General features: G+C 37.7%; 5 protein-coding genes across 6 annotated transcripts in view; all 5 read left to right on the forward strand.

Annotated features, from left to right (window-relative positions):
• Positions 1–21,943, forward strand: part of fgf11b (fibroblast growth factor 11b) — a 57,626-nt gene extending 35,683 nt beyond the window's left edge. For both annotated transcript variants that reach the window (XM_077242823.1, XM_077242824.1), the window contains exons 3-5: positions 1–68; positions 15,460–15,658; positions 17,152–21,943. The exon at positions 1–68 is cut by the window's left edge and continues 36 nt beyond it. In XM_077242823.1, coding sequence (XP_077098938.1) covers positions 1–68; positions 15,460–15,658; positions 17,152–17,285 — 401 coding nt within the window. In that variant the 3' untranslated portion in view covers positions 17,286–21,943. The remainder of the gene's footprint in view (positions 69–15,459; positions 15,659–17,151) is intronic.
• An 8,064-nt stretch (positions 21,944–30,007) lies between these two features.
• On the forward strand, positions 30,008–35,136 carry cldn7b (claudin 7b). Its single transcript, XM_077242825.1, has 4 exons — positions 30,008–30,597; positions 32,977–33,141; positions 33,519–33,603; positions 33,738–35,136. The coding sequence occupies exons 1-4, from the start codon at positions 30,375–30,377 to the stop codon at positions 33,892–33,894; spliced, it is 630 nt and encodes a 209-aa protein (XP_077098940.1). The 5' UTR covers positions 30,008–30,374; the 3' UTR covers positions 33,895–35,136.
• Positions 35,137–44,376: 9,240 nt separating this feature from the next.
• On the forward strand, positions 44,377–46,986 carry ponzr2 (plac8 onzin related protein 2). The gene is made up of 5 exons (XM_077242830.1): positions 44,377–44,483; positions 44,765–44,828; positions 45,406–45,519; positions 46,229–46,383; positions 46,805–46,986. The coding sequence occupies exons 3-5, from the start codon at positions 45,414–45,416 to the stop codon at positions 46,925–46,927; spliced, it is 384 nt and encodes a 127-aa protein (XP_077098945.1). The 5' UTR covers positions 44,377–44,483; positions 44,765–44,828; positions 45,406–45,413; the 3' UTR covers positions 46,928–46,986.
• A 5,828-nt stretch (positions 46,987–52,814) lies between these two features.
• Positions 52,815–54,036, forward strand: LOC143750036 (placenta-specific gene 8 protein-like). The gene is made up of 3 exons (XM_077242829.1): positions 52,815–52,963; positions 53,079–53,266; positions 53,343–54,036. The coding sequence occupies exons 1-3, from the start codon at positions 52,879–52,881 to the stop codon at positions 53,550–53,552; spliced, it is 483 nt and encodes a 160-aa protein (XP_077098944.1). The 5' UTR covers positions 52,815–52,878; the 3' UTR covers positions 53,553–54,036.
• Positions 54,037–54,765: 729 nt separating this feature from the next.
• Positions 54,766–60,620, forward strand: ugt5g2 (UDP glucuronosyltransferase 5 family, polypeptide G2). The gene is made up of 2 exons (XM_077242826.1): positions 54,766–54,896; positions 58,471–60,620. The coding sequence occupies exons 1-2, from the start codon at positions 54,774–54,776 to the stop codon at positions 60,043–60,045; spliced, it is 1,698 nt and encodes a 565-aa protein (XP_077098941.1). The 5' UTR covers positions 54,766–54,773; the 3' UTR covers positions 60,046–60,620.
• The last annotated feature ends 6,368 nt before the right edge of the window (positions 60,621–66,988 follow it).

The following is a 66,988-nucleotide window of genomic DNA, read 5'->3' on the forward strand; positions in this document are numbered from 1 at the left end:
TGGCGATTCAGGGAGCGAAGACTGGTTTCTACCTGGGCATGAACAGCGAGGGATATCTCTACACCTCTGTAAGTGACTGAATACTCTTTTAAGGATTGATGATTATCATAATTAGAATAATTATGCAGGTGCCCTCCATGTGTCTCCACAATAATGATTCACAGATAATTGACGACATGCAGCTTTTAGAGAGGTAAATAATTATGCAGACATTTTAATTACTCTCCTCATATTAAAGAGTTTGGCCAAATAAACTGATGTGAAAGAAGATGGTGTAATTAGGATGATGCAGACACTTTCCTTGATGCTGAAAAGGTCAGGCTTAGTTTATGGTGTGAAAGTACCAATTCTGGGCCTTGCGTTGAAGATTTTGGACTCTCTCCGTGGTGCTGAATTTCCAGTTTGCTCTCCATGGTGCTGAACCTTTCTGGTTATATCATTGGGGTCCAATCCTGTTCCTGCAGGACCACCATCCTACATCTAAGGAGTATACATCTAATACTAATGAAACACACCTAAACCAGGTATCCAAGGTCTTCAGGAAGACTAGAAAGGTCAGGTTGGTGTGTTGGATTAGGTTTGAGGCAGCCCTCCAGTGGCTGAACTGGGCACCAGAATCTTCTAAAATATTAATATTTTTATATTAAACATAATATAAAATTAATTTAAATGATATTAATATAACACAATATTTCAGGGTTCTTTGATAAATCTAACATTCATAAATTAGAAGGTAAATAAAAAAAAGAACAGCTTTTATTTATAATGGAAATCTTTTGTAACATTATAAATGTCTTTACTGTCACTTTTAAATGTTTATTAATGCATCTTTGCTGAATTAAATGGTTTATTTGCTTAAAAAAATTACTTAGCCCAGACATTTTTGAACAGTAATGCATTTAGCCAAAAAACATTTTAAAAAGATTAATCTCACTTCGAATCCTGTTTTAAATGTACTAGATACCCTATAGTCATTTTGGATATGCGCTGTCAATCCTCTCAAAGGTCAATCTTTCCCATAAAAACAATAACAAAGAATTATCCCATGCAGTGTGTCCAATTACCCAAATTGTGCTTGAGGTGGAGCAGATATTTAGACTGTGTCACGGCCAGAGCAGGATAAAGAGAACAGAGAGCGTGATGAGACGGCTCTCAGATATTGAGTGTGTGTTTGTTAAGCTGTGTATATGTGTGTGTGAGAGCTGTGTGCATCCCAGAGCTGCCGATTAGAATGCAGGGATGAGAGAGCTTTTGTCTCCTGACTCTCTCTGAACTGAGAAATGAGGGGATTTTCTTCTCAGAAGTGGATAGCAACATTTGGTTCAAAGGCAACTGACTCTAATTCAGAGCCTGTGTAGCTTACCGATGCGCTGCAAGCCTTGGGACATTCTGCCCTGCGTTGCTATCCTAAAACTGTCCCTCCTCCCCTCCCCTTTTTTAATGTCTTAGGTCTGGTCTGTCTATCCTGTCCCTGTCCTTTTCACCGATTCCCTTTCATTTGGACTCATCCTTAACAGACTTGTCCTTTCCGTGCTACTGTAACCATCCGAATTTGTCCTGTCATTACCCTATTCCAGTCTTTGGGACTCAAACAAACATTATTTTTGCTTGCAGTCGAATTAGAGATCATTAGATTGAATTCTGTGTATTTTAATCGATGTCAGAGGGATTACGTAAGCAGATTAATTTGGGAATGTTTACAATGCGTGCTGCTTAACTGGCATCTGGATGCAGGAAATCATACTGGGTTTTGTTGTATCACCATTGGATCTGTGTGTTCATAATATTTTTTTTAAGCATATGTGAGGGCTTAAATGCGAGTGCAAGTGTGTGTTTGATAACCATCGACTTAGAGAAAGCGTGTGTAACGGAACAGACAAATGTGTGAGAGGCTCAGAGGACACAGCCAATGGGGAAACACCTCAGTCCCCAGAGCATTTTTTTCTTCCGCATGCTCCCATTCCCCTCCCCTCCCCTCCTCACTGCAGCTAAAGAGAAGGTCATTCATAATATGCCACTATATTGTCAAGCTCTATAAGTATCTCATTGTAATAAGCCCACGTAAATTAGCCGAGCTGCCTCCGGGATTGTGCTCTTCTGCCACATAATGGATTTCATACATCCACTTGGGCAGACATTCTTCATGTACTCATGCAGCATTTGGTGCAAAGCCTGTAATGACCATTAAGGTTTAAAATGCACCGTCAAATCTGGAAGAGGCAATTCAGCTGCATGATTTAAAAGGTTAAAATCCACAAAATTTGCAATTATGACAACGTTCCATTGTGATTTACTTTTGAATATGGCACATCTAACAAAATAGCTGTGAGTTAGACTTCTCATGGCTATCTAAAAGTACTCCCCTTTTACAGTTTAGTCTTTTGACGGCATATGTAAGGAACAGATGTTTTATGGTAATGTAACCTTACTTTTTATAAATTAATAATACTCTTAACTGGCAAAATAACATTTTGGAAGACTGATGAAAATTGTCTATGATGGGTTTTTTTCATCCCCTAATGTAATTAGGATAAATTTAACTTTAATTTGTTCAATTTGTTCTGTTTAATGAAAAAGAAACATTCCGGCTTTGTGCTGAGCAAAAATTAAACGGTTCATAAAATAGTATTAATAATTAATTAGCCATAACAGTCTGAATAAAAATTATTTTTTAGAATCCCACACTCATAAAGTGAATAAAGGTTGCAAAAGTGGGTTTTGGCAAAGTTGCCATAGAATAACTATTTTGCATTCCCCAAAGAACCTTTTAAAAGTTCTTAAAGAATCATTTTTTCTTAGTGTGAGGAACATTTCAATTTCAAATTATTTAAACAGTTTTTTTTATATTTTAAAGAACTTGTGCAATGAAAAGTTTCCATGAATGATAAAGGTTTTTTATGGAACCATAGATCCCAATAAATAACCTTTATTTTTAAGAGTGGAAATTCATTGGTCAAGAACAGGGAACCCCACTATTCTGTCATCATCATTACACATATTATATTTTCTTTCTTCCACTGAACACAAAAGAGGATATTTCACAGAATGTGAGCTTCTCTTATAGACTAATGTGGATGGTAACTTTCAAGCTCCAAAAAGAAAAAGAAGCATAATCCAACCCATATGATGATGTATAAATCTATATATATTGGAATAACATGAGGATGAGTAAAATATGACTGAATTTGCATTTCTGGTTGAACTTTCATCAACTTCCAACCGTACAGAGATCAGCACTGAGCTGAAAGCTTTCCGGTAGCCTTCATTGTTATGCATCTTGAACTATCCAGGCAGCAGCTGTGTAGCCCTGGAGAGCGATGGGGAACGGACTACTGAGGGAACCTCCGCGCTATTGTTCTACGGTTATATGGGCATCAAGGTCTGTGAGATACCTGTTGTGGAGTTAAGAAAATGATTTTCTGATAAAAATAGAGCCTTGTCCCGTCCTGACCCATTTTATAGACAGTATGCTCTGGAAAAACCCTCCTGGGCTGAGCGAGAGAGGGTGAGAAAGAGAACACGAGAAAGATATGAGGAGTGGGAGGCGCTGACACAGTTGTAAGGTTCCTGACAGAAATAGTTATGGGCCTGTTGCCATGATCAGCCATTATTCAGACGACACAGGCTTCGATTTTAAACTACTCGCTTCAAACTAAGTTTCTACCAGATAACTTGCAATATAATGGCATTGTCTGAGCACAATAGGTGCATGTGTGTGTGGGTGTGTGATTTGTGTGACCTCAGACAAGATGTGTATAGTGTGTGTTGTGGTGCCTTCATCTCAGGTTTGATAAACGGTTTCTATAGACTCTCTCCTCTGCAGATGGTATTGAGATTCCGAATGCTTCCGCCACTGAGATGCAATCGCACCCATCACACCGCAGACTCGAAAGAGAGACATGTGGTTTGTAAAGGTAAATGAAAAGCCAGAGACGTACCGATGTGAATCCAAACTAGAACACATGCAATTTCTTTAAAACACACCTCATTCCCAGCATTCCCTCACAAGTCGACGAGGGACGGCGAAAGAGAGAGAGAGACAGAAGTGTAAGTGATTCAGTGATCTTCTCCTTCCCCCTTGCAGGTAATGAACTGCAGATTGTAGCTGTTCATCCCCATAAACCCTCTGCGGCATTTTAAGCTGCCTCCATTTCCCATAAGCCCCTAGCTTCAATTGAGTATCTTGTTACTCTGTGGCCATTCTGTCTTTGCACAATGTGATCTCATTAGTATTCGTAGTTGTTGCTAAACACTAATATATACCATTTCATGTATGTACATATTACAGACACACTAAGCTTTCCATGTCCTCTGACAACTGGATGGAGCTGAAATTTCTGAATCAATGTGGAATTAAAGCACACATTGACTACAATGTAATCACTTATTAATATTTTGTTGGTTCTCCCTTTTTTATTTTTTTGTTATAACAGAAATTCTTCTGGTTATTGACTGACTAAACATTGTGTATGCGCCATGTTAAACTTATTTAAAATCGTCCTTAAAAGTTGAGTTTCATTGGGACACCTGCTTGACTTATCACAAATCAGGTTTATAATTTCCCAAAGGCTTTCAATGGCTTCAAGGTCAGGGGACTGAGGAGGCCACTTAAAGGGGTGATGAACTGAGAAATCAAATTTTCCTTGAGCTTTTGACATACAGGAGGTCTTCATACTATAAGAATATCCTGTAAGTTTCAGAACTGAAAACTTCCTTGTTAGTCCAATAAAAGTTTTTATTGACACCAGGCTCAGCGAACGACAGGTTTTTCAAAGTGGGGATCTATGATGTCAAAGAGGATAAAACCCCTCCTCTGCAAAAGAAGATCAACGCCTACTTCAACACGGCCTGTTTAGCCCTGCCCACCGACTCGCGCATTACATGCTATAACATAGGCCTACGACGAGGTAATTTTGCTAAACTGGATCGAGCTACCAAGCAATAAACATTTACGTAATATTGTGCAGTACCTGGTTGTGGAAGAAGACAGTTGCTGCATAAGCTTCCTTCGGATTCCAATATTAGGAATGCGTGGTTAAGCTTTATTAAATCAACAGAAAATCAGTCACAATTTCCAACACAGGCTCTGCAAACAGACTTTTACGACACGGATCTGCCAGCAACGCCACAAACATTTAAGTAGCCATGTTTATTTTAATGCCTGATCTGTGAGCAGTGATTTCTGATGTGTAATTATTCTAGTTCAGTATTATCTTTCTCTTAAAATCATTCAATACTGTTTATGCATCAGTGACTAAAAGATCAACTTCACATCGTTTCTCTTAAGATGAAATAATATTAAAACTGTGATTAAGTTATAGAAAGAAAGCGACCAATGAACGCTCCCTTTCCAATCGCCCAAGCTGTCAGTCAATCATATCTCGTTATGAAATCAATGACGCTGTTACACTGCACAACGAAGCTCTACCTGTATTTACGTCGTGTTTGCATTGTTATTTGGTGAAAAAGCATTCGTGAGTGTGCAAAAACTGCGTTGCAATAATGAGATCTTTATTCATGCGATCACCAGACTGTATGTCATCTGCTCAGCTCATCACTGCAACCTTTCATGTGATGGAATAGATTTAAATATGCTTCAAACAATACATTTAAAGATTTGTTAATCTTCTCGATAACTGTAATAGTAAAAACATAGTAGTTTCTGAGAGTTTCACATGCAATACTAGCTATTTCACATGCAAACATGTCAGCCAATCACAGCAGTGGGCGTTAACACTGAAGTCTCACAGCAGACACGCCCCTTCAAACAGAGCATTCAAATCAGAGGCTAAAATCAGGCTAGGAAAAATGCCTTTTATTTCTTAATTATGACAATGTTCGATGTAAAAATCATACTAACATTATAAGGGCACCCCAGGCAACATTATAAAATAATAAAATAATCCAGTTCATGACCCCTTTAAAGACTTCAAAATGCTGAGCATGAACACTTTCATTCCATGGTAATCAACTGTATTCAAAACATGTCCTGTGTTAAAATGGATATTTTGCATTTTTACTCTAGCCTGTACTCAGTCGCAGTCAAATAATGAGTCACTAACAGCTGATTTGTCTAAAAGTTCATTCATTACACTGGACATGAAAGGGTCAAGTCTAGTGCACTGCAATATCATGCTGTGTTTTATACTGCACATTTTGGAAAATATAGTTCATCCTAGCAATCTGTGCATGCATACTATATACTGCATAAAATAGTATAGCATGTCTATTCTAAATATTCAGGAAAGCGAATGCGTTTCACTCATTATAGATTCACGTGTGTCACTGGTGTCACAACAGTTCCGATCAATCTTTCGACATCACACAACAAAATGAAAACATGAAGTCAAATTAGGCAAATGGGTTAACAAATCAATGTGGTGGTGTTAAACATATTTAATTAACCTAATTCGTTGAACCTTAATAGATTTGTAAACATTTGAAGTGTGTACATTTTAGATGCTGTCAGTACTTTGATATTGTAAACGTACGTGTGCTCCACACTTTGCATTTGAATAAAAAAAAGAGATCCATTTTCTTTGCCACATGCTCATTAGTAATACTTCCTTGTTGTCCCCCCAACGACAGCCCTGTTCCAGATCGTTCATTAAAACAGGAGATGCCATCTTACATTCCATAACATAATTCTTATTGACAGGGACCCTCAATTCATCACACAAAACAAAGATAAATGCTATCAGCGGGGGAATAGCCCCGCCCACCCTCGCCAGCTGCACAACCATCAGTAAACATCACCATAGGAAGAGCGTAAACTGATATGGCCTCGCCTGCATTCGTTTCATCCATTCATTGATATTTCCTAATGTAGCTCTGCATGCTTTATAGACTTATGTAATGTTGTATGTCACTGAACATCTGCCGAAAACACAAACTAACTACAGTGAATGTTGTGGGAAGACACATTACATATACTGTATGTACACGCATTCAAGCACAAGGATTAACTGGGGCATAAACATATTGGGTAGAAAAAAAACACACACACACACACACTCGCTCATGAAACGTAAGCCCCATTAAGAAGCTTTATGTTGAGATATGATCACGGACGAGATTGGCCCCAAATGACATACAGACAGAGATTACTGTACTGTAGGGGCCACTTTCGGTCACAAAGCATCATATCCGGTGTGGAAACTAAAGTGTGTGGGTTTAGCCTGGTTAGCATGATCCAGTTAGCCCCTGCTGGTGAATACTGTTACTACACCTATCTACAGGTGCATCTCAATCAACTCCCCCTGGCTCACCCTAACCTTAACCCACCCTAACCCAACATCACTATGGGTATTTAAGAATAACAACAGAACTGATATCTTTATTTCATTATTTGTTTTACATTATGATAAATACATTGCTTGTTACATATACTGTTATGTGCATATACGTACATTTCAACCGTAAATAAATTATAAATCCTAGCTAGATTATGTTCAATACCTGTTTAGCGATGTTTGTTTATGTTGAAATATGATTAAATAATGGTTTCTATTTTAAAGAATAACGTCCGTTAAGAGAACATAGTGCACATTGATGCTCCCAGGTTTCCATGGTGCATTGTGGGACTTTCAGGGAGCGAACGTTTCAGTGAACTGAAAGGACTTTGCGACAGCCCTTAAAATGGCCGACTCCCTGATCAGTGCGCTGACTACTGAACTAGGTGGCTGATTGAGACGCAGGCTTCATCTTTCTCTATAGAGTGCTGCAGGGATGGTGTAATTTTGTTAGCCAAAACCTGGAAATGGGTTTTCATTTTAGCACTTCCAGTTCCACAATCCTAGTCAATGGCTTTTTGGTTAAATGCTTGAAATAAGGTCCATTGTTAACACCAGCTCAAGATATTTTCGTGTTTTATTCTACAACATAATATACATAGTAATACCCCCCTTAGTTGTGATTTTTTTTTAAAGCGTTTACTCGTCTTGTAAAAGGCGGTTGGTAACACATGGCTAAATGGGACTACAGACCCATACAAAAATGTAATACAGGTGCTGCTCATATAATTAGAATATCATCAAAAAGTTGATTTATTTCAGTAATTCCATTCAAAAAGTGAAATTTGGATATTATATTCATTCATTACACACAGACTGATATATTTCAAATGTTTATGTCATTCAATTTTGATGATTAATACTGACAACTAATAAAAATCCCAAATTCAGTATCTCAGAAAATTAGAATATTACTTATAGAATAGACCAATACAAAAAAATGATTTTTAGAAATGTTAGCCAACTGAAAAGTATGAACATGTAAAGTATGAGCTTGTAAAGCACTCAATACTTAGTTGGGGCTCCTTTTGCCTGAATTACTGCAGCAATGCGACGTGGCATGGAGTCGATCAGTCTGTGCCACTGCTCAGGTGTTATGAGAGCCCCGGTTGCTCTGATAGTGGCCTTCAGCTCTTCTGCATTGTTGGGTCTGGCGTCTCGCATCTTCCTCTTCACAATACCCCATAGATTTTATATAGGGTTAAGGTCAGGTGAGTTTTCTGGCCAGTTAAGAACAGGGATACCATGGTCCTTAAACCAGATACTGGTAGCTTTGGCACTGTGTGCAGTTGCCAAGTCCTGTTGGAAAATTAAAACTGCATCTCCATAAAGTTGGTCAACAGCAGGAAGCATGAAGTGCTCTAAAACTTCCTGGTAGACGTCTGCGTTGACCTTGGACCTCAGAAAACACAGTGGACCAACACCAGCAGATGACATGGCACCCCAAACCATCACTGACTGTGGAAACTTTACACTGGACTTCAAGCAACGTGGATTCTGTGCCTCTCCTCTCTTCCTCCAGACTCTGGGACCTTGATTTCCAAAGGAAATGCAAAATTTACTTTCATCAGAGAACATAACTTTGGACCACTCAGCAGCAGTCCAGTCCTTTTTGTCTTTAGATGCTTCTGACGCTGTGTCTTGTTCGAGAGTGGCTTGACACAAGGAATGCGACAGATGAAACCCATGTCTTGCATACGTCTGTGCGTGGTGGCTCTTGAAGAACTAACTCCAGCTGCAGTCCACTCTTTGTGAATCTCCCCCACATTTTTGAATGGGTTTTGTTTCAAAATCCTCTCCAGGGTGTGGTTATCCCTATTGCTTGTAAACTTTCTTCTACCACATCGTTTCCTTTCCTTCGCCTCTCTATTAATGTGCTTGGACACAGAGCTCTGTGAACAGCCAGCCTCTTTAGCAATGACCTTTTGTCAGTTTTGTTTCTCGCATATATGGACAACATTAAGTATAAATATGTGACATATATATATATATATGGGAAAATATATGGCAATTACATGAAAATGGCCATTTTTGCTATATTTTGAAATATATGTTTCATTTATGTCTATGTGTTTTATATATATATATATATATATATATATATATATATATATATATATATATATATATATATGAATTTTGCATATATTCTCATATACGCAGGAGACATACATGGGCACTGACATTATATATGTTTTTTTACTGACATATATTACCTTTCTGTATGGGGAGGTTGTCCTGGGTATTAAACGTCATCAGCTGAACAGGTAAACTCGAGCTAGCTATCATTACTACAACTTTCAGGGAAATTTTTTTGAAATAAAAACTGAAATAGTTGCAATAGTTTGTTTATAGCCCACAATTAGCTTTTACTTTTGTTGATATTATTTAGGTGAACAAATTATGTGAACAAAATGTGTAAGGATCATAAACTTTTTGTTGGTCAGACAGCTTATTTTATGCAATATTCCAAAAGCCGATGGAAAAATCCTATTGGCTTTTTCTCAAGGGAACCGATGCTAACTGGCTTACAAAATTACATCATCACTGCAGCACTCTATTGAAGGCCATTTAAGAGTTCCTGTCTTTTCAGACTAAATAAGACACTAAAAGCAAATATTTTGCAATTACAACACTTTTTTTCACAGCGTGCATATAATTCACCCAGTTCCTCTTTCTTTTTCCGTTCTCTGCCAGTGCCATAGGCCTTCTCCACTCTCAGGAAGTATGGCACTCATTTATAGCTAGAGTTGTAACTTTGGTTTCCCAGTGTTCCTTTGTGGCCGAGACGCCTGTTTCGTGTGTTTCGCATGATCTTGAGATGAAGGGCATATTACTCTGTCTACTTCCTGTCTCAGTGTAACGCCTTTAGCTGTAGTCATGGATTTGGGACTAATACAAAGTTTCACTGAATAATGCATGTGTCTTTGAAATAGCATAATTGATATCAATTATTCAGCCGTGTCTCCAGCATTGTGTTACGTTTCCAGAACTTCCTGCTGAGAATCTAATGGACACAGAGGTCACGTTGGTCCCAAAAATCCAAGAAAATTTCAAGGCTGCTCTGTTGCAAAACTTTTAAAGCTTATAAGATTGGCATTAAAGTGATTTTAAAAAGTGCTGTAATGTATGCGTTTCTTGTCAGTGGCAGTTTTACGACACTGTTATATTTTACATCCTCTTTTAGTTATTGTTGTGTTTGGCGTTAAAGGTGCAACAGGTCTTGTGGAACATTGCAGATTGCTCTTTGTAGCACTTGAGCGGGCGCTGTAAACTGCCCTCGAGTAAAGTGTTTCTAAGTTTGCCATGTGGCAGTAACAAGGTCATTAACTCCACTTCGATGAGAGATAGAAACAGCACAGCAGCGGATCCCGCATCCTCCGACTGTCAATTTCATGCTCTCTGAACCAAGAGCTGTGAGAGGAAGCTTGCAGAATGTCTTCGATTGGGACGTCATAGCTCAGGTCCTGTGGTGGCTGTGTGGCGGAGTGTGTGGGTGCATGTTTTGTTGAGTCTGCATGTTTGCTAGTATGGGTAGTTCCCACTTTAAACATTTAATTATTCATAATTTTTAAGGTTATAGGCCTACAGTACATTTCTAAGTCAGTACCATAGCAATCTGTAGTAAAATATGTGTATATGTATATATATATTCTTTTAAGGGATGCACGTATCGGCTGATATATGTTCATTTTTAATTTTATCGTTATCGGCCCGATAAGAAAATGTGGCCAATATATATAAGCCGATAAATAATGGATTATTTCCTTCAGCTGAGACACTTCAGATCCGCACTGTTCGCCATGTTTTTGAATTTTTTGCAAAATATGATTGTAATCAATTCAAAAAGGAAAATACAGATAAGTGCAACATGTGCAGCACAAGTCTATCACAATAAAATTATAATGAGAACATTATAATTGTGTGCTTGGGACGCGTTGCACTTTTTTGTTTTTGTAACCAGGCTCTCAAAAATGATTGGAATTATATATATATAATTATATATCATATATCATTCATACACAAATACTTTGCCATGTGTCAGCATAAATTAGTCCATAGACTTACCAATCTACATGAAACTGTACATGGTGTGACACATACAAAATATACAAGTACATAAAAAAAATATTTTGCTTTTCACTCTATAATATGATAAAATAGTCACACCATATTATAGGCTGTGTTTGGTGTATTCATCGAATTCAAGAAAACAATATTTACATATAGAGTACTATTTAAGCATCCACACATTTTTATTATAATTTTAATTATATTGAATAATAATCAAATTTATTTACACAAACCATGTATTTTACTTCTTTTTACTTTTTTTATTTCTGTCTGTGTATGCAATATGTATGCACACAAATATATATTATATGTTTGTCTATGTATATGTTTATGTGATGATAACATTTACAAAAACATTCTTCGATCTTAAAATTATATTTTAATATATGTCATTTTAGATATTAGGCATTTAACACATATATCAAAGATGCTATTGGATTCATTATGATCCAGTGGTGTGATGCAAAATAATTTTGTTTGACATTCATAATAAATTATAATATTAGTTAAATATATATTGGGCAAAAAAATTTAAATTACATATTTGTATTACAAATCTGTCACCATCAGCATTACATATTTTATAGTTTGCTTTGTCATAAGCTTGTTATTATGTAGGCTACACGTATTTGAAAAGTTAAGAAAATTCTTCAGAGATTATAAATTAGATTTCATATTTTTATAATAGAATAAATTGTCACAACATATGACAGTGTCTGTGTATGCCAAGGAAATTCCATATCATATTCATTTATTTGTAGCCAAGAGTGGTACAAACTTCTCATTGTTAAAGTACGCGTGAACTGATAGTTGTGACAGACTTTACTTTAGTATTGTGACATATTGTAAAATAGAATGGTAAAATGAGGAAAAAATGAAGGGTGGAGCTTGATTTTAGAGCACCGCCTCACAATCTCTAGCTTGAAGTGGTTAAGGATGTTCCGCCGAAGCTGTCAAACTGGCGTCATCAGAGAATTTACAGTGGGGGAAGCATGCTTTCAAATTTTGAATCTTTTTTTTTTATGACCAAGTAGAACAGATTCAATCAGACACTTGCATACAAAAGGAGAGAAATGGAGGGAGGAGGAGAAGGGGAGGAGAGCGGGTGGGGCGAGGGGAAGGTCAGAGTGCTGCTCTGCATAATAAAGATCTCGGCATCGTCATCGGGATTCTCCACACGCACGCTGGATATTACCTTTTACCACATGTCATTCCAAACCATTCCACCAGGACACGCAAGCTGAAGGAGCATGTCTAACTCGTTCAAGAGTCAGAGCGAAAGGATTAGCTTTTTTATTTAAGCCCGTAATCATGGCTACTCAATGCAAACTCTCCCACGCACAGATAGGAGCTGGTCATCTAGGTCAGGGGATTTAAAAGGTCCAGGGGGTGCAAGGGGTGCTAGGGAGACCATGAAAAGTTTGAGAAAAAAAGATTTTACAAAATGGATCTAGGGCTGTCTATGACAAAATGTGCACTTACGATATCAATGATTTAATGCCATTCCTTTCCAAGACTGCTCAGAAATCATGAGATTAGTCGTGATGATAATTGCATTGACAGCACTAGTTTTTAGTAGTTCGATTTAGATTTCATATAGACTTCGAATTATTTTTGAGTATAGAATTATTATATTTATATACTGTACGTATTTATATAATGTTCATCTCAGATATGCTAAATAAAAAGTAACTATTTTTAGAGAATATTAATAATAACATTTTGCTTAATCGATGAAAATATAAAAGCCTGTTTTTCTACCCTTAATTATTTCATTTTGTTGTCTTTATAATATCACAATTAAATTATCATACTGTGTTAATGATTGTTTATATGTGAAAATGTGTAGTTGAATTTATTTTTTGGGAAGGGGGTCCGTCCTATGGAAAAAAAAAAACTTAGGTTGACTTAAAGGGTTAGTTCACCCAAAAATGAAAATGATGTCATTAATGACTCACCCTCATGTCTCTCCAAGCCCGTAAGACCTCCGTTCATCTTCGGAACACAGTTTAAGATATTTTAGATTTAGTCTGAGAGCTTTCTGTCCCTCCATTGAAAATGTATGAACGGTATACTGTCCTTGTCCAGAAAGGAAATAAAGACATCTTCAAAGTAGTTCATGTGACATCAGTGGGTTAGTAAGAATGTTTTGAAGCATCGGAAATACATTTTGGTCCAAAAATAACAAAAACTACGACTTTATTCAGCATTGTATTGTCTTCCGGTTCTGTTGGGGATCCCCGTTCAGTGACGCTGCTGACGTAAGACGCTGCTGGCGTGTGTCTGGTGCACCCGAGCTTCGTTTACAGTCTGAGGGAGACGCACGCTGGAAACAAAACAATCTTCACAAACATGTCTAAGGATTTCCACAGAGAGGACGACTTGCATTTTTTTGCCCAGCCATATTTATTTGAACCCGAATACACGGACGCACCAGATACACGTCAGCAGCGTCTTACGTCATCAGCGTCACTGCGGACTCGTGAACGCGGATCCCCAACAGAACCGGAAGACAATACAATGCTGAATAAATCCATAGTTTTTGTTATTTTTGGACCAAAATGTATTTCCGATGCTTCAATGCTTCAAAACATTCTAACTAACCCACTGATGTCACATGGACTACTTTGAAGATGTCTTTATTTCCTTTCTTGACAAGGACAGTATACCGTTCATACATTTTCAATGGAGGGACAGAAAGCTCTCGGACTAAATCTAAAATATCTTAAACTGTGTTCTGAAGATGAACGGAGGTCTTACGGGCTTGGAGCGACATGAGGGTGAGTCATTAATGACATCATTTTCATTTTTGGGTGAACTAACCCTTTAAGGTCGACTCCTGGTAGATGGAGTCAGAGGATAGAGATCAAGTTCTTAATGTCTTAACATTGGACCACCACAAGTTATGGTGTGATTCATGTTGTGTAATAGGTCAAAGGTCAACTTTCAGTGTCATATATTGGAAGCCTGAACTTGAAAATGTGTTGATGTCCTTTACCATGGCCATGGTAACTCGATTCACACGATTAGATTGTAATTAGTATTCCATAAGGCTGATCATCTATTGATCTCCTCCGTCTGCGAGATTCGGAGGACAAAAAATACGTGAGGCAAAAGCTGCTTAGTTTGATGCATAGGCCAGGAGGGAGGGAGGGAGGGAGGGTGGGTTGGATAAAATGAGTGAAAGAAAAAGAACGAGAGAGCTGATGAAGACAAGTCTATAAAAAAAAATCATGAGCATTGCATAGACTAAAAGCAGACAGGCAGAAATTTGGTTGCATTCGCTAGTTTTCACTCAAGCTCCTTAATATTAGGGAAGAAAAACTCCCTGTAACCCTTTCATCCCCTTCCAGTCCCCAGCAACTTCTCTGTTTCTCTTCCCCTCACCCGGTCCAAATCTCTCAGTCTCCGGTGACTTGCCGAAAGTCTTCAGTCAGCCGTTTCTGCTTGGCTACCCTCAGTAAATCAATCCTGCTGATTGGGTCTGCTCTCTGACAGGGCAAAGACCCTGATGAAGACTAAGAGAGATGTATACATGTCGCTCCTAGTTACAGTCACCCGGCTACAGCAGCTTGTATTGGTGGGAAGGGCTCTTAGCGAAAGGGAGATGAATGGGAACAGTAAGGTTATGCTCGGAACATGCTAAATTAAAGTTTTAGGTTGAAAGTGGAATGTGTTTTTCTTCATCTCAGGTCGTGACATTTTGAGTATCTGTGGATTTGTGGTTTCTGCTTTCAACTTTGTATGTTTACATTAGCATTCCGGTACGTATGTTGAGTGGAGCTCACCGCTTTTCGACTCTCAGAGTACCTTTGGGGACAGTGTAAAGTTCATCAGTCATGCAAATGAATGCAGTTGTTGAGTAGTATAATCTACCTCCTGCTCTCTGGAGAACATTGCTTTCAGAAAAACACCATGATGAGATTTCCCCTACCCCTCTATAGACGCAGCCCAACCAATCAAAAATATGGCATCATGTTATTTCTGTTCCCAACATGCTAACTTTGTCATCTTTTTGTGTTCACGCACATCTTTGCATGCATTTCAGAACTCTGTGCTTATTAGCATATTTGTGTTTTTCATTCTTTGGCAGGAACATTTCAACCCAGAGTGCAAATTCAAAGAGAGTGTGTTTGAGAACTACTATGTGACATACTCCTCCATGCTGTACCGCCAAAGCCAGTCGGGACGCTCGTGGTACATCGGCATCAACCGGGACGGCCAAGTAATGAAGGGCAACCGCGTGAAGAAGACCAAAGCGGCTGCGCACTTCCTACCTAAAGTTATTGAAGGTCAGATCAGGTTTTAAATAAACTTGAGGCATTTTATCATGGTAAATCTAGCCTAAAGTGGTAACTGTGTTTTAATACATTCTACTTGTCATTAGCTGGTCCAAGCAGGAGTATATGCTAGTAGACCATTTAAGACCATTTTGGACCAGCAAGGTGGCTTAACCAGCTAAGGTGGTTAAACATGGTGGCTGTTCAAACAGCTAATAATCAACCTGGACAAGCTAATAACCTGCTTGCACTGACTAATGACTAATATCAGCTTGCTCTATCAGATAATGGCCACCTTGGTCTAGCTAAAAAACACTTTACACCAGCTAATAACCATCTTGCACCAGATTAAAGCAGCAAGTAATTAGCTTAGAGCACTTAATGTCGTGCTTGGACAAGTTTGCACTAGCATAAATGCAGGTATAACCAACTTGCATCAGATTAAACAATTTTACAGCAGTAACCTGACTGAACCAGCTAATAACCAGCTACGACCAGATAATACAGTTTACACCAGCTTAGACCAAATAGACCACATTCCCAGATTCCACCAGCTAATGACCATTTTGGATGAGCTTATAACCAGCTTGCACCATCTTAAACCAGCCAATAACCAGTTTAGAGCAGTTAATAACCTGCTTGGACCAGCTAATAACCTGCTTTCACTAGCGTAGACCAGCTAATTATCAGTTTGCATTAGCTTTGACCAGATAATAACCAGCGTAGACCAACTAGTAAGCAGCTTGCAACAGTTAATGGATATTTTAGATTAGCTAATAACCATTTTGCACCAGATTAACAACCAGTTTAGATTAGTTAATAACCTGGGGCCAGTTGCATAAACTGCTAAGACTAGTCTTAAAAGTTAGTCATCACATTTTTTCTTTTAAACTGTTCATAACTGTTTTAAGTCAGTTTTATATAAACGTAGATTGGTCTAATTTGATACTAAAAAGTAAGACTAATTGCCCCTTGACTCAACGCTAGTTGGTCAAACTATAACTTAAGACACAGTCTTAACATATTGGCTATGTTTATGCAACTGGTTTGGACCATCTAATAGTTTACAACTGCATAGCACCTAATATCCAGTTTATACTAGCTTAAACCAGATAATAACCAGCTTGCATGTTTATATGAGATAATATCCACCTTACGCCACTTAATAACCAATTTGCACCAGATTAAACCATCCAATAACCATCTTAAATCAGTTAATAACCTGCTTGGACCAGTTAATAACCAGCTTGTATCAGCATACACCAGCTAATATCCATTTTGTACTAGTTTAGACCAGATAATAACTAGCTTGCACCAGCTAACGGCCCTCCCAGTATTCAGATTAGTGGTCAATCAGTATGGGTTTTTCAGTTGCAGACACTTGAAGCTTTACATTTTCCACTGTCATAAATAGTTGCACTAATTATGAAACTAAAGGTTATTTTAGTTCCTCTGCTGTTGCTTTAAATAACATCAGTGTGTCTTTGTTCTTCTCGTTCCCTCAGTGGCCATGTACAAGGAACCTTCACTGCATCAGCTTGTAGCAGAGCAGAGTCCTCCTCGCAAAACCGTAAAGACATCAGACTCCCCCTCCCACAAGAATGGCAGGAAAGAGGCACCCAGAGCTGATGCTTCATAGCAAAGGGGGCGCTCACAGGGAGGGTGAAGGACTTCAGTGACACTGAGAACTCCGTTTTCCTTCATGCAATAGGGGCAGGAAGAGCTGTATGAGCGGCTGCTTGCTTTTGAATGGGGTGAGATCAGACAGCAGCCCCTGGCAATGAGAGGAGAATCCTTGCCTCTCTCAGTCGAACCAGCTCGTATATATTTCCACTGACCCGGCATGACACCTGACCCACCATATGATTCTATAATCCCCTGAAAAACATGTTTCTGTGCCCCCACATGCACTATTTGAGTTCTATCACAGTGCCAGACGAAAAATGCGAACAATATATATTCTAACTGAAGAATTCAATTGACTTTTCTTTCCCAAGGGTTTCTTTTTGTTTGAACGAAGAGTTTGGGTGTGAGAATGAGAGCGCGAGAGAGAGGTTATTATGTAATATCATCATAATGATTCCAGCAGATGAGACCCTCGCTGGTTCATTTTTTCCTGCCATCACTTTGCCAACGGCTGCTCTGTGCCAATCAGAACTATAGGAAGGAGTGCAGTAAAATTTGTTTTATTGGACCATTTAAGGAGGATCCAGTTCTATTGGTCTGCAGGTGTAGATTGATTTCTTCTGGGTCGCTTCCAGGGAAACCAATGCTATCGTCCGGAATATGTGATCGGGCAGCTTTTAAAATTAAACAAAGCCCTGTAGTTCCAATTCCTTGCACTGATATTCTCAAACACAACCTGATGACGATGATAATGAGTTAAGATTGAATCCACAACCCAAACGCATCTGTTTTTGGTTTAATTGTGGCTACACCTTGTAAGATCCAAAAAAGGAAAAAACAAGTCAATTCTCTTGTGACGACTCTATTAATGTTTAATGGCCAGTGAGCTCGGATCAGCATCCGTATCATTGGCAAACGAGTGCAGATTATTCGGGGCAGTTGTTTGATAGCTCTTTGATGGTAATCGTACAGGGGATTACATGGAGTCCAGCCATGATTGCTTGAATTATTTACTCCTTTTCTCAAGAACGTACGGCTCGTTCAAGCAGCTCGGATGATAAATTTTAATATGCAAATTTAAATTGTGGCGAGCCGATCAATGACGCAGATTGTGTGCGTTTAGACGTGTCTATTAGAGTGTGAAAGAGACAGAATGATGCGAAATGAACATCTGCTTCCATTATTTATTTGTGTGTGTGTGTGTGTGTGTGTGTGTGTGTGTGTGTGTGTGTGTGTGTGTGTGTGTGTGTGTGTGTGTGTGTGTGTGTGTGTGTGTCTGTCTGTGGCAGTCTGGGCACACATGTGTAAACACATTGGCTCACACAGTTGATCATTTTAATGGTTCGGTCGTGTCTGGGAATTTTAATCTGCCTGGAGATGTTGACTGATGACCTTCTCCAGGTTTCATAATTGACACATAACCAAGAGGAAGTGCTGCGACATCCAGGACCTCTTTGTAATTCCACAGGCATCTTCCCACACACACCACACTCCGTAAATTGTTTGCAATGTGTGTGTTTGAGTAAAGAGTTGGTCAACCATCTTACTGATGGTGCCCTTTTGTCCTTCAGAAGGGACGAGACCAGCTCTGTGATTATGACATCAATCATTTGTGGGCCAACAGCAACTGGTGCGAATGTGGAAGGTGTGACCTGGGTGGCTGTAGATGTGACAGGTTCACAAGTTTGGTATTGCTGTTGTTCTGTGTGAAAAAAAGGTCATTTGTTGATTCGTATTTGTGTTTGAATGGTCAACTCAATGTCCTTGAGCTGTGTCCTGAACACCTGGCCAGCAAAGAAAATAGTTAAAATAAAATGAATGAAACTATGAGTAAGAATATTAAATCGAAGGGAAAATATTTAGGTAAATGAAACAGGAAGTCAGAAGAACATATAGCGGATGTCAGTGAGGGTTTGTGCATGTTGCAGAACGTTTTTAGCATGTTGAAGCATGGTACGCGTATGTGTCTCAATAAAAGTTGGCCAAGTTAAAGGAATATTCCAGGTTCAATATAAGTTAAGCTTAATTGCCAGTATTTGGACATTGTGTTGAATGCAAACAAAATGTATTTAAACTAATTTAAAAAATAAAAATAAAAGGCAAAAAAATTGGGTTACAATGATGCACTTAATGGAAGTGAATAGGGTTAATTTTTACAGCATTTACAGCTCTTTCATTGTCATATACCTTTATATCAAAAGGGTTAATTAGGTAATTTTTTATGATGATGAAATCATGTTAACATGCACATTTTTATGTCTTGTGGCTATTCTATTAAATCAGTGAGCATGTTAGCATTTACGTTCGTTTGAATCCTTCACTTTCATTGTTAAGTGACTCACTGTAACCCTTTTTTTTAAAGGAGGGACAAAAGGAAAATAATTTTCGTGTTAATCAACATTATGCCACAAGTGCAGTAGATTGAGTTTAACTTGTATTGAACCTGGAACATTCCTTTAAAAGGAATTGTAATGTGTAGCATGAGAAAGTCTGGAGAAAGTTTGGTTATGCGAGACGAGGTTTGGGATGAAGACGATTCGCTGGCTACGAGAGACTGAAAGTCCTGAGGGCAGCTCAGTGATTGAAGTTAGAGAGGAAGAGGAAGACACTTTAGAGGCATTAGATTATGAGGAGCAAAACCAGAAGATCATTAAGTTGGATTCTTGGAGGAGAGCTTGTGCTTTGGTGCTAATGATGAGGGCAAGATCCTGTTCTGTGAATTAGACACTGAGTGAATTCTTGCTGATTGAGCGGAAGGTGAGGAACAGGGTCCTTTGAGGATTGGGGGAAGGGAACATTTATGCTCGCGCGTGTGATGTAGTTACCTGGCCCGACGGAGACGTTGAGAACACAAGGACGAATGCGGTGCACACACGCCCCCTCATGTGTCCTCCAAAGTCATGCTCCATTTCCTGAGCAATCTCCCCAAACCCTCTCCTGTGTGTCCAGTGGCTTTTAACCTTCCCTCCAGCTCTGTGTGTGTGTGTGAGAGAGAGAGAGAGAGAGAGAGAGAGAGAGAGAGAGAGAGAGAGAGAGAGAGAGAGAGAGAGAGAGAGAGAGAGATAGAGTGTAGTAACGATCGATTGACTCAATAAAAGCCAAACTGGAGAGCAATAGCCCAGCACTGTGAGCAATAATTTCCCTGTGCAACCGAGGAACCCGAGGACATTAGCAGACGATGAACTGAGAGGGGGTTTTTTGTGTGTGTGTTCGGGACTTCCAGTCGGCAAGAAAGCAGCGGAGGAGGAGACAACATGGAGATAAAGTGACATTCAGATCGTAAACCCAATTTTGGTTTTATCAAATGGGCCTTGCCCGCTTGATCTCGCTCTCTTTCTTCTGTCCAGACCTGGTTTTGCAGTGAAACGACTAGTATTATGGTCTCAGATCTCTCCTGACTCTCGCTCTCTCCTTTAAATCAGGGCAAGTTCTCAATGACACATTGAGTCCACCCTCTGTTTCATTTGCCCTGAATTCAAGCATGGAAAAAGAGTGAGATGATCAAGGGTACACTTCTAAAATGTTCATGCTGTATTTTTGTGACGAATAATTGATTTCATACTATGTATCTCAGAGGAGTAAAGGAGAAAAATATGTGTATATAAATCAAAGAATGATTAAAAATTAATATGAAATGCAATCAAAAAATGATGACAGTACTGTAAATGGGTGCTTTTGGGGAGATGGACTGCCTGGTCTTGCCAAAACTGCTGTGAGCCATATGGACTGTGGACATGTACAGATTTGAGTTTCTTTTTGTATTTGTTTTTATTAAATTGTGATATTGACTGAAGCAACTAAAGGTCATTTCACCCACAGTGAAAAATGTAATTTTGAAGAACTGATGGGTACTTCCTTGAAATTTGCTTTTATATTTAGTGGAAAATATGTATGAAACCTTGTTTTGCTTTTTCTGACATATTTTCCCGTGTGCAAACTTACTTTTATTGATTATTTTCTTCTTTTTCATTTTAAAGCTGTGTCGTGAACAGACTAACTAATTGGACTTTTCGAGACCTCTTCACCCACACATGAGCAAAAAAAAAAAAAAAACCTGAAAGCCAACGCACCTTTTCTAATCAGGTCTTCCAAATGAAATGCAGAAGAAAACAAGCCAATCCTTTTCTCCCCTATCTTCTCGTCTTCCAAAAAGCAAAGTCTTCCACTAGCCAGGGTTTACCTGAGTGTGACAGTAACTGCCAAACTGAACATGGCTTCCTGCATAAGCCCCGCCCTCGATTTTACACAGTGAATGCAGGAACAGGCTGATTGGCTGACAGTCAATGGAGGCGGAGCTACACACACCTGCCCTATGAAACAGCATGGAGACATAAATACGTGGAGACTCGAAGAAAGCTGACCATAGACTAACAGCCGGGGTCAGCTGGCCATCCCCTGCGTCACTAACCAGCATGGCGGACGTGCTGCTCTTGAAGGCCGACACACCTGGGAGAGAACTAAGACTCTATTGCATGCATCCCACTTAGGAAATACTAGGAAAGGACTCCCTGTTACAGAGCACAGGATCTCCTTAGCACCCTCTCCTGACCTCCAACTTGCCATCCTGTGTACGTTTCAAGAGCAATTATACATCTCTGGGCTGGGAGGAGGGAGAGGTGTGTCTTATTACTACATATTATTGAATAAACAGTTATATTTGTATTATTGTAAGATGTGTGATGGACTTGTGATTTTGTGTAAAATATGTGCCCCTGGTTTTAGAACATTACCATGCATAACATCTCAGGCATGTAGGAAACAGATGGCACAGACAGCTGCAGGTAATCACAGGTGAGCAGTCAGGTGACAGGCGACAGACAATCTCTGCTCCCTTTGCACATTGCACACGGACAACACGCTCACACGAAACACTCGCTCTGCGCAGTATTTTTAAAACTTTTCCCTTTTCTATGTCACCAGACCTTGACTAATCGTCTCAATGGCCACCTACGAACATCTGCATTATGTCACTGCATTACAGGAAGTCTCGCTAATCAGATGAGGAACAGAATTAATTCCGCAGGGTGATATATAAACCACAGCCCACTCTCGCTCTTGCATGCAGACTCGTTATACAATCGTAGATCATCTTCCAGACCCTTCAAGCAAGCCAAGATAATTGTCTTGAACGCCTTTACAGACTCGACAAACTCTTAAAACAAGCTTCTTCATTTGAGGATTAGCTGGCGGTTGATGGATTAATATGAGGAAATTACATGCAGAACAGGGTCTGAATTTCAGGGTGGGAGGATGAAACGTAATTCAGATCCCTCTGCTGTTTAACTAAAAGTAATCCTAGAAACTAACTCTAGATCAGGACTCCTGCTGCGTGAATATTCAGAAATATTTCGAAGGCAGATTGCTTATTTGAGAGAACGACAGCATTTGGGTTAAACAATCAAAGAGTGGAGACTTCAAATGTATGGCATGCATCATAAAAGATGGTTGCACAGTGATTATTTCTCTGCAGGATGAAGGGAGACGCAAAAAACTGTTGAAAGTTTTAGAAAAAACAATGGAAGTTTTTTTTCTTGTTTTCTTGTGGTCACAATCTTATCAAATGTTTAAAACTGTTGCCTGTTAAACATCATTCAACAATCATTCATCAGTAAGTTTGCACATTTTGTTCATTTACAAAAATATTTTAAACCAACTGAATCAATATGCAAAAAATCACGTGGCCTTTAAAATAAGTTGTTTTTTAAAGTCACCCTATTCAATAATTTTATAGGTTAAAACTCATCTTTGATCCCCAAAATGACGTGTGAAAACAATTTCTTCATGCCAGCTTGAATGTAACTTCACACCTTGCTTTAGTATACACAGTTCCATGAATATGCATGTTTATATATAATACCTTATCCACTCGCATAACTTTACTGTAGTAAATGCTACATGATGGCAAGTGGAAATACTGGTTTTATTCAGCCATATACTGTATGTTTGAAGCAGAAACTGATTCAGAAGAAAAAGTGGAAGAGTGAATTATACAGGCTCGTCTAGAAGTCAATGTATAAGTCAAGTGAAAGGTATAACTAACTCAATTCAAGTTTAAAAACATTGTAGGCCATCTGCGCATCTACAGTATATAAAATAATAACAGTTTCTGTAGATGGGTATGCATTCTGGCTTCCCAATAGGTTACAACAGCGATAATCAAAAAACGATGGACAAAACAGTCACTCTTTGTAAACTTTGTTCATTGGGAGTGCTGTATGCTCTAAAATAACCAGTCATTACACCGTTGATAGAGTGCGAGCGCAGCTGAGTCCTGAACAGCACACGTTGCTATCCGTGTTTAAAATAAACTCATTTAAGTGCGAATTTGTGTGTGCACTCATCCGAAGTGCTCACACGGGCAGTTGCTTCTCGCGCAAATATTGATCTGTGCTTGAACGGACAAATTCACACAAAAATTATGTCAACATGCCTGTCTTGGTAAGTATCCTATAGTAAACATAGTTGGTTATGTCTTAAGTGAATGTAAACAGTCGAGAAAAAAAACGCATGTGTCGGAATCAGTATTTTGGTTCCGGGCATTAGTCTTAAAATGACAGCAGCCTAATATTCCTGCTGTATGATTTTAATGTTGATCAAACAACAAAAGAAAAGGTAATCACTTTTGTAACTTTAATAATGATGAATCTTTATTTAATTTATACCGTGTCAATTATATTCAATGCTATTTTACATTTAATTACTTTATTCAATTTATGTACCTGAAAACTACTGTTAGACCTAAATAACCTGAAAAACACAGTTTATTTTATTTGTTTCTTTGCTCTGTTGCTTGTAGTTGGATTATTTGTTTCTTATTTTCTTTATTTTTATTTGACAGTTGTCCTTCATACAGAACCGTACCGAAAACCGTGACCTAAAAACCAAACCGTGAGTAATTTGAACCATTACACCCCTAGTTTTAACCGGTTTTGAGATTGTCAAAATTATACTCGAAGTCGTGTGCATTATTTTTTATAAATCAACGAAACGAATTAGTAAATCGTGCGCATGATTTAGCAAATCAAAGGAACAAAATAGTAAATAGTGCACACAATTTATAAATCGAAAGAACGAATTAATAAATCAAGGGAACGAAACAGTAAATCGTGGGAATGAAATAGTAAATCGTTCGCATGATTAATAAATCGAGGGAACAAAATAGTAAATCGTTCGCACGATTAATAAATCGAGGGAACGAATTATTAAATTGTGCTCACAATTTTTCTTTTTTTCTTGCATGTCTTGTGCGAGACTCCATAGAATCTGATAGAAATTGTGCTTGTTTTTCTGCACTCATAACTACGCAAAATGTTTGAAATTGTTAGTGCATGAGAAGGCCACTCATCACTAACAGACATAATAGAGCTATTTCAACTTGAGTAATTCACTGATCAACGTAAAAGCGGTCGTAAATGAAGGATATAAATATTGTACTAAGAAATTGCTACCTCCCCGGATAGGGAAATTGTTTACAATTTTGTTTTCTTGTAAACAAAATTTTATCGTATTCGCGTTCTGTTTTTTTTTGGTTTGGACCCAGACGGCAACAGTGTCGGCACAGATCCAGCCCACATCTGGTACATACGGATTCCACACGGCCCAGATGTGGGCTGGATCTGGGCTGACACTCTATTGCTGTATGGGTCCAGACCAAGAAAAACAGAACGAGAATATGATAAAACTTTGTTTACAAGAAAACACAAGAAGAAGGCTGAAATACATCAATTAGTAATGCCCTCTTGGGCTTCCATAAGATACTGGAAGCAGAAAAAAAATACACTAAATCACGCCACAAATACGTGTGATGTGACATCATTTTACAATAACACAAGCGTGCCAGAATTTGTTTCTGATTCCCCAGGCTGAATTTGAAAGCATCAGAGAGGGAATGAGTCATGGTTGTATCAGACCCTCACCTGCGGCAAACCTCTGCAACCCTCGATAAAGGTAAACAACAACAGTAAAATCTGTCAAGGGTGATAAATGCTCAGTAGATTTTTTTTTTTATTCCATGGGTAAATTCTAATGGTAAGTCTTTCAACTGGCCACATAAAAGCAGATTGCAGGGCACCCCGCTGCAATCTCACAGTGCTCTGGAGGAAATACAGCAACATGTTAGAAGTAATAATTGATCCATGCATTATTCATGGACGTCTCCCTGGGGAAACGGAGAGGATAGCGAGGGTGGCAGGGTCAGAGAACGCACATCTACTTGCTGCTCCTCATTACATTTGCCATCTGGGCAGAGCGTTTAGACCAGGGCTTCCCTGTCACACACACACACACACACACACACACGCACATATATATATATATATATATATATATATATATATATATATATATATATATATATATATATATATATATATATATTTATAGGCTGCAATAATAATGCATGCAGAAACAAGTCTTGCATGCACACCTACACACTGGAAAGCAAATACATACACACAGACACACTTCATACTTGTGTACCCTTACAAGCCTCTGATCTCTTGAACGATGATTTTGATCCAACATGCCATCTTCTCAAAGCTTCTCACTCTTTATGCTGCGTGCTTCCAAACCTGACATCGTACACACTATTTGAACTCTTCCCTGAAGCCTTTAGCTCTGCCCTGAGGCCTCCTGAGCACATCTCCTGACTCTCTCCTGATTGTACCACTTAAACTGATCGTCAAGGTCTTCGGAGTATGAGACTACAGTAATTTAAGACTTGTTTTATACTGCTCTCTAGTGGATGAAGGAGTCACTGCATGCACAATGCAAATGAAGCCTGAGTCAGCAGCCTTGATTCTGAAAGGAGGTGAGCCTATTGTCACCTTAACCATTATGTTCCTTTAATTGTTAACATAAGGTTGATGTTAATTTTGTTATATTAACATGACATGACCACAAAAATTGACACAAAACTTCATAACATGCTTCAAATATCCTCAATGAAAAATATGGCAACACTCTACAATAAGGTTACATTAGTTACCTACACTAGTTAACATGAACTAATAATGAACTGCACTTCTACAGCATTTATTAATCGTTGTTAATGTTAATTTCAACATTTACTAATACATTATTTACCAGTTGTATTTGTTAACAGTAGTTAATGCAGTAACAAATGTAGTTGCTAATGGTTAGTTCATGTTTGTTAATACATTAACTAATTTTAACAAATGCAACTATTGTAAAGTGTTACCAAAAATATTATATTACATTTATTATATAAATACACATAATGAAACTTAATTTGCTCAGATTGTCTGATTAGTGTTCATACTGTAGAAATTCTTATCTATAAATTGATTATTTGTATTATAGTTTTGTTGTATTTATTGCAATTTCTCCAAAATAGTTATCATGATATTATCAGGATCACAATCACCTTTCTGAAAAAAAAATCCATACCTAGTTTATGGTAAAGTTGAGATTTAAATCTACTGGGATCGGTTATGATCTGAATGAGAAATAATAGGATTAATTTTGAAATTAATATCCAGCTCAAGTGCTGCTGTCAATAAAGCAAAAAGAGAGACAAACAAAATATAATTTAAATGTTTGTGGTCATAATTTGAAATGAAACGCGTGTAGTGTGTTTGAAATAGTGCATGTAGATTTCACTATTTGTCTCAGATATATGGATTATATGTAGCCACTTACAAAAACACACACTTAGTATTTATCCCAATGTCCTCCATTATCCTTCCCTGTGAGGCCCAGGTAACATCACCATTGATTTCACTTTTATCTCATTCCCACACATTCCCTTCTGCACTTCATCTCATTATAATGTAAATGGACATTGCGGCTATCACCAATAAGGAAGAACAAAGAGATAAACAGGAAGTCTCTGCTGAGACTTTTCGGTGATGTTAAGCATCCATTACACAGATAAAGGGAAGAACAAAACAAATGTCAGAACTCTCAGACCCTAGACTGAAGCTACAATGAAAGGCCACGACTGCCCCTAGTGGCTGAACTGAACACTAGCGGGATATTTCCAACAGGGGGCGGTAGTAAGGAGAAACTGCGTGTATGAGCAGACAGAGAGAAAGAGTTTCCATGAAACTCGTCTCCTTAGGAACTGTGGGTAAGATCAAAGTGATAATAATACCACATGCCACAAGATATATATTAATGCAAACATCCCAGAGCTAATTAAACTATATAAAGCAAGACATGATAACATTACCATGAGAACAAAAGAGTAGTTGTCAGAATTACGAGCTTCTCGGTCCCATTTACTCCCAGTTATGAATCACTATCAGTTGACAGTTTGAATTACTTGACTTGGAACTCTAAACAAACTCTAAACAATTATAGGGGTGGATCTAATAACCCCCCCCCCCCCCCCCCCCACTTACACCTTTTCCCCACCACCCAAAAACATATAGGTGACACTCAATTCTGAAAAAGAGCAGAGAAAAAAAGATGATTCTTATACTGCCACGACGAGGATATTTATGGGAAGTTTGCATTTGCACACAATGTCAGAAATAAACTTCATTGTTTCTCATGCTCTCTGAGATGGTGACTGGCAGGGTGTGTGAAATGTCTCACCAGAGCATAAGATATGAGAGAATTGTGATACGTGGATGCGTGTATTGGATTGCGTGTGTGGAGGGAAATATAAAGCAGAGATCTTGCGTTGGTATATCTTCAGTTTATATTCCAGGAAATGCCCAGGGTTGATGTTGTGTGGTTCACGGTAGAACCTGTTTGACCAGTACTGATATGTTACACACCCTTCCCCCCATGAGAGCAGATGCAAATAATGCTTTACTGAACAGTTTCACATAGACTAGGAAGTGACACATGTACACACTCAGTGTGTGAATCATATCTACTGACTGAAACCTGTGACATCATAATTTGTTTGATTTCTAAAGACATGCCTTTTCTCTTTCCGTCTATGTTTGTGATAATGTTGCAAAATAAACAGCAACTAAAAAATAATCCTTAAGCGCAATAACTCACCTGAAAACTATTTTGAAGAGTAGGCTACATTTCTAAGGAACTACAGAGTGGTTAAGAACCTAAACAGTTTGGCTTTTTATCATACAGATATACGTTATCAACACATCAGTTTCGAAAGCAGAGAAGACATGTCAGAACAACACTGAAAAAGTATTTACTTGTGAAACAACAGTTTGACAAGTTAAAACGGGTTTTGGGTAGGCCTGAGTACAGGGATCAGAACGCCCGCATAAAATTTCATGCCAAAACAAATGTATATAAAATAAATTTAAAAAAATTACATTATTGCTTTTTTATTCTGCTAAAAATCAATTGAAATATGAAAAATGTTTCTATGTTTATACATTAACATTACTCCGTTAGGAGGTGTAAGTTTATTTCTGTAGATTTTTTTTTTAATAATTTGCTTTGGCTTAGTACAAATATATTTGCTAAAGTAAAAAAAAAAAGAAAAAAAAAAGGAAAAATGTTTAAAGGTGTTTAAAACCCCAGTGCAAGGTACAGCTACATTCTCCCAAACAGTATTGTGTCTGTGTCAATATGCTTATTTACAAACATGGCGTTAGGTGCATTTCCTGTTAATGTTGTGAAATGCGGTCAATGAGTTTCCTTTCTGTGGCTAATAATCATTACTCGCTCATCTCAATTGAAGTCTAAAAATAATTCCTCCATCTATTAGCTGGCTTAAGATTGTCATGACATTTCACTGTGTTTGGCACTTCGGTTGTAACAATGTCTTTCTTCAGAAGTATGACTCAGTATCACAGCAATTTGTTTGAACATTAATCCCAGACCCAAATAGAAAAATGTCAACAAAGCTACCGTTCAAAATATCCAATAAATGCAGTCGTGGTGAGCAAAACAGACTTCTTTAAAAAAACATACAAAAATCGAACCGACCCCAATCTATTTAGTGTAAATATATAAAATGTATATTTAAAATGTAATTTATTCCTGTGATGTTAAAGCTGAATATTCAGCATCATTACTCCAGTCTTCAATCTCACATGATCCTTCAGAAATCATTATAATGCTGATTTGGTGCTCAAGAAACATTTCTTATTATTAATGTTAAACACAGTTGGGCTGCTTAATATTCTTGTGGAAACTGTTATTTGTTTAGGATTCTTTGATGAATAGAAAGTTCAAAAGAACAGCATTTATTATAAATATTAAATTTTTTATTAATTTCATAAATGTCTGTACTGTCTTTTTTTAATCAATTGAATGTGCCTTTGCTAAATAAAAGTATTACTTTCTCATTAAAAAAGTTGGGGGGGGGGGGGGGAGTCGTACTTGCCCCAAACTTTTGAGTGGCAGTGTATCATGATTTCCCACTGATAATAACAGGAAATGATCTTAGAGTGACATCTGAAGGATCATGACATAGAAGACTGGAGCAATGCCATCACAGGAATAAATTACATTTTAAAAGATATAAACCAGTTAATTTAAATTGTAATAATATTTCATTACAGTAATTTGTTGATCAAATAAATTCAGCCTTGGTGAGATTAAGAGACGACTTTCAAAAACATTTGAAAAAAATGTAATGTTTCAAAACACTTGACTATAGCCTACTAAAATAATATATATATATATATATATATACACACATAAACTGCATAATGTAGCCCATATTATTTGGAGAAGGGTTTAGACACGTCTTATATCTATTTGAACGAGGTATTTTGACATTTAGGCCAGAAACAAGATTATATAAAGATTCTGTAACATCACGATGAAAGTAGCCCAGCTGTGATTTGCCATACTTCGATACGGTGTCGTCACGATTCACGAAACTCCAGACCCCTTCAAATTTAACATTTGAACATCTGAACCTAACCTAGACGAAACTGAGAATGTCTCCGCCCATAAAGAGGACGAGACTCTTATAGCTCAAATCAGCAGCTCCTTTCATAAGCAGGTGCGGCTTCACTCAACAGGTGTCTGAGTCAGGACATCCACAACGGCTCTACGCGAAATTTTAAAACCATTTCGAACTTATTTTTGTGAATTTAACTCATTCAAAGTCGGAGGACTACAGAAACCCACCTGAACTGTTGCTTCCAGATATCAAATAGATATAGTTTCAGACTAGTTCATCTTTTTAAATTCATCGAAGATGGCGAATAAAGGAATGCAGCTCCTGGGATTTGCTCTATCTGTTCTGGGTTTGATTGCGCTCATTATTGGCACAATCTTGCCTCAATGGAAGATGTCTGCCTACGTTGGAGATAATATAATCACAGCGATTGCGATGTATTCAGGCCTTTGGATGTCGTGCGCATCTCAGAGCACCGGACAAATCCAGTGCAAGGTGTACGACTCAATCCTACAACTCGATGGTAAGAGCAAACCACCTGTACGTTTTTTTTTTTTTAAAGCTATATTATAGACGATAACAACACCACTGGATATCTATTTTTAGAATAGCCTACTAGTTCTGTTTTTAAACTAAGCTTTTGCTTGGTGAAATGCTGTAGCCTACCTGAGAGGGCGCATGCGCGTAACGTTACTGGCATAATGTCGTCTTCACACTGTGATGATAATGATACGAGTGTTCTGGCGTCGAAGGGTGCCAGCTTACTGATATGATTTATGTGTCGTGTCATACAGCTATCTATGTCAGCAGAGACAATAATAAAATCAAAACTTTTAAACTTTGTCGATAACATACAAAACTCCTGGTAATTCTTTTATTTTATTTTTTTAATCTGTCAAATATAAGGAGCAAGTCATATTTAAAACCGTTGTGATTTTTGTCTTTAACCATAACTTAGGCTACATGAAAGCTAGCACCCAAATTGTATGTCGTTACCACGCCCTATAGCAACTCGTCTCGCGTTACCACAGCAAGGACACGCACCTGTTATTCATGCGTCCCCTCAGAATTGCACGTTTTTCTCTTGATTTTATCCATTTTGACTAATGGCGTTTGATGCCATACAAATGTTCAATGAGTGTCTCTCACATTCTTGCAGAGATTGGTTTTAGATAATAATATTTGTTTTGATTTTATCTTTTGTTATTCAAGGAATTGTATCCATTCGTTTTGGGTCAAAGGAAGCTCAAAGGCGGTAAAAAGGGCAGCTGTCCTTCAGGAATGTGTGAACGTGACAGTTTTTAAGCCAAAGTAGTCACAACAGGAGATTATTCATTGTATTGTTGGTCAATAAACAAAATATGGATTTAAAGGTATAGTTCACCCAAAAATTGGGGTTTTGTCATTAATTACTCTCAAGTTGTTCCAAAACTGAATGAATTTATTTCTTCCGTTGAACACAAAAGAAGATATTTTGAAGAATGTTGGTAACCAGACAGTTGCAGTAGCCATTGACTTCCATAGTAGGAAAAAAATACTATGGAAGTCAATGGGTGCCATCAACCGTCTAGTTACCAACATTCTTCAAAATGTCATCTTTTGTGTTCAACAGAAGAAAGAAACTCAGAGTTTTGGAACAACTTGAGGGTAAATTATTTAAAAAAACATTTTTTTTTTTTTTTTTGGTGAACTATACCTGTAACATTAGGTAAACTTTCCGACTGGGACAATGCTAGTTTACTGTTGGGTGATGCGGTTGGGTTACGCTTTTACTTAAAGTAATGATTACACGGGCGCGACTCCCACCCTTCCTCCACTCGAGGAAACAGTGTTCCTGTGTAGGGTGGGGGAGTCAGGCATTGTCTTTAAATGGCTCAAATATTTTGTCAACAGCTTATTAAAACAACCAAATGAGGAACTCCTTTGTCATGCACCTAAACAGACAATGAAGCTATTTAAACTCAAAGGCTTTTAGTAAAACGGAGGTCTGTGATGTTTACCTTATTTCATCCCTTCTTTACTCCCCACATCTGAGACCGATGTAAAGGAGTCATTTGGCTCGCTTCTGCCATTTGTGTAGCCATAAAGTATGTTTATAGACAATTACCATATCAGTATTTTGATGTAGCTTAAATAAAATGGACTTTCATCAGTGAGTTTGTTTCATTTTATGTTATGCACGCACAAGTACAACACATATTTAATGATATCTTACTGTAGTATTGCTATTAGGGAGGAACCATGAGATTTAACATGGCACAAGCAAAGTGAGCAGAAAACCCGGCAAGGTGACGTAATGGCCAGCAGCCATTTTGTACATATTGTAAGACTTTTTAATATGCATTTTACTACAGGTGACAAGCTCCTAATAAACAGTTCTTCCTAATAACTTGAGATTTTGTTAATAATTCTTAATAATTTGGCTTGATACTAAAAGGAAGTGTTATGCTTTTGAAAGCCATGCCCATAAAGCAAAAGCAGATAGATTGTTGCAGTGAAACCAAAGTTCCCACGACTGGTTAAACCTGTTCCTTCTCTGTATCTAAAGGGCAAATCGCTGCCCAAATATGTGTACAATCATCTCTCGAAGGAGGCTTCCGGTTTGAACCGGTCTTTGTTGCACCTGACTGCAGTTGTAGTGGGGGAAGGGCTTTTCTCGTCAGGTAGAGAGGAAAAAAAACATTTCAAAACCCTTTAGTCTGTTCATAATCTTTTTGATTCACTATTGGCACACCTTTTATGTGCTGAACTGACTTCAACTATGATTAACAATTAAAGAAATATGTTTCAAATAAGCTTTTTTTTTTTAATGGTGTGGGTAGTCTGAATGTCACGGTCATGAATGTACATGTCGAGACCAAAATATGAATCTCTTTGTTCCTCTACCCTCCCCCTCTTTCAGGTGCTCTCCAGGCAACTCGTGCCCTGATGATTGTAGCAATCCTATTCACAGTAGCAGGACTGGGTGTGGCCAGCATGGGCATGAAGTGCACTAACTGTGGTGGTGATGACAGGGTCAAAAAGGCCCGCATTGCCATGACCGGCGGGATAATCCTCATTGTTGCAGGTACGTTCACTCTAATATAAAGATATTAATGTTATCTAATTAAACCACAGCAGTGACAAAAACAGAGTTTCTCTGAACTAGAAAAGTACATGTAGTCCAAAAAAAAAAATACAATCCTGAAATATGCAGTTTAAATAGAAGTAATAATGCATTTTTTAAAAATCAAGGTTAAATGAACTCTTTCGAGGTTTGGAATATCTATCTTCACAGTTTTGGTTTCGCATTGCTCTGAATGTGATTTTGGCAGATGACATGCAGAAAATGTTCACTCCCAGTCAGTGGGGAGATACTAAGTCAAAAACAAATACTGTGTCGTTTGGAATTTGCTTTATTTATTTTTTTAGTAACTAATTTATCGCTTCTCTTCCATTCCTCAGCCCTCTGTAGCATTGTTGCCTGTGGTTGGTTTACAAGTCAAATCGTCCGGGACTTCTACAACCCCTTCACACCTGTCAATACAAAGTAAGTTCAAATGTGGCTGCCAACCACAAGAAAAGTATATGCATTTTTCCTTGTGCTTCACCTTATTTTATAGTGTCTCTTTCAGTACTGAGAAGGGAAGTCACAGCTCGTAATATAATACTCTATTTCTATAGGTATGAGTTTGGTTCAGCCGTATTCATCGCCTGGGCAGGTGCGTTCCTGGACATAATGGGTGGAGGCATGTTGGCCGCCTCCTGCCCAAAGAGTAAACCCTCTCCCAAATACCCCAAGTCCTCCAGACCCCCCAGCAGCAGCAAGGAGTACGTTTGAGCCGCATCACTTTTCTCAAGCTGAAGAAGTCAATAATGAATCACGGAGCGTGAGAAGAAGTTTCCCTAATCCGCTGATCTGAGATCTGTTATGATTGTAATTTCTTTTATTGTGTTTGACTTAGAATAGAACAAACCACTCAGATCAGTGTTCTCGGGCAACTTTTACTCATGCTCGATACAGCAGCCCACCCTCAGAAAAAAAGGACACTTCTTCTTTTCTTTCTTTTGATAAGCACCCAGTCTTTTTTCTTTCTATTTACGAATCTTGTTGCTGATGTGAGTTTGGAAAGGGGTTCTTCCCCAGTGTGTTCCTCAATTCATGAGCCTGCCATGTTTAGTGATCATGAAAGAGGGAGACATGCTCAGGGAAAAATCATCACTCGTACAACTCAGTTACACTGCATCACTGCTGTAAAGCTTTGTCCTGGCCTGACCATCTGCCTTGCTTGCTGTGTACTTTATCTAATGAATTGAGCCAGACACTGAGGGGCATGAGAAAAACTTGCATTAAATGTGTGTAATAATGTGTAAAAAAACTTTTTTTTTTAAGAACTAGGGCATAAACATGCAAATTTCTAGTTCACTTTGCTTGTCCGTGTGTCATCAGACTATAGCTTTTCAAACGATATTTCATTTTATACAAATCAACATCTTCTGAGGAAGTTTTATCTTGACTTGGTTTAGATGATGGTTAAGATAAAGAAGGCACTAAACTTTACATTTTGTTGTTTTGCAGATTGGTCAGTTTCTTTTACTGAGCAACATGATCAATGCTTTTTTTTTTTTTTAAACCAATGAAATTGCTCTTATATATGCGAAGTGAATCTTAACCTTAGCTTTTGTGCTTTAGCTCCTCAGTGTCCTCCTTGTTGCATGTGCACATTTATAAAGCCAATGTTACAAAATGTTTTGATACTCCTTTATTGTATTTATACACGCCACTTACTGGTCAGGAGAAAAAGGCTGTAGATATTCGTTCAGTTTTATAACAGCTGGTTACAAACTGGAGGTCACATGGATTACGTGTTTTTCTATCTGTCCACATTTCTTTCCTTTGGTCTTTGTACTTGGACCACTTGAGATGGGTTGCCCTCAAGTCTGTTTAGGCGTTAAGGTAAATTTAAGTCACATGTATATTTGTGACCAGCTTATGCAAATATTTAACTTTTAAAAAAAGGTTTTGACTGTTTTAAGTTTGTTACAAATTACACATTTTATGTAAATAAATTTTTTTAAACAAGATCTGTCCATTGTCGTGTTCATGTAAGTGTTTAATGATATCTGTGGTAGTTAACCTATATTAGTGATTTGCAAATACCTGGGTCTTGTTGAGTCACGTGGTCCTCTGATTTCTGTTTCAGCATTATTTGCATGTTCTGGCTATCGCTGCAGACGTGTCTCCTAATGTAAATAATTCTTTAATAAGAGAATATGTGTGAATGGAAAATGGGTCACCCGGTGGAATCAATGAAGTCGGTCATTATGCTGTGGGTGAAACTAGGGCGAGCCATTTGTATTTCAAGAATATCCTGTCATTTGGTTATAATACAGGAAGTAAGAACATGATAAATAAAACTTGTTTACAAAGGGAATTTGCGTTTCACCAGCTAACGTTAGAAATATGTGGGACAAAATGTAAGGTACTTTTCCTCTTTATTTGGGTGTTGTGCTCTGTACTGCCACTCAAAGATAGCCTAATACATTACTGATAATCTCCTCAGTCAAACACACAAAAAACTTAAGACTTCAGCCCCCTAAAGAAAGTCAAAATAAAAGGCTGGTAGTCTTATTCTTCATACATATTTGGCCTAGGTAGTAAATATGGTTTACAGCATTAAACTGCATGGTTTAACTTAATATGATATGACATGAAGTTTGGTTTATTTCAGACAGACAACTTAGTTTCAACACAGTTGAGCTGACAAACAACAGCATATTTTACTGCAGTCTGAAACAGGTTTTGAAACAGCAAGCTGAAGCTCTTGCTTATAATGCCTACCCTTTTTGAAAACATCTCATATTTTAAATAAAATAAGTATTGTCTTACATCAATATATAATGTTGACAAATCTAAACAAAATACAAAAGCAATATTTCCTATGCAATACAATTGCACAATCCAAAATACAACAAAAACAGCTTGTTCATTTATCACTCTTTAAATTGCTTCATATAGTTTAATTGCAATATTTTTAAATAGTTTCTTTAACTTACTAAGTGTCCCACATATTTTTATTTCTTCATGACAGTTATTCCATAAATTTACACCTTTAACTGAAATACAATGGTATTTTGCATTGGTCCACACGTGGTTCTTTTTAAATATACAAGTTCCCCTTAAGTCATGTTGGCATTCTCTTTCTGTAATGGTTTTTTGCTTTGTACATGATTTGTAATGTTTTTGGTTCTACTTATTCTTTAAACTTTAGGGCCTTTAATTCAATAAAAAGGGAGTTTGTTGGCTCCCTATAGGTGTTTTTTTTTACTATTCGTATGGCTCTCTTTTGAAGCATAAAAATTGGATTGGTGTTTGTTTTATATGTATTTCCACATACTTCCACACAATAAATAATGTATGGAAGCACAAGGGAACAATACAAAGTATAGAAATCTTTAAGTTTATATAATATTGCAATTGACTTTGAAATCTTGTTCTTAGTATAATATATATGGGACTTCCAATTTAAGTTATTATAATTTCTCCAAGAAATTTAATAGCTGACACCCTTTCTATTTTAACTTCATTAATCATTAATTTACCTATTGTATACAATAAACGATTGCCAAATACAATACATTTTGTTTTACTTATATTTAACGTTAATTTATTTGAATCAAACCAATTTTTTAGCAATGCCATTTCTTTTCCCATTGTATCCAAAAGTTGTTTCAGATTGTCAGCAGAACAAAATAAGTTTGTATCATCCGCAAATGATATCAGTTGTAATACTTTTGAAACCTCACATATATCATTAATGTATAACAGAAAAAGCAATGGGCCCAGCACAGAGCCTTGGGGAACCCCACATGTTACCTGCACCGGTTGTGACTTGCAATTATCTATTTGGACATATTGATGCCTTAAACGAACAAGATAACAAGATAACAAAATTATAACGACTGGTAGACGCTTGACAACACAAATCGCGTTTACTCCAGGAAACTTTAACATACCACTTTTGATTTGAATCGTTATAAGAGGAAACCATATGTATAGTCTTTAATGAAACATTTAAAAACATAAATGCTGTCAAGATTTACCACAACATATTAAAAATTTTGTTTGATAGCAGAAGTGGTTTGGGTGATTTTGATAAGTGGTGCTTGGTGGAACTTCATTGCATCCAGAAAAGGTTTGAAATTTCTTAAAAACCTAACCCACCTTCTAGTTCAGTTTTTCTAGACATTAAAATTGAAGATTTTGAGGCAGTTTGCAAGTATACGTAGTCTAATGCCAATAAATGTTTTAAAAAAGAGCAGCAGTAAGAAAAGCTAACAAAAGCCAAACGCAGAACTGTTTATTTATTAGGGTTTGTTGCCATCTAGTGGCCAACAATGGAACAGCTTGACACTTTGACTCAGAAACAAACTCGGCTTTATATACACTTGTCAGTTATTGAGTATGTCAAACTGATTTACACATTTATTCTTTTTTGCATGTCCCTTTATCCAGTGCTGAAATACAGAATGCAAGCAACACATAAAACAATATAAATTCTTCATACGTGCCACAGAATCATTCAGCCAACTGATTGAATCAACTTATTACATAGTTTATCAAAAATGCATAAAAATAATTGATCATGGTACTAATCAGGCAAGTGCATAGCTTTTCAAAGTGATAACGTATACAACATGCAATGTTTCATAAGGCATAAAAGCATGTAAAGCAGCTAGAGATGCAAAAGCCTTTTGGAAAGTGATTCTCAAACAGGGTGGGCAAAATGACTTAAGACTATGTACAAAATAAGAAAAAAAAGAATTAAAAGTAATCCAACTTAAATAAGTTTAGTTCTGAAACCACTAGAAATGAAGCATATTATTATAACCTGTAGATAGTTTATGTTAATAAGAAAAACAAGCTTTGAAATATCTTGTAGTGTACATGTGGGTGCTTGAATAAGGTTGAATAAATAACGAAAGGTTGAAAACCATAACTCAAGGAAGCAGCATATATTTCCAACATTTCCTGGTTTTAAGAGACAAACTGAGTACAAATACAAGAACACTGTGCTATTCTTATCGCCAACTGTTTGAGTAAATAAAGTGAAGGACAACATCTTTTTAAGAGCACAAATCTGGAAACGAGTGGTCTACAGTGGCTGGTCTTTACCTCTGGTCTGAAATATGTTGATCAGTCTACATACACACATTTCTTCCTCTGGGAGGCACGAGGGTCACACACAGAGCTCTGATCTAAGAAGCTACTACGCAACAAATCACCTGTGTGGCCTGTTGCAGGCTGACAGCTGCTGCCATGCGACTAGTAAACTACAGCTGAAACGCATGCGGATCTCGTGTGAATCTGATACTGGGAGAGGTGTCTGCCTTTTCTCCTGCTGAAAGCGTCCCGACTGTCCTCTGGCAGAAGGAAGCATTTCACGAATAGCTGGTCCAAAATATTAAGAATCTGGGGAGGCTCAGGATGGCTCATTGCTGAGAGGGACAGGCAGTGGTCCATTGTTGTTGTTGTTGTTGTTATTGTTGATGACGTCATCCAGGTCTTCGTCCTCTATAACCACTATGAAATAAAATTCACATCCTACTTTAAACAGAGGCGAACATTTGAAGTCACAGTGTGTACAGTGTATAAACAGCGGAGCCGTTAATATATAAATATTCCATTAAATAGATCATTTCATAAAACTTGCCTTTTGTGTATATCATGAACTAATGAAACAATTTTTTTTTAAACAATGATTGACAAAAAAATAATCTTATTATATATTTATATAATTTGTCAGAGAGTGGCAATTTTGAATTATCATCTTTTTTGAATTTGAAATATAGGCCTAAATTACTTTTGAAAATTGTATTTGTAGAAATATCAACATTAGGCTATCTTGACTTCCTTATAGGCTAAACATCTTGTAGTCAGTGGCATGACCTTTAGCACGAGTGCAATCTAAAACTGTTACCTTGATTTTGCATAGTAAATAGCTGATTATTAACAACTGGATGTTTGTAGAAATATCAGCATTACATTTTTATTTTCAATAAACACATTGTAATATAATGACCTTGAGCACAAGGCTAAATAAGCAATAATACTGTCAACCCTGTTATGAACACACACACACACACATATATATATATATATATATATATATATATATATATATATATATATATATATATATATATATATATATATATATATTAAATGTAGGTCTATGTTGCCTATCTCTATCCCAACAAAAATTTTATTTGGCTTGACAGTCTCAATGCAATTGAATACTCTTAACACCTACATCCTCCAAAAATAAATCTCAATATATAAAAATCACCTTTACAAAAGGAAAAGGCACTCATTTCGTTGAGTGACCGTCCTAAAGATGGGGTAATAAATCAGAAAGTATCCATATCTTAATGAATGGAACAAAAACATACTCACCTCTCTTTGACCGTCCAATCTGTCCGAGTTTGGGGGCCCTCTGGCCTAACCTAAGCTGGGGGGATTCGGGGCTCAAGCACTCCCTGTTGAACTCATCATGCAAATGTTTCATCTGACACACCGAGTCAAGGGGACTCGGTTGAAGTTGCTCCAAGGGCGGCAGGAGCTCGGGCATATCCGCTGTGTCAAACATCCCTGCAGCAGGAGTTTCTTCCCGGTTTCCAGCGGTGACTGTGTCCGTTTCCCCGCTGCTCATCAACGCCTCTTCCGCGCCCGTGTGCTCCTTCTCCTCCTTCTCCCTTCCACCGCAACAGTACAGCATTCAGAGTGTATAGGAAGACGAAACGGACCTAGCGGGGATACGTTTGTCGTTGTCTCTGCAGTGAGCTCGTGTTTCATTCCACTTCGTTATTCGGGCGGAAAACTGCAAAATTCAACTGCTCTTGACCAGCATCCCTCGGTAATGATCGTCTTTGTGTTCTGTGTGATCCTCCAGTCAAACGATGCAGTGGACCGGATGGCGTAAATCTGCACTCTCTGACAGTCACATTAGTCATTCACACACCAATAAATTCTAGTTGAGTTAATAAGAAATCTCAATAACAATAACGCATCACTTTATATTAGGTGTCTTTAACGGCAGGTGTCTGAAATAAATAAAATAAAATTCGGTCATAATTTGCCTTCATGTCTTTCCAAAAATGTATGACTTTTTTTCTCTTGAGTAAAATTATTTTCTTACATAGTCTTTTTTAGTCTATATTAAATACATATATTAAAATATTATTTTAATAGACAAATTCATATATATATATATATATATATATATATATATATATATATATATACACACACACAACCCTCTTGCTAGAGTTCTATGAGAAATTGCACATTACTACCCTTCAGGACTAAATTCCAGTATTCCTGGACCTTCCAGTATTCCAATTTTGACTATGTATGTCTTTGGAAAAGCATTTTGTGATAAGTCAGGATATCCCAATCCAACACCCCCTTATGTCATAACTCTTGTATACTGTCCAGCTGTACTCCAGCTTACAATGTACCGACTTTAATCCTAGAACCAAACTAATAAATCCGTAGAGAAAGTTGTAGGCCTGCTCATCTTCAATCACAATCTGTCTCTGAGATTACTGAAGGGGACAGAGCTCATCCTCTGCATCTTTAATTAATGCTTTCAGTAAATACATTCAAAACTCCCAGAAAAACTCCATATTCGTAAAAAATTTTTTGGCCCTCCAGGTCAGCTGGGAAACTTTCTAGAAGAGCTCGATGTGCTGCTGTCGTCATTCCCTGAGGATGGCAACCCATAGTCTTCGGAGACTTCCACATCCACCTGGTGAAGCCTTATGCTGCATATTTCCCCTCTCTAGCCTCTTTAGATCTTCAATGTCTCACCACCAGGTACTCATAAATCAGGCAACCAGCTTGACCCCATCTATACACGCAACTATCACAGAAAACATTTTATTTTAACCTCTGCACATTTCTGATCACTTCCATATCACTTTTAATTTACACTTCCTTTTTTCTTATCAGCAACCCCCTGCTAGTCTAATTCAGACCTATGCTCCATTTCTTCCTCACACCTTTCCTCTGTTGTGTCATCCTCTCTTCCCTCCCCCACCCAATTCTCATCACTAGATGTTAATAAGACCAAAAACACTTTATTTTCCACTCTAACATCCGGTTTAGACTAAATCTCTCCTCTCTCCTCCAGGCCAGCATGTGTTACTCCTTCAAATCCCGTGGTTATCCGATGTTCTCTGTGAGCACTGGACCAAGCTCAAGGCAGCTGAAAGAAAAAGACACAAATCAAAAGATTCAGCTGACCTCAGTAAGTATCAATTTTTGCTTTCAGGTTCACACAGCAAAAATTTCATATTTTCACAAGATCAACAGTACTTTTGACACGCACACATTTTTTAAAATATTCCATTCTCTCCTCTGCCCCCCTTCGCAACCTCTTACTTACCATCTCTTTAACAGCTGATGACTTTGCTTACTACTTCACATACAAAACTACAACCATCAGCAGTCAGTTCTCAGCATCACACACCCAGGAACTCAAACCAACCACACTCACAGATAACAATCTCCTCTCATCCTTCTCTTCTCTCTCAGAAGAAGAACTCTATAAGCTTCTCATCTCCAGCCCCTCTGCCCAATAGACCCCATCCCATCACCCCTCCTACAAGCCATTTCTCCCACACTTCTGCCATCACTTACACACATCATCAACACACACAACTCAGGCATTTTCCCCACTGCTTTCAAGTATGCTCGGGTAACCCCACTGCTTAAAATTCCTATATTAAACACTTCACTTGTAGAAATTTACAGACCTGTCTCTCTCCTCCCATTCATAGCGAAAGCACTTGAACAAGCTGTTTTCAACCATCATCTTTCCTTTCACAGATCAACCCGCTGGATGATTACCAGTCGAGACTTCGAAAAGCGATCACTCAATCAAGACTTCCTTGCTGATGGATACGAAAGCTCTGCAGATTGCAAGAGCTGATTCCAAATCATTAGTTTTCATTCAAAATCCTCAGTTCTAGATCTACCTGGAACTTTCGACACTGTTAATCATCAGATCCTTCTGTCCGCCCACTCATCACTGGGCATCACTGGAACTTCACTGGTTTGAATCTTACCTCACAGGTAGGTTGTTCACGGTTGCCTGGGGAGGGAAGGCATACAGAACAAATCGTCAGGTCACTGGGGTACCCCAGGGATTGGTTCTTGGACCTCTCCTCTTCTCCATATGTACTACATCACTGGGACCCCATTATACAGTCACATGATTTCGAGGATTATTTGTTGACATACCTTTGCAAATCTCCAGATAAACTAACCTGTCAATCGCTTTAGATATTTGCTTATGACTCTATCGAATCTCTAAAAGCGCTGAAAACAAAAGCTACACCTTGCAGATGAACAGTCTCTGTTAAAAGTTGTGCAATGACTCCCTGGGGAGGGAAGGTATTCAAACACATCATCAGGTCACTGGGGTACCCAATGGATTAGTTCTTGGACCTCTCATCCTCTCCATATGCATTACATCACTGGGACCCATTGTACAGGCACATGATTTCCCCTACCATTGCTATGCTGATGACACTTTTCACTTCAACCAGATGATCTCACAGTATCTGCACAGTTCTCAGATTACCTGGCGGACATCTTGGCATGGATGAAAAAATATTACCAACAACTCAACCTAGCAAAGACGGAGCTTCTCGTTTTCACAGCCACCCTGTTAGTCCAGTACAACTTTAACATCCAGCTAGGTTTATCAACAATAATCCCATCAAGTTCGGCCAGGAATTTTGGGGTAATCTTTAATGATCAACTGAATTTCAAAGACCACATTACTATAGTACGATCATGCAAGTTTGTACTGTATAACTTCAGGAAGATCAGGACCTTACTAACTGAGCATACAACACAACTTCTTGTCCAGGCCTTTATTCTTCTTGATGGACTTCCATAATGTGCAGTCAACCCCTACAAATGATCCAGAATGCAGCTGCTCAACTGGACTTCAACATACCCAAAAGAGCCCACATCTCATCACTGCTTATCTCTCTGCATTGGCTCACAAGTTCAAAACATTGGTGCTTGCCTACAGGACGGCCACAGGCTACACCCTCCTACCTCCACTCTCCATTACGAGTAGTGCCAAGGAGCCTCCGGTCTGTAAGTGCACAGCACCTTGTGTTACCATCAGGCACAAAATTACTCTCAAGAATGTTAATATTCAATGTTCCTTGCTGTTGGAATGATCTTCCAAACCCTATCCGGACAGCCGTATCCCTGACAATTTTCAAGGAAAGCTGAAAACTCATCTCTTCCCTGAGCATTTAACTGCAGCCTGCTGAATAATAATAATAAAAAATCCATTTCACTATTCCTTCACTTATGCTCTCACCGTTCCTTAATCCCTCCCTATTCTAGCTTACTTTCCTGAACGATGGCTGCCTCATTAGAGCTTGTTGTATTCCTTAATTCACGTTGCTTTGAATAAAAGTGTCTACTAAATAAATAAATGTGAATATGAAACAACTAAAGATGCTGCATCATGGGAAAGGTGACAAGAATGAAAAAGACAAGAGGATTGAATAAAAAAACGTACAAGGAAGAAGATAAACGAGGATTATTTGTTGGCATACCCGCATACAAACTATGAAACTTTCCAAGTGCTTCAGATATTTCCTCATGACTCTATGAAAACAAAAGCCACATCTTGCTGATGGACAGTCTCTGTTAAAAGTTGTGCAATGACGCTCATCGTCATTTGAACATTTCTGCATGATGTCAAGATATGAGTTTCAGCAGGTCAATTCTTAATATATTGCATTTTTAATGAGTGAGAGGCACTTATGGGAAATGTTTAATGAATGCTACTGCTAACATGATTCCTTTACTTCAGCAGAGACAGTTCAGAAGCCTGTCATCTGACGAATACTCTGAATGAGGACAAATATCAATGAGGAAGTCTTCAGGTTTTGTCCTGTTAGAGATGTTGCTTTGCTATTTCTCCCCAGTGACTATCTTTGAATTTAAAGTCACAACATTTGAAAGTTTTTAAAGATTATTTTGTGTCTGGATATATTTCTGTCTAACTGTAACATTTGAGACAGGCAAAGAAGCAGGCTGGGAAGCAGATCCACGTGCAGGTTTAGATTTATTAAAGTGCGAACACAAAGTAACTGGTGGCAACAGGGGGAAACACACTAAACCAGAGAATGTCCATTAAATAACTGACGGAGAACAAGTGAAACAAAGGGCTGTATATACACAGGCAGATAAGCTTAACAAGATAACAGGGGGGTATGGCTAATAAGAAACACCTGGGGAGACGAATCAACATTAAACCTACAAAGAAATGCAAACCATGGAGCAAGAGGAAAAAAAATGAGTCCAGAAACACACAAGACAGGGGAACACAGGTTGGAATCATAACATTTACTCTCTATTATTGTGTGGTTTCAATGATGATGATGATATTGCCAGTTTCATTCCTTGTGGTATATTTTTTTACATTAAGCATGTCTGGATTCTTCATTTGCAATGGAGCAATGCAGTATTGTTCTCCACCCTGTTTTGTGTAATTTTTAAGTGTAATGCTAAAAGGATGTTGCTGTGAACGGGTCAAACAGGTTAAGGAGGTTTTCCTTTAGAGCCAATGTGATTGAAAATTTTTTTTTTTTTTTTTTTGATACCCACTCAGTAAAAAGGCAAGATTGTGATCAGACACAGCAGATACTTTCATTACGCTTGACCTGCCAATACAGGTGAGTGTAGATTTTCTACAGAGATATGCAGAATCAGAGAATCGTCTCATTACTCTCATCTGCATTTTTACGATGATTATTTAACCTTTTGTTTTAGGACTTCAATAGTTTTCACTGTGACAATACCTTGATGAATGCCAAATAAAACTGCAGTCACTTTTAATTAGATCTCTTATATCAAGAAAATATCTTATATCTGTAAAAAAAAATATATTTATATACACATACACACAATATTACATTAAAATAAGGGTCTACTTATGTAGAAGTTTAATATACTAAAATATCATGTAAACACATTACAGTAAGGTTTCCTTTGTTAACATTATTTGACTGCATTAGTTCACAGCATTTATAAATCCTAGATAATATTAACATTTACTAATACATTAAGTTTAAAAGGTGTATCTGTTAACATTAGTTAATGCACTGTAAACTAACGTGAGCATTTTTATTTATTAACATGAACAAAGGTTTATAAATACACACGCACACTCACTCACTCACTGGTGTGTGTGTGTGTGTGTGTGTGATCCCTAAATCATATCATACTTCTCTACCTGTTGTACATTTGTAGCTGTAAGCATGTCCAACTCCATGGTAGTCATGCAGCCAAAGCCTGTTATGATCTCTAGTCATTCTGATCAGTGGGGATCAGAAATCTGTGACTGCTGTGATAACATGCCTGAATGTAAGTAAAGTTTAGAATAAAATACAAAGGTTACACTTTAATACTTTAATTCTATGGTCCACTTTAGACATTCTACTAACTATGAGTAGCTTTGCCACTACATGCCAACTAACTCTCATTAGAGGATCAGTAGAGTTGGGTGTTGGGGTTTAAGTTGACATGGGGGACCATCAAATAAAGTGTTCGCAGATATAAGCAGACTGTCTTACTCGAATAGTTGACATGTAGTTGCGAAGTTGCATGCAGTTAGTAATGTAGAAAACACTATCATTATTTACTCACCCTCACGTGATTCCAAATATTTGACTTGCGTTCTGGAAACACTTTATTTTAAGGTGACGTAGTTACACGTTCTTACAAGTAGCCTAGACTAATAGCAGTAAATTATGCACATTACAACTAACTAACCTTAACTTTATAGTAAGTAGGCTGTGTAGTCTAGTTAATTAATTTTACTCCGTACTTATTTGAGTAAGTACAATGTAACTACGTAACCTTAAAATGTGTAACCAACTTTCTTAGTCTAGTTTCCTACACTCGGTGTGGTCATAGATCAGAACCATCTTAAAGTTACAGAGACTGTTCCACTGAAGCATCCTGCAGAATGAACTTAAATTTGTTTTATCTGCTCCTATCTTTATCCTAGGCTACAACATGATGTAATGTATTGTAGTCTAATAAATATTATGACCTCCCTTTCTGTAAACAGGCTGCTTTGCTTTCTGGTGTTTTCCGTGTTTCACGTGCATAAATGCCAAGAAACAAGGTGAGTGCTTGTGTCTCCCCATGCTGGACTTCTGTGGGTACGTCCCACCCATAACCATATCCATGAGGGTGTCAATGCGCCAACGTTATGGCATTAAGGTGAGAATCCCTCTTCTATCGAATTTACTTGTTACATTTAGGGGAGACCAAGCTGGCTAGTTGTCACAGACTAAATCCCAGCCAAAAGTGCAGTCACACAAATGTTAATTTCCTATAGCAGTTTAAACATAGTTTAAACTGGTCTTTACTAAATTTTTGTAATTTCAATACCATTATATATTTTATATAGCTATTGTGTAACAAGGGAAAACATTACAAACTACATTGACAGTTAGTAGTTCAACTGAGAAATGTAACGTTTCTCTTTTTTTTCCGTCAATGTCAGGACAAAGAACGTTATCCTTTTTTATTTATTTTTTTATTGTCGCAGTTTGACACATATTTTGCCATCTAGATAAACGATGTAAAAATGAGTTAAATACTAGTGATGTAGACTTATAAAGGCTATGTTCATTTGCAGGGTGATATGTGTAATGACTGCCTGATGGCCACGTTCTGCAGAGGATGCGTTTGGTGTCAGATGTCACGAGAGATGAAGACACGAGATCTACAAATCGCTCTAATTGGTGCCCGGAATTTATAAGTGAAGTTCCTATAACTGCCGGATCATATGCAATAGCGAGTTATACAATCAAAGTTGTGAGAGAGCCTATAGCCAAAAAATCAGAATTGCAAGTTTAGCTACTTTGAAAATGTCTGTATTGTCATATCTTTTGTGTGTAAAAATACTGCTGTGTATTTGTGATAATCATTGGACAATCAAAGAAACTTAATCTTTTGTTTTTGTCTTAACCCTTTAACTACCCCCCCCCCCCCCCCCCCCCCAAACATAAAAATCACTGTCCAAACTTAAATGGTTGTAATTCTAGAATGCTTTAGAATATAGACCTATGGTTGGTCTTTTTTTAAAGACATTTGGCAGATTATTATAGAAGTGTAGAAATTATGAAAGTGAAACAGGAAAAAAGTTATATTAGTTTGAGTTTATGAAAATGTGCAATGTAAAAATACTATTATACTTTATATATAATATGTTACAACATATATTTTACTTTAAAACTGCAAGAAAATGAAAGCCAAAAATCTGAACAAGTTGTTTCAAATTTTAGGTTGATATCTAAAAAAAAAAAAGCTTTCAGTAAGATTTAATTGGGGTGCAGTACCAAAAATTGTCACTATGGACAGCTTCCTTACTGACCATATAAGGGCGCCTCCATTTTCATATGTTTTGAGTGATCTGATCCATGTATTTTCATACGATTTATGAAGTAGACATTCTATTCAGAAGTAGTGGTTTGGCAGTATTTGAGTTGAATTCAACCTCTAACAAATGCATATGTGCATTATCGCTTTCAACTGCATGAGAATCCATAATATTGTATATTTAAAACGTTTTCAGACCTTTTTTTTCTCATAAAATTTAATTGGTGTTATCTTTTGAACTCTTGGCATGAAAACAAAGGTAGATGTGTTTCTACCAATCTTTCATGATTTTTCACGTTTATTGCCATTTCAAAATAAAGGACTAAACACATAATGAATATGAAATATTCTTGTTGCAAATTGATAAATTACTACTGCTCTGTAATTCAATTTAGAAAACAGCCACCAAATATGAAAACTAGAGATACGCTTTTATATAGTTTGTCAATATTACTTTAGGTTTCTACTAAGATATTGTTTTAAATGTATAGTGAAAAACATCCCACCTGTTGTTGTTTTTTTTATTTATAGTTTTTTTTTACACTGAACAGAACATAGAAAAACAACTTGGATTCAGTTATGGCATGATAAATGTGTATGAGAAAAGAGACGTGTAACGCTTCCCATCATATGTTTGCTTTTCCCATTTGCCATTATTGTGGGATTTTTTTCTTTTTTCTTTTTCACTTGTTACACAATAAATTATTGGTAATTTTTCTGGGACTTTCAATTTCATGTCTCTAGTCTGTAGAGATGTGTTTGTGTGTTAGGGACTTGCTCTGAAATGTAGTCATGGTTGCATATATCAACCTCTATAGTGGACTTTAGTGCATCATTCTATACCTTGGCAAGCGGCAAGCTGTTGTATGTGGAATTTTTTCCCCCTCCAAACCAAGATGGACGACGTTCAGTCAAAATGCCAAGTTGCTCTGGAATATCAATCCATTCCTTTTATCCTAGGAGACACTTGCAGGCAAAAAAATAAAATAAAAATTGTTGCATCAAGTAACATCTAAGGAGTCATATTGTTATTAAGTAAGTATTAACTTTAGATTGGGAGGAAATTCTGAATAATCAAATGTCCCGATTTCAGCTAAAATTCATACTATTACAGCGATGGTTGTTCTTTAAAATACTTAGTCTGCAGTAACTTTTTGGTTGTAAATAAATGTATTTGTGCTATTAAAGTGTAATTTGCAGTTACATCAATAAAGTAATATGATTACATAATGTACGTTACTTGTAATGCAATACTTGTTACTTCAGAAAAGTAATTGATTACGTAATGCATGTTACTTGTAATGCTTCACTCGTTATATCAAAAAAGTAATATGATTATTATAGAAGCTTGATAATTGCGACTTTTTATCTCACAATTGAGAGTTTACATCTCGCAATTCTGACTTTATTTTTCAGAATTTCTTGATATAAAGTTGCAATTGCGTTTTATAAAGTCAGAATTGCAAGATATAAACTAGACTTTTTCTCGCAATTGTGTGTTTATATATCTCAATTCTGACTTTAAAACACGCAATTGCGACTTTATATCTTAAAATCTTTTCTCAGAAGTGTGAGAAACTCGCAATTGTGAGTTGTAAAGTCAAATTCCTATGAAAAAAAGATTGACAATCTTGTGACAATCACAAAAAGTATTCTCGTCGCTTGATAAACTTAAGATTGAGCCACTGCAGTCATTTGGACTATTTTAACAATGTCTTTAATAACTTTTCTGGGCCGGCAAGTTTTAGAAGCCTATGAAGCCTGAATCAAAATTATCTTAATTTGTGTTCTGAAGATGAACGAAAGTCTTACAGGGTTGGAACAACATGAGAGTGAGTAATTACTGACAGAATTCATTTTTGGGCAAACTATCCCTTTAAAGGTGCAGTAAGCGGTTTCAAGAAACTGTTGAAAATGGATCTGACCAGTGCCATAACACACTCGTAGCCAGTCAGCATAGGGGGCGTGTTCACTCATGATGTTGAGAGTGAGATTTGAAGAAAGGCTGTTTTTTGTGTCAATGTTTATCTGGAGCTGGTGTGCTGCTGGTGACTAACAAAAACCTCTTGCTTGTACTCTTGTGCACTGTTCATTTTTTGTTCTTGTTGTTTATTCGTATTTTTGATTCCCATGTATCAGCTGACAAACTACCTCTAGTTTACATACAATGTTCATTCAATTTTAATTGACCTTGGATTGTAAATACGCTTCAGGTGCAATCATTTAAAAACATTTGTAATTGAGGTAAATAAGGGGGAAAGCAGAACAGTGTGGTGGACTCTAAATTTGATGTCTCTCTTGTAAGAATTCAAAGCGCAAGAGGTGGAGAATTTCCATCATATTCATTTGTGTTGAATCAGACAACCTTTTTTTCCGACAAATTTCTATTTACGTCATTAACAGTGAAGTTTCAGGTTTAGCTGTAAATTTTCTGTGGTTCAGTAAACATTGTTATTTTGTTTTTTTCTCTCACATGAGATCTTGCACTTATAAATGCGCCCAGTTTTACTTCCTTTAGACAGAAAAGGGAGAGGTTGCACTAGAGAGAGCAAGTAAGCCATTTCTTAACTTTTCTCAAAAAAAGATCTGGCTGTATAAAAATATATATGGTGAGATTTTTTTAAATTGTTTTTAGAATTTTAAATGTTACATGTTTCTCATGTATGCAAAATGTTATATTTATTTCATTTGTGTGTCTTGATAATTGCAAATTACATTTACAAAAAAAAAAACCTGCATATCACACTAACTTGATAAGGTTGCACAATGATTATGGGTGAAATTTATTTCAGTTAAATCATCTGTACGTGTTTGCATTTTACAATAAGGTCCCATTAGTTAACATATAGTTAATGTAATACCTAACAATGTGTAATTTGTTACAGTATTTATTCATCTTTGTTTATGTTAGTCAATACAAATACAACTGTACATCGTTAGATCTTGTGAGCTCAGGTCCATTAAAAAATATGTACAAATATTGTATTGGCTACGTATTTGTAAATGTTGAAATTAACTGAGATTAATACATTTTGAAGTATTTGTCATTGTTAGTTCATGTTAACTAATGTTATCCTTATTGTATAATATTGTATATTGTATAGTGTTACGTAAATATGATAGAAATGGTCTTATTTTGCTTTCAATATGTACTCAGAGCTACAGGCTGCACAAAACTGAAAATAGTTAGGAATTAATCATTTTAATTTTTTGTAAGATTAAAATAGAAAACAATAATCTTTAATTAAATAATCTTTGAATGATAGATTTAGCAATTAAGCATTTCTGTGATCATTACTCAGAATACTTGAGAAGTTATTAATAACAGACATTTGAGAATAAATGAAGATGTAACATCTTGCCACATAGCAGTTTTCATAATGCCAGTTGTGTTTTGTTCATTCATATACATTCACTGTTCTGACAAGCAGCAAACAAAACAAAACCCAGTGGAACCGTTTCATAGGCCTTATAGGAAACTAATTGGCAAGTGATCATTTTTGAATGTGAAACGAACCTTTACTTAAATAGTTTGGTTTAACTTGCCAGACGGGCCAATTGAACAAACAGTTTTATTCTGAACAGTGCTGTAAAAGGTGACCTGAAAGTTTACCAATGCATACAAAACAATTTCCAATAATTGTCCAGCATGCATTGCTGTAAGAAAAAAAACTACTAGAAAAAAATGCGACCAATTATAATTTCTCGCATTACTAAACATATGTTCAATTCACTGCCTGTTACTCCTTACAAACATTGGTTACACTTTAGTTATATAGCATATTTATGTATTTAAGGACTGAATAATATTAGCAACATGTACTTACTATAGTTTTGGGATTAGGGTTTGGTTTAGGGTTAGTTTCATGCAATTATGCATAACTTAAAGCTGCAGTAGGGAGTTTTGAGAAAATGTTGACTTAGCCTGAAAATTTGAACAAGCACAACTTACAGGTCCAACCCCCTTGCTCTCTGCTGCGCTACAGCCCTCCCTCCACAGCTCCTCCCCCACAGCGGAGCCTGCCGTGAACGCACAGGCTAGTAAGCAGGACCACTGATGACGGCGGATTATAAACAGTTATGGAACATTCACTAATAGGGGCGAAACATCAACAATATGCTTTACATTGACTATGGCCTGCCCATACTTTGACTACAAACTTGGTCCTCAAATCATTATGTATTTTGCAATACATGTAGCAGCTAACTTTCTTACGTTGCACTCTTTCTATAAGTTATAAATAGCTAGTAAGATAACGTTAAAGGATTAGTTCACTTTTAAAAAAACTTTTGCTGATAATTTACTCACCCCCATGTCATCCAAGATGTCCATGTCTTTCTTTCTTCAGTCGAAAAGAAATTAAGGTTTTTGATAAAAACATTCCAGGCTTTTTCTCCGTATAATGGACTTCAATAGGACACAAACGTTTCAAGGACCAAATGACAGTTTCAGTGCAGCTTCAAAGGGCTTTAAACGATACCAGACGATGAATAAGGGTCTTATCTAGCGAAACGATCGGTCATTTCAAAAATAAATAAAAAACTTTCAGTTTTATAAGCACAAATACTCGCCTTGCTCTGTTCTGTGATGCACGTTCGTGATCCTGTTCGAACTCGTTCATCAAAATGAACAAATCTTTTTTCGAGTCATTTCGTTCGTTGAATGAACTAAATGACTCTGAAAAAGACTCGTTCAAAATGAACAAATCTTTTTTCGAGTCATTTCGTTCGTTGAATGAATGAAATGACCCGAAAATAATTTGTTCATTTGGATGAACGAGTTCGAACAGAAGAGTCACGAACGACGGTACGCGCTCGCGCTGTGCAAGAGAGGGGTGATCAGCGCGTACACGAGCGTGATTGACATTCCTCCTGGCTCTGATTGGTTGTTTCTGACCGGGAGCGGTGTATTTCTGCAAATGGCTATAGGACCACAGGGAGGAGCCAGAGGAGCTTGATTTTTTCACAGATTATCTGTCTGATATTCTACTGTCAGGACATAATGACAGTTTTAACAAATATTTGTTTACAAAAGCTACCTACTGGAGCTTTAATGTTATTACTATTGTACATACATGTAACATACAACAAAGGCACTGTAAAGTAAAGTGTAACCCAAAATTCTTTAAATCCAGCTTTCTTGGGTAAACTCAACGATTTGAGTTGGGTCTACTCCAAAAATTGCTAGTAATAAGTTATCTTTTTAAAGTGAGGACGTGTAGATTTTCAGTTCAATTCAGTTACAGGATAGTTTAAAAAACATACATAACTAGGATCAGTGAGAATCACTGAGAATTTTTGTCATTCTGTCATCAGTAAGGTCAAATCATAATGGCGGCTGTAATTATGCAGCAACGTTACATCAATAGAGGATGGAGTTCAGGATTATGTGACTGTTGCCAGGACATGAGTTCTTGTAAGTATGCTAATTCCATTCAAAGGCATTATAAGAAATACTACAGTACCATTTTTACTGTTCATCAAAAATTATACAAATGATATCCCATTTTATTTATTATCTTTGTCCTCAGGCTGCTTTGGGTTCTGGTGCTTTCCTTGTTTTATGTGCTCCGTCACTGGTGAGTTTGGGGAGGGCACCTGTCTGCCTCTCCTGGACATATTCGGCCCAGGTTTCCTGGCTTTTTTCGAGATTCCAACATGTGTGCCGTCTGTGAGTCTGGGAATGAGGGTGGCAGTTCGCTACAAATATGATATCGGGGTGAGTTTTCCTTTGCTTCTACCAATAAACGAAAGAAGGCCACAAAACAATAGTTTGTTTATTTGTGTTGCAACAGGGCAATATCTGCGATGACATCATGGTGTCTTGCTGTTGCATCTGGTGTATGTGGTGTCAGATGAGTAGAGAAATCAAAGCACGCAAACAAACCGTCATAGTGCAAACCGTACCTACTATGTTTCAACCAATGGCAACCACCACTCGAGTTGTCTCTACACAGCAGTCGGTTAGTTTGGGACCGGTAGGAGCTCCTGCAATAGTGATGTAACCAATTCAGACTGGTCCAACTATGGTCACAACAGTTGTTAAATAGAATATAGATGTTTGTGACACACACTCATGTTGAGTTTCCAAGTTTAATGGGGACTTTCTATAGACATAATGATTTTTATACTGTACAAACCCTTGTTTTCTATCCCCAATCCCCTAAACTTAAACACCACCCTCACAAAAAAACGTTCTGCATTTTTTTACATTTTCATAAAACATCAAACTGTTTTCCTCACGGGGACCAAAATATGTCCCCACAAGGACAAGGATTTTGGATATGTGACATTTTGTCCCCATAGGGTTTACCAGAGCAACACACACCCACACCCACACCCACACCCACACCCACCCACACACACACACACACACACACACACACACACACACACACACACACACACACACACACACAAACATAAGTGATCCATTTAGTATAACAACTAAGCAGGTTAATCAATAAACATAATGTTGTGTGAATAGCATTTGGAAAATGCCTGTGTCTTTATTTGTTTATTCCTTTAGTATGTAGTACCTATGTAATCAGACTTATTCAAATTATATAATTATTCAAATTATATAATTTTCAAACCATCTAATTAAATGGTTATAGAAGTCCTTTTTTCCTAATCTGATGATTTTTTTATTATTTTAAAGGGATCTGGTCTGTGAATAACTTGGAGTCTTAAATAGCAGAAGTGAGCAGACACCTCAATTCTGAAGAAAACAGATGTTTATGCTGTTTGCACATTTACAGTGTGCAGTATGGAAACTGATATGTCAAAAACTAAAGCATCTAATTGTGAGAGAATTTGAAGTGTGTAGTATAGACAATTTAAAAATGTAAATATATTTATGTGTGCAATTCAACATAACATCACAACACATTTTTTGCATTTCATGCTGGTCTGGAAGAACTTGGACTAAGAAACATTTCACAACAAAATTCTTTTGCCAAATGAAGGAATTATGTTCAACAGGGAAGATAATCTCTCTGTCTTCAGAGACTTTGTGAAGGCTTTTTCTTTTACGTGGCAACATTTTTGTGCGACTGAAACTGTAAAAGGGTCAACTGAGGTATGTAACCGAAACAAAACATAGGTATATAATAGAATTTGACAGTCTACATTTTATAAATGTTGTGTACACATTTCTTGTATTATAGAGAAATTTAAAGTGATGTTCATGCTGATTGTTGTTATTTTGAGAGAACAAGAGAAGAATGTTTGGATACGTATTCCTCATTTTCCTTTGGACATCCATCCTTCTCTCTTTACCCTGTGGTTATAACGGTGACAAGATCCTGGTTTTCCCCATTGATGGCAGTCACTGGGTGAACATGGAGGTACTGATTTGAATACAAAGGAAGTGTAGATTTAAATGTGTAGAATTCCAGCAAAGTTCATTGTTCTTTATATGACTGTGAGTGTCTTCCATTGTTTCCCTCAAAATAAAAAACAAATCAGGTAATTTAAAATAAACGAAGAAGTGAATTAAATATGTGTAGTTGCATTATGATATATAAAATCACAATTATGAAAAATCAATTGCAAAATTTTGTCACAATTGTGAGATGTAATGTCACAATTACCTTATTTATTTTTTTAAATATATATTTTTTATTCCTCTGAAGATAAACCATTTAATTTATTTTTGAAAAGACAATAAGTGAAATATATAACCGAGGTAATCTGTCATACTTTTGGCTAGCGTTACATTATATGATCACCCTCTTATTCGTACAAATGCTTTTCAACCATTCAAGCGTGACAAGACAAAAGAAAACAGGCTGTTTGTGAATCTCCTGTATGAGACACACAAGCCCGATCTCACGGCAATTCCTACGAATTTTACGAGGTGGCTAATTCATACGATTTCATACGACCTCACTCGTACGAATTAGTACGATTTTTGCTAAATCGTACATATTTTACGAGTTGTCCAATTCGTATGAATTTGTACGAATGACCTACTCCTGACTCCGCCCCTAAACCTACCCATCACGTGGGTTTAGACAAATCGTACAAATTCGTACGAGTGAGGTCCTACGAATTCATATGAATTAGCCACTTTTTAATCACATCTACAAATTCGTACGAATTGGTCGTGAGATAGCGTTGGACACACACACGACACAAAGAAAGACGCATGCCCATAGCCTATACAGTGCGCCAGAATCAAGTTCTCTTTCACGCTTGAACGAACAATAACACACAATTATGCCACAATGTAAGATTTGTCCAGTATCCTCATAAGAGCTTAAATTAGTTAAATAAAGTCTTAAATGAAAGTAAAAAGTGTGAGGTGTTTGAGATCCGCGTCATGAGCAGCAGCAGCAGCAGATCTTAAAGTGGCAGCAATCTAATACTGTCTGTTATAAATGTTAAAGACCCCTCTGTGTTGAAAGTGCAAAGTCATAAATCAACACCATGGCTGAGTATTTTCTCCTTAAAACTGCAGTGGAAAAAAAGACAGTCTCGCAGGTGTTTCTGACATCACAACATATCTTAGCCAATCACGAAAACATGTGGGTGGGCTTTTTAGCATATCATTAACTGGAAAGCAGGGGAGTCTCAAGAGAGCCTGTTTAGCCCAGCATATTTTTCTGGGGATGTTAAAAATTCGGGTACATTTAGCAATATAGCGGGGTGAATTATGTATTTGATGATCAGGGTTTGAAATTAGCACTACAAGCCTGTGAACAGCAATTTGCAACCGAAAACAACTGAGTCAGGAACTACAAAACAAGTTGACCGTGTAAAATAAACTTTGTGTAAAAAAATAAACTGTTGCAAATTGACCTGTGTACATGAGACAAAAAAGTTCCCAAAATCACCCTATTTGTACAGTTGCGTCTTTCTGTTAGCTGCGCAAAATTCAGTATTAACTCATTTTATAGTCAGCCTAATGGTGCACAGCTTATTAAGCAATCATTATTTATTTATTTAACATGTATGTGTGCATTTAAAAGTACAATTTCGGCAACGAGAACAATGCTGAGCCAAATTAAGATAAAGATGTGTTGTGGCGACTGGCGTGTTTATTGAACCAATCAGATAAGAGTAAAACGAGAGTCAGCCAGAAGCTCATTTGATTGGCTACATGAAGGTGGACCCTCCCTCCTCTTCGCGCTTGCAAAACTCAATGAGTGAGAGAATCGTGCCAAAATTGTATAAGCGCAGGTAAAAAAAAGATGCAACTGTACAAATCTGGTTATTTCGGGAACTCTTTTGCCTTTTTTGGTCGCGCGCCATGCATGGTCTAAAAGGGTTGTCTCTGTATTCTCTTAATGAGTAGGCCTAATGGGTGTGTTTTCGGATTTATGTGCAATAAACCAATCATAGTCTCATCTCCCATTGCCTTTAAATTCCAGTTGAGCTCACGCCATGGCGGATTCGCTATTTACGTGACGGAATTTGATAGTGGAAAGACCGAACGCGTCTCTGGAGTGCAAACGGATCTGCTCGTGCGCGAGGTTAAAGTGCGCAAGCAGACTAACTACAGGACAAGCCGGATTCAACCATATCTTTATGTACTCAATAATAATATTTTACATCGTAATTTTTTTTATATTTTTATATTCACCTTTTAATATTAATATTTGGCATGTTTGTGTTTGTGTGCCTGTGCTTTTAATAAGCAAAGTTTACACGCGTTGTGGACCCGCCTATAGGCTTACATTACTAACAAGCTCTTTAAAGGTGCTCTAAGCGATGTCGAGTGACATCAATCCTTGTTGACGTTTAAAGTATTGTCAAACAAAACGGAGGCTAGCTAGACCCTCCCTCCTCCTCATCCGCACACTAACCCCCCCAAACCCACCCCCAAATCCTTCTTGTCGGTTATTGGCTGGAACAGTTTATGTTTCGTGGAGCAGGTCACTACAGTTTGTTTTTGTTTCCGTTTGTGGAGCCTGGGGTGTCTGCAGAGACCGCGTTTTTTTTTTACAGTGTGTTCAGGGGACAGGCAGCTAGCGGATAGTGAGGAGATGTTTGCTGTATGTGACAAAAAAAATTTTTTGCTGGTGACAAAAAACAGTGACATCGCTTAGAGCATCTTTAAATAACAAAAAAATAAATACAGTCTATTTCAGTTGCCCCAAAATAGTTAGTTGATAACATAGTCAAGCAAAACGCTATCATATTAATTACCATTATGTGTCCGACGTTGTTGAGAGCGATACACAAAACGCATTACCATTCTGATTCATCGACTCGTAGGCGACGCTGTATGACAGAGTAAATCTCTGAGCTGGTGCGAGTGAGTGGAGGCGGGGCTTATTGCATATTCATGGATCCGTGTATACTAAATGAAGCAAGCCAAGGGTGTAGTTACATTCAAGGTATTTTAAGCAGCCGCTCCTTGCTCTGGCATCAGCTGTTTTAGCATCCCTCCATGCTCCATCAATATAATTTAGGCTTCTTGCTACCATACTCATCACCCAAGCATTATTAGTCCCACTGGGGGGTATATCTAAGCTCGAGTGGAAGCTGCTTCCTCAAGCCCCTCCACTTGCGGACAGCAAGCCAAATACGCTTAACCTTATTAGTTTAAAGATTATATGGGCAAAGGAACTCGTAAATTATGGGTTTATGTGAGGATTGTTTTATGTTCACTTAAATTTAAAGTCGTTATATTTTTGAAGCCAAAATTGGGGGGGGGGGGGGGGGGGGGGGGGGTCATTTTCATAGAGACATCAGTAGCTGTATTAGAATCAGTGGTACTGGCCTTAATTCATAAAAAGATGCCATTAAACAAATATTTAAAATATACTGTCTTTATGTTGTTTCTACATTAATTTAGAGATTAACTGTGAAATTTTTACGTTATATTAAAAATATCTCGATTATTCACAGATTTTTTTTTTCTAGTTCATTTTTCTAATTAAAATCTGAGTGCACTCCCTTACTGCCCCCTAGGTGCTGGTGAAGAAGCTGCAGTCTCGTGGACATGAGCTGAGTGTGATTCGCATGGAGGACAGCTGGTTCATCCAAGAGAATTCACCCTCCTACACCTCCATTACAGTGAAGCTTAAAAAGAAACATATAGGCCTGGACCTGTTTGAGACTGCAGTACAAAGGATTCTTGAGGCCCGCAGGAAGGGCCCGATGATGGGAGCACTAGTCCAGATGTCTGAATTTATTGGAATCTTGAATGTGGCTCACACCGCAACCTGTGCCATGCTGACTGTCATGCTGGAGAACAAAGCCCTGATGAGACAAATAAAGATGGCGAACTATGACTTGATGCTCACTGACCCTGCCACGCCAGGTGGGATCATCCTGGCACATTACCTCCACCTTCCAATGATCTATAACGTCCGCTGGATGAGTTTCGGAGAGGGCCACTTCTCCATCGCACCTTCTCCAATCTCCTACGTGCCTGTGCCCGGCTCAGGTCTAACGGACCGAATGGGCCTGTTAGAAAGATCCCGTAACCTTCTACATTTTGGGCTGAACCTCATTCAAGAGCGCTGGCTGGTGATTCCCATGTATACCAGCTTGTTGCTCAACTACTTCCCTCCGGACGCCGACCTCCTCGCCATGCAACTTTCAGCGGAGATGTGGCTAGTGCGTGTTGACTTTGTGTTCGAGTTCCCACGACCCTCCATGCCAAACCTCGTCTACATTGGTGGTTTCCAGTGTCGTCCAGCCAAGCCTCTTCCTGCCGAGCTGGAGGAGTTCATGCAGAGCTCAGGAGACCATGGGGTGGTCGTAATGTCTCTGGGAACACTGATCGCAGGATTGCCCAGAGAGGTCATGGAAGCCATTGCCTCAGCTTTCGCCCGCATGCCACAGAAGGTGGTCTGGAGGTTTATTGGCGAGAGACCTTCCTCATTTGGCAATAACACCCTACTACTTCAATGGATACCTCAGAACGACTTGCTGGGTCATCCGAAAACCCGTGCTTTCGTGGCTCATGGTGGCACCAATGGTCTATATGAAGCCATCTATCATGGAGTGCCAGTTCTGGGACTCCCTTTGCTATTTGACCAGCTAGATAACATCGTACGTCTTCAGGCAAGAGGTGCGGCACGGATGCTGGACGCAGCTACTTGTACATCAGAAGAATTCCTTGAGGCTTTGAGCGATATCTTAGAGAATCCAACATATCGTCAGAACATGCAGAAGCTCTCCGGTTTACACCGAGACCGACCTCTGCATCCTCTCGACAAAGCAGTGTACTGGATCGAGTTTGTCCTGCGCAATAAAGGTGCGCGCCATCTGCACGCTGAGGCCTACAACATGTCCACGTACTCCTATTACTGCCTAGATGTGGCTGCAGTGGTTCTCCTCATGCTTCTGGTAATTCTGGGAGGTCTCTATACAATATGGATACGAAGATGGAAAAGAGAGACAATAAAGGCTGTTAGAGATGGCAACAAAAAAGCTGTAAAGGATAGCAGTAAGAGGCTGAAAGAGAGCATTAATGCTCTGAAAAACAGCAATAATATTTCTATTCCAAAACTAAGAGCAAGCCAAACAAGATTTTAGTACAAATCCAGAGAGCTACTTACTTCATTGTTCTTTATATTTTTAGCACTTTCATTGTATTCAGTGTCTGTTCTTTCTTTCTTTCTTTCTTTCTTTCTTTCTTTCTTTCTTTCTTTCTTTCTTTCTTTCTTTCTTTCTTTCTTTCTTTCTTTCTTTCTTTCGCCATTGCCCCCCATTTCTTTTCCTTGAGCTCTTGCAATTCCCTGCCAAGACTAAACTGTGTGCTAGTGATTAGGTGCAGATCTCTTCCTGGAATCCTTCACATTTGTTGTAATCCCCCTGTTTGCACACAAAACTTTTAAGGCCATTCAGCAAAAAGAAAAAAAAGGTGAGTCACCTCACCAGTGACAAACAGCTGCTGGTCAATAGGTTATTCTGTGATCGAATGATAAAGCCATGCTGTATAAGCTACTCAGCCTGTTCAGAATATGACATACAGTTCCAAAGTGTACAAAACATGTAATCATTTGTAGCTCCATGAAACAATTTGATTGTAACCATTCACTTTTTCATTGTGTAAAACATGGCTAATTACTATGCATAGTAATGCATAAAAAATGGTCAAAATAAACACTCTGGAGTCCAAAACAGCAGGTTTCATTTTAACAAGCATTTATATTTTGCAGCCAATCACCAGCAGGTGGTGCTATGTATTCAAAGTACTGCTCAGAATCATTTCTGCAATCCAAAATCAGATTACATACTATTTAACATCAGCGTAATGCTTTTTATACACCATACATCAAAATCCCATGTTTTCATTAAAGAAATAATGATTTAAATTTAGATGATCACAAACCTGACCAAAATGGTGCGTGTCACCGCACTTTCTCTTTACCATAGGAGGAGGCCTTCTCTCCAGATATGAGACAGGAGATGGCTGGAAGCGCATGCAGGGACAGAATGATAAAAAGAAGACAGGCAAGGATGAGAGAGCTCTAACTGATTGAGGGGACATTAGCCTGGGCTGTACTCGCTAATGTATGTTTCTAATGACTCGTTATCTCATTATCAATCTTATTCTCGCTCATCTTTTCTTTTCCTCACTCTCTCCCCTTCCTCTATCTCTCTATCTCCTCCCAATCGACCAGCAATGATGGGAATAGCAATTAGGACGCTAGGCTGCCAAATGGCTATTTTAATTAGCCTTTCTTAGTGAGAGAGAGAGAGAGAGAGAGAGAGAGAGAGAGAGAGAGAGAGAGAGAGAGAGAGAGAGAGAGAGAGAGAAAGAAAGAGACTAATGTTCTTCATAAGTGCTACAGATTAGAAGGTCATTAGGCTTTTGCTTGAATTAATGATTAGGAATTCCTGCAGGTCATAGAAACTTATTACACAAGCCTACTTAACATTAATAGAACCATCCTATTTGTGTTAAACACAAAGAAATTAAAACTAAAAACCAATTACAGAGTGATGGCATTGTCTTTCGCCCTCCCCCTGGTCACCCATAACGGAGACCCAGTAAAACTCTCTGGACAGTAAAGACTATAGTCGCACAAGGATAAATGATCGGTTGCGCTCGCTTTCTACTGTTTCATTCTTACCCAGTTTTACTCCCTGGTCATTCTACGTTTTTTTTCTTTTCTATCTGCTTTCAATATCTTCTGCTTTTCCACTGTATGTTCCGTCATTGTCAGTAAACCGCAGTGTTTCTCCGTTGTGGTACGTAATTTTCTTCAAGAGCACAATGCAACATTCTTGTGTGTTATTTGTTCATTTGTGGCTTGTTTGGGACAAGGGCTGGTCTGACGAAAATCTCTTCAGAGGCACTTTCCATCCCAAAAGAGATAGACTACTTATTTCGGCCCTTTCTTAGATCCATCCCCCTGACGCATAAAAACAAGCCAAAACACACACACACACACACACACACACACACACACACACACACACACACACACACACACACACACACACACACACACACACACACACACACACACACAAGGCCTACTTTATGTGCACATGTTCATACAGAAAAAATACGCAGATAGATCATATAGAAAAGTAATGTAGAGTATAACAAAATCATGATTAAAAATGTCCTCTCCAGCCATACGAGTGATTTGTGCGAGGAACAAACTGAAATTCACTATTTGCTGATAATCTTCCCCTCCAGTGAGCTGTTAACTGCTGCATTGAATCAGTGAGTTGAACTTAAGAACCGAATAAATTTGATTCATTAACAGACCATTCCGTCTGTGTTTGTGAAAGGAATCTGAATTGATTCAATGAAAAGATCTGGCTCAAACGAACAATATCATGAAGAATTGTTCTAAACAGTTACCAGATTAGAAACTAGATTAAAAAGTCATGTCATGACTGGGGTGTATGTTTATACATAAACTAAACAGTTATTGAAAAACTGAAACAATATAGATCTGTCACTTACATGCTTAGTGGAGAAGAGGAGAGAAATATCCTCAACTGAACAGAGCTGGCCACACATTTTCTGTTAAAAAAAGAACTAAATAACAAAAGGACAGTATGATTGGTACAATTTTAAAGTTAAAATGTATATACATTTTCAGAAGGACATCACCTACCTGTTCAGAGTGTGTTGACAGTCTGTGTAGTTGGATGTTGATGATTGAGCTTGAGAAGATCAATAAGGATGTGGCTTTAAAAGAGTGTTTTTTTTAAAAAAAAAGGAAAAGGTCGGGAATAAAAAAAACTAAATTAAAAAACACACACAGAAAAACCCATTTCAGCATCCTTCAGGATGCATTTGACTTATTTGTCTCATGAACTCTAAGGTGGATGTAAAGATTTCTAGCGAATTATGACTTAAGTTTTGATCTGTTTTTCACACAAGGTGTCGCATGGTTTTAAAAGATTTATAGCACATGAGTCGCATGTTTTTATGGTCCTTTTTGCATCCTTTTTTATAAAAAACTGGACTGCTCCTGCATTGTATTTGAATGAAAAAACAAACAAACAAATTACTTCATTACGGCATCGCATTTCATGTAAGCAACCTTAACTATAATCATAATGTTACAACCCTCATATTTCAACAATTAAACATCACAACAAATTCTTAGCTGTACATTGTGGTTGTATTTGTATAGTATCCCTCAATTTTCTTTCTTTCTCTCTTTCTCTCTCTGTCTCTTTCCTTCTCTTCTTTATCATGACGTGCCCTGAGGTTATGATTGTTATGATTTATATCGGACTGTTTTGAGATCTCTCTTTCTCTGCCCTCTGTCTTCATCTCTCTTTAGCTTTCTCATTGCTCCTCTCTCCTTTCTAATCAGTTCTCCTTGCATCCCCCCAGGTCGATTTGGGGAGTAATAATGAAAGAGATTTAACCCTTTCACGTTCAACCGCTTTGACCCCGAACACCTTCCCTCCATAGCGTTTCACACACACACACACACACACACACACACACACACACACACACACACACACACACACACACACACACACACACACACACACACACACACACACACACACACACACACACACACAAACACCTCTTATAAATAAATACACACATATTTGGGTGCGGATGACAGCAAATGCAGACATGGATTGCAATGAAAAACATACAATGTAAAACAGATATTTAATTTTTTCTCTGACCAAAAGAGTGAGAAATTGGAACACTGTTGACTCCCACACACTGTTCCTTGTATACGGTGTGATTTTCACCTGTTTATATCCTTGCTGTCTGTTTTGTAGAAATCCGTCTACCTGGCCATCTGTCTGTCAGACTCTCGGCCTGTGCGTTTAAACCCCCGATGACGTCATGAATAAACAGGATATCTTCCCACCTAATTATGCGCTGTTAATTACAAATTTGGACAAATGTGCTTAATTAGACGAACATCATTTGCTATCAGATACAAGACATCTTTTTTTTATTTAGAAAATTATCTCTTTAACAAACAATATGACTTAATTGCAGACATTTGCATAAACAAATGAGCTAATTAATTACAACCAAGCGCTTCCTGATGAGTCGAAGGACAATGAGACTCCAAATGTTTTCCTCAGGGATACGGAAGGAGGGAGGAAGCAAGAGAGAGAGAGAGAGAGAGAGGGAGAGATAGAGTTTAAATGAAAGTTTATGAGCTTGTAAGCATGCTAATATGACTCTCTGAGCATGAGGAATTATGTATGTGTGAGAATTTGCTATAAATGTCCAGATAAATAAGTTTAAGTAGCTTACTTATCGGCTGTGGTGGTTCGGCTCTGGCAATATATCTCCGGATGGTATCGGTGTAACACTTAAAATCCCTTATTCCCTCTCTACATTCATCTCTCTCGTTTACCCCTCTATCTCTTTTTCTGGAGGGTTTGTAGATAGAAGGGCCTCTCCCCTCCTTTTCTGTGTTGGAATTTAATATGCAACTTTTTATTGGAAAACAATCGTGCGTGCCTGCGTGAATCCTGACCGCAATATATCTGTTAGTGCAACTAATCCGATCAGGCCAGAGAGGGCTATTTATCACTGCAAATCCAGGGCATTTCAGCCCACATTTTATTATTTTAATATATTTCTCAGCTATTAAATCACCAAAATGATGAATTAGAACTGTCTGCCACGCTTTCAGCTGTATGACAGAAAATGATGCACTACCCAATTTGAGTGGTCATTTGGACTTTTTAAAGACAAAAAATGATACAGGAAAAAGTCCAATATTTTTGTGTTGTTACGTCTCTGCCACCCCGTCCCTCCGCCTCCCCCCTCTCGCTGGCTGTTTTTAATAAAACACTCTAAGTGAGCTTTATTGCTGTGTTAGAGAGGGCAGGATCACAACTATCTTTAATATACAGCCAATTACCAAACACACACAAACATACGCGCACTCACACATACTTATGCGCACACAAAGACAGGTATGACGATACACAACTTCGTCTCTTAATTATAGCAGGCAAACATTAACAAATAGTCAATCTGAATACAACGTTTCACACGATGGAGATGAGAATTTATGTTAGGTTGCCAGTTACCTGAGAGGTGAAAATATGAATTGAAACACATATTTTCACTTTCTTTAGATATCATACAACAATATATACACTTATTCAGCTCTTTATTTACTGTTTATTCCTTTCTTTCCCTTCTTTTTTTTTGTTTTTTGCAAATGATGGGTTTGTGCAAGACCAACCAGCAATACACCTCATATATTACATTAAAAAAATGATTCAGAACTTCAGTTTATCTAAAATATTGGGGGTTGAAAATCATAAATAGTGCTGATTATCCACTGAAAGGGTGAAAGTTTGGAATTATTGTGTCCCACAGAAGGGTCACAGGAATTTCTTAATGTTATTGGTTTTTTTTAATGTAAAGGGCCCAGAAGGATATACATTATACAGAGACACTGAATACATAGCTACAGCTCTGCTAAGAAGGGGAAAAATAAGTTTTTTGAAAAATAAAATATTTAAGCATATCTTTATTTACTTTGCAAGTGTGGTGCTTTATTAATGTAAACTGTTTTAGCATAAATTCATTTTAAAATTAGATACAAATTGAGGTGTATTTAGGGTAGGCCTACTTAAATTGCTTTAAGTCAAAAAGTATGCATTTAAATACATACACACCAGTGGTGTGCGGTGGTGTTTTAAAATGAGTAGTCCTCACATTTTACATAAAATGTAAATTGATGTCCCTATTACACTTAATCTTCTTGGTTAAATAAACATTACGTAAAAAAAAGAGACCAAATACAATTCTATTTTGTATTTTTACACCAACTAATTAATGATCTATTTATTAAAACCAAGTATAAATTTAATCAAGTTAGTGTTTTTACGCAAATTTGCATTTCTTTATTTCTTTATTTTTTATGCATTTTGAAGCATACATTTAATTGACAGAATCGACAGGAAAAACATGAAAATATCATGTGCTTGTGTAACTGTCGTAGGCCAGTAAGACCTCTAAACCTCACTCCTCTGATCTTTGGCCTGCGATCTTTAGCCTCCTTGTTAGAGCGACCGCCAGCCACGCCAGAGACGAGGGTCCGAGTCCCGCTCGAAGCAAGGCGAGAAGGACCGGTTACATTTGACCTTATTTCAAGCATTTAATCAAAAATCCTTTCAAAAAAGCCTTTCTGTGCATCTGAAATTTGAAAATTTGAACTTCGCGACCATTAAAAAAGTACACTCTATATAGAATGAATGTGTGTAGTAAGAATGTAATCCGGATGTACATCCGCCATGTTAAGTCATTATCATGTGACCTACCAGTGTCAGTTGCGTCGCTTCAACTCCATTCACAAATCCTCTCCCGTGGCCTCATGGGATAGTAAGGTGTCCATCGTATGCACGCTTCAGAATCTCGCCAGAAGAAGGTCATCCAAGTACTTTTTGGTGTCGTTTTTCGAATAATATGTATTCTGGTACTGTTTTTGGCATGCTATACTAGGGAAGTAATCGATTTCGGATGGAGCATTTAACTTCAGGACTATTAAACCGGAAGTGCTAAATGCTAACTCGTTTCCGGGTTTTGTAATCATCCCTGCTGTTGCATTCGGGAGCAACAGTAGGCTGCTTGAGTGCTTTCCATTAGACGGGTACTGTATTGACAAAACATTCGTATTGCAATTATTTAGCACTTTACATTTTACAAGTATATCAAAGAGTTTTGTTTAAACACTATTCATCCAAAATTCACTTATTTTCTGCGAAAATAAGATTGATTTTCAAAGAATCCCCTTTGAAAATCAATGAATTATTTGTTGAGCAGTGCGGCTACGGTCTGTTCAGCACAGACATTTTTTGACTTCAGGATGTGTAGATATGGTGCTTCGCCGCCGAGACTCATCACATCAGCACATCGCAGCTTCAAGCACTTAATCTGCCAAGTACACAATAATTACTAATTACCTATTAACTAATTACTCTGCATCCAGCATCTGAAGGCAATCAAAATTACATTAAGAGTGTTGTATCGCTTGTCCACTCCCTGACCACCCCT

Source organism: Siphateles boraxobius, unplaced genomic scaffold (genome assembly GCF_051911475.1).
Source record: "Siphateles boraxobius isolate OS27281-9 unplaced genomic scaffold, OSU_SipBor_1 25, whole genome shotgun sequence".
Taxonomy (NCBI): Eukaryota; Metazoa; Chordata; class Actinopteri; order Cypriniformes; family Leuciscidae; genus Siphateles; species Siphateles boraxobius.

Coding starts and splice junctions, on each gene's coding strand:
- cldn7b (XM_077242825.1), top strand. CDS start 30,375: ATGGCGAATAAAGGAATGCAGCTCCTGGGATTTGCTCTATCTGTTCTG. Junction 30,598..32,976: donor CTCAATCCTACAACTCGATG/GTAAGAGCAAAC, acceptor CCCCTCTTTCAG/GTGCTCTCCAGGCAACTCGT. Junction 33,604..33,737: donor TTCACACCTGTCAATACAAA/GTAAGTTCAAAT, acceptor CTATTTCTATAG/GTATGAGTTTGGTTCAGCCG.
- ponzr2 (XM_077242830.1), top strand. CDS start 45,414: ATGTCCAACTCCATGGTAGTCATGCAGCCAAAGCCTGTTATGATCTCT. Junction 45,520..46,228: donor CTGTGATAACATGCCTGAAT/GTAAGTAAAGTT, acceptor TTCTGTAAACAG/GCTGCTTTGCTTTCTGGTGT. Junction 46,384..46,804: donor GCCAACGTTATGGCATTAAG/GTGAGAATCCCT, acceptor GTTCATTTGCAG/GGTGATATGTGTAATGACTG.
- LOC143750036 (XM_077242829.1), top strand. CDS start 52,879: ATGGCGGCTGTAATTATGCAGCAACGTTACATCAATAGAGGATGGAGT. Junction 52,964..53,078: donor TTGCCAGGACATGAGTTCTT/GTAAGTATGCTA, acceptor CTTTGTCCTCAG/GCTGCTTTGGGTTCTGGTGC. Junction 53,267..53,342: donor GCTACAAATATGATATCGGG/GTGAGTTTTCCT, acceptor GTGTTGCAACAG/GGCAATATCTGCGATGACAT.
- ugt5g2 (XM_077242826.1), top strand. CDS start 54,774: ATGTTTGGATACGTATTCCTCATTTTCCTTTGGACATCCATCCTTCTC. Junction 54,897..58,470: donor GTCACTGGGTGAACATGGAG/GTACTGATTTGA, acceptor ACTGCCCCCTAG/GTGCTGGTGAAGAAGCTGCA.